The 72089-nt window shown below is 34.6% G+C and overlaps 1 protein-coding gene across 1 annotated transcript; it reads right to left on the bottom strand.

Annotated features, from left to right (window-relative positions):
• Window positions 1-48087: 48087 nt before the first annotated feature.
• LOC149155700 (xyloglucan endotransglucosylase protein 7-like) lies at window positions 48088-49491 on the bottom strand. Its single transcript, XM_089445121.1, has 4 exons — window positions 49305-49491; window positions 49084-49184; window positions 48576-48769; window positions 48088-48493 (listed from the first exon to the last, which is right to left on the bottom strand). Exons 1-4 carry the CDS (start codon window positions 49489-49491, stop codon window positions 48088-48090), a joined length of 888 nt encoding a protein of 295 aa, XP_089301247.1.
• Window positions 49492-72089: the final 22598 nt, after the last annotated feature.

The following is a 72089-nucleotide window of genomic DNA, read 5'->3' as shown; positions in this document are numbered from 1 at the left end:
TGTACCAATCGCATTAGATTTGAAATAAATTCAAATAAATTCGAAGCATACCTCATTATTGGCCTGTTAACATAGATCACATGTAACCATCATGAGATAGAATCATAAATCACATGTAATCATCACAAACTAGATTCATAGATCACATGCATAATTAAAACTAAAATAAAATATTGATACTTATCCTTTAATTGATCCTTAGTTTCTACTTTTATCCTTTGTTCTTTTCTTCATACACATCGGATTATTTGGCACAACTAAAAAACTCCTAGTGCCTTCTCTTCATCCACGCACACATACACATAGTATACATCACAACACATCTTTTTACACCCATTGTACAACACGAAACAATACCTACGCGTATGTCTGATGTACAACAAAACACAATACATACATAGAGTACAACACAACATGTACGACATGAACACAATTCCACATGTACAATAGTACCACCTGTACATAACACCACCTCAACAATGTGTACACGACACCAGATGTACAAAGTACCACTTGCACAATGTGTACACAACACCACCTGCACACAGCACCACATGTACATCATGTACAACACCACATGCACACAACACCACATGTACATAACACCATATGTACAATATGCACACCATGCCATATGTACACACCACTATGAAACATGCACAAAGCACCTTATGTACACAACATCACATATACAACATGGGAACAACACCATTTATATGCAGTACTGCATAGACAACATGTACATAACACTATCTATACATAGCATTCCATAAACAACATGTACACAAAAGCATCTGCACATAAAACTACATAAAAAACATGTACACAACAACATATATAAACAACACCACATGCATAGAACATCAAAGGTACAAAATGTACAACATGTACAACATATATACAAAAATAGTACCACACAACCAGAGACCATATTATCTCTACCAGGCAACCTTTTCTCCAATGTCTTTCCACCATCCATGCTTGTCCCATCATCTCACGGATCATATTTCTTTCATTCCTCTGATGTATCCCTCAGCATAGCATGTCCATAACATAAACATAAACATAGTACAAGCATATAATATCAATTCATATTCACATGATACTAACCTTGTGATCTGTCAGGGGTACTCTTCCCAATTGATTCCTCATGGACTAAGAACCTCTTCATGCCACTCACTTGCATAATAAATCATTCCTCCACAAGAATGATTCTTGATGACCCTGTCAGACAATGACATACATACATACAAATATACGTATAAACATCAACATAAAACAATCATGATCCCTAACAATCCTGTCAGACAAAAACATACATGCATACATATATACATATATAAACAACATCATAATCATAATCACAACATAATAACCAAATATCATAAGGTCTAGGTTAACATAACTCCCTTTATTCATGCACAACATTGAGAACAAGAATTCCCAACAAGGCATCTGATACGTTATATCTATTTACTTTATCTTTTCTATTACCTTTCTCATGTATGTTCAACCACTATCCTTTTATCCTAATGCACCGAACTAGTCCAACTGCTTATCATAATATTGCCTTCAACTTCCCTTACTTATACACTAAGCTTCATCTGGATCTTACATTACCTATTGGATTTCGTGAAGTTCTCCTTGAGATCCACTAACTTTCCTCTTTTCCCAACCAAATACTAATACCCTCAAAACATAAAAGGAAATACCAATAAGCCAACAAGAGAAAACCAATAGCAATACGAAACCACAAAAAAAGTGGTATGACCATACACTAGAGATAAACAAAACCACAATCAAGTGCAACAAATCACAAAAGATCAAAAGCACAAGATTATCAACAAACACCATGACTCAATCCCCATGGTTCCCAAGAAAAGCTCAACTTGAGCCTTCTTCAATATTTCATGGAAGTCGCTTTTGACATACAATCCCATACATTATACTCTCATAAACAGATAACTTCCAGTGCATAAATAAAAATAACAATGTACAAATACCTTGCCTTGATGTGCCAAGCATGTTTCCTTGTAACTGAATGTGTACATATATCATCTCTCAAGGGATTCCAATTCCTTGAAAAAGTCAACCAAAATTAAAAACTAATTGTTATAGCTATAAACTACATGTTCCTGAATATAGCCTATATCCACATAGTGTCAAAGGAATTCAAGGTTAATAAGGCTTTCAGTATTCACTTAAAGAACTCATTTATTCAGAACTCCAGTTTCCAAACATAGTAAAAGGAATTATCACCCAATTCATTTCTTTTAACTTTTACCTTGCTGCAATTGAGTCTTATTATCTACTATCACATCACCTAACTTTTAGTTATATAAACATATCAACTATTACCTTGACATGCTAACACTAAGCATGTTTCCATGCAACTATTCACACATGTAACTAACATGTTCTAAAGATCAATAAATTATGTCAATTAATTTGAAATCAACCTTTACCAAGACTAACATCCATGTTCTAATAAACTAACAGTCATAAGACATAATTCTACATCTATCACCTACATACACTCAAGTACATATCAGTTGTCTCAACGCATATTATGTTAGCAAGATCATCTTAACAAGATCATTTATTCATGAAATCTCATAGAGAAATACTCATATCATGTAATTAATAAAACATTCAAACAATCCATAAACATACCATATTAGATAAACCAAGTAGACAAAAAAATCAAACTCATACCTCAATGTATCTCTATGGAGGCTATCACATCTTCACAAGTTAGTCCAGATTAGTATGACACAATATCATAATTATATAGAGTCATAACTAAATACCATAACCTTAACCATTTCTACAGGCTAATCCAAATTAGTGTGGTACCTATAAAATCAAGACCTTAGCTGTAGTGATCGTAATCATCATGCATATAACCATAATGCACATAATAAGTCACTATCATTCATGACTATTTCGTGCATGTACATATGACCACACTAATCAACTAGCATATATCATGCATGTAACCACAACAACAATATAATGATAAGAATACACATGACCATAATGCATATAACAACCATTAACCAACATACCTACATGCCCAACATATAAACCTGTATAAAAATCTGCTCTTACCCTAAGGTCGAGTGTCACAACCTCGCTCTCAAAATTTTCTTCTCGTTCACTATCTCAGCCAACACATTAGGATACCAATGACACAAAATACATAATGACCACCATGATGCATTCCTAACCTACCATGCATGCATAACCATAACGATGAAAATACATGCATAACAACACATAGACATTGACATGCATAAAAAAAGAATATACAACCAACATGCATTCATGACAAACACTTCCCAAAAAAAACAGCACCAACTCCTACATGAAAAAACAACTATAACAATGACCACCTCCATGCATACGTAGAAACCTCATATACAGCCTACTTGCATGTAAGACAAACACAATCCACCCATTGAGTCCAAATGTTGAACCATGTTCTCATACAACTTTCTAACACCCTCCTCCCACACTTACCCAAGGTAACAGATACATTAGGGTGAATATGTGATCAAAAGTTACTATGATATGATTCAAATCCATAAGTTTAGTTAAGGAAGTGGAATTGATGAAAACAATACCAAACTAACCTTCCTCAAGAACTATAGGACCCAAGGGCTAACCAACCACTCAAGGTGCCATATCCTTGAGATAACCTTTTTTTTCACTAAAAAGACTCCCGGTTGAAAGGAAGAGACTACATCCACGTGAATGTACTCCTCCATTCACACCCATAAGAATGAAAGGATGATATTGTAGTCTTTTTCATCCAATTTTGTGCCTGCTACTGCGATATTTGAGCCACTTTTCTGGGCTAGTCTCCAAAACATTACCCAAAACTTGATGAGACTTTCCATGACAAAAAATGACATGAAGAAAAATTCTCTAACACAAAATTTGATCAATGAATTGACCTAACCAAGACTAACCATGAAAAACATTCCTTCAAACACATGATGAACATGAAATCTACAGGTCATAAATACACATCTCAACATAGGGGTCTCATACTTATCTAAGAATCGTCAAGAAGATTTTCTTCCCTCTCATGATAGACTAGTTATCATCTATTAGGTCACACATTCATTATTCATTCATGTACTAATCAAAACATGATGAGATCTATGACTAAGATCTATCATAAAATCATCTTTATAATTGGCATATAAGTAACAAAATAACAATGATATAACAACCATTAAAGCTACATAATAACAAGTACATTTAAACATAAAACATAAGAGGAAAATTGATCTTATTAACATATGAAAAATGGAATGAAGTGAGGGACTTCCACGTACCACCTGACCATAGATTGGGCTGAAGAAAATATTTCTTTCAACCAATCACCCCCGTGCTATATTCCAATCGTCAATGTAGGACTTGCAGCAAAACAACCAAGGATTCCTAAAGCTTTACCACAATCCACCAAAGGATTCTTAGGCACAAGCCCTCATCTATAGAAGTATGATTTATCGTAATCCTTCTAAGGGATTCCTATGCCCAAACAAGAAACATACACTACTAAGCTTTAGCAGAATCTTGCCATATATCATCCATTGCTAACTATGCCTATACAAGCATGGATGCCTCTATATCTCTCCACCTAAATGATGAAGAATTTGTGTCTTCACCTCTAGGCTTTACTGTATATCCCTTCATTCACTAGTTAAGGATTCCTAGGACCAATGAGGCTCCACCCTCTCAGCTTTACCATATATCCCACCATTCACTAGTCAAGGATTCCTAGGCCTTGTGTTTCTCCCTAAGACCACCCTACTCAATTTCAAAACCATCTGACAATCTAAGACAAGAAAATAAGAGAACCTGCATCACACCATGTCTATCTAGAAATCGAAAGGCAAGGCTAAACACCACTGAACACCTGGAAAAACCCATGCCAATGACAACAAGAGAACCAAACACACACATGCATGTACCATTCATGCCAAAACTAGCATGAAAAGCATACAAGAAACTCGATACCTACAAGTAATCATGCTATAGCTATTTTATCTCCCTCTTCCTTGTTTGATCTTTGCTTCCCTTTCCTTTCTTGTCCTTCCTTTTACTTTCTTCCTCCAACGCTATAGTGCTCCAAGGATTCTCTAAGTGTGTGAGAGAGAGAATGGAGAAAGAGATCCACCCAAAAATTGTCCAAAGTCCATGAACGGATCCTCATAAGCCTTTTTATCACTGATGCCTCTATTTTATTCATTTTCATTCATTTTACCTTCAATTTCTTTCTCATGCAAATTTGAGACCTTTTTACTCTTCCTTTCCTCCTATTTTCTATTATTTTCATAAATAAAATCCCAATTAATGTCTCTTTTATTCTTCAAATCCTTTGTCATTTCCTTTCTCAATTTCCTTATCCATAAAGAACCAAATGAATGCCTACTAGGATGGGTTACCCAACATTCAACTTGGATTACACGTCCCATGGCCATGGTCTTCTTTTTCCTTTATTAACTTTATTACATGGATTTTTAACCTGGGGTTATTACAATTGAGATGGATATAAAAGCTCTGTAACTAAGGTCTAGTTTCCATTCCTAAAATGAACTAAGAAAAGTAAAATAGATGAAAAGTGAAACAATTTAAACATTAGGGAAAATGTGTGACATATCTTAATATTTACAATTATCTACAAAAATATAAACAAATTGATGCTTGGATGAAGCCAATTTGAGCAACAATTAGGATGACGACTAGGGGATTCATTCAATCGTAATAAATCACATGAAATATCATGTGTGCTTGAATTGGAATGAAATTTTGGTCTAGCTTGCCACAAAGATTGATTTTGGGAGAGTTTTTATACAAAAAAAACTCAAGAAAGAAATTTATAATCATGTTTTCTTTTTTCCAAAATAGTTTTTATTTATTTTTATGAAATTAATATGCATGAGTTAACAATAAATAATATGAAACAACACTTTATCATAAACAACAGAAAATTTTATTTTACCTTTTCAATATCATATTTCAACCATCAAACAAGAATATATAAAAATGTTAACAATTCATAAAGTTATGTTGATAATAGATATAGGCTGCAACATATCCTAAGAAATGTTTAAACAGAATAATCAAATATTCATTCAAAAATAAATATGCAAAAGTTAAAGAAAAATACTAGATGCATCCATTAAATAATTAAAAATATGACCAAACATTATTCACATAGCTCAAATGTACATTTGATTCTGAAATTGGTCTTCACAATTTCTAGATCTTTACTCCAATGTAAGAGACCGTATAAATAATTGAAAAATAATATAAGTATGTTTGAAAAATCACAACTAGAAATTCATAAAGATCTTCTCCGATAAAGAAATACTTCTAAAAATAAAAATAAAAGTTTCATCCGATTAATTGATTTTTCTTGAAAAGTTTTCAAGTTGTTTATCTTTCTTCCTTATCCTTAAAATCTTTATCCTCCATATTGAGTAGTAGATTTCGTGCATGGATTTGGATGTGATTCACCGATTCTGAATATAAATGGAAAAATATGAGAAATTAATCAAATGAAATTGATTTGTGGTGACCTCGCAATGTAAAATTAAAATTTGGATTGTTTTCTTCTTTTTGTCATACTTGTTACCAAACTTAGAAATGATTTTGATTTCTTCAAAAGGGAACTTTAAAAACCTCTGAAAAGTTTGTAGCATCGAGACTTTGATCTCTTTTATTTACCATTGGTCCTTGATGATAATGTATTCTGATAGTTTCTTCAGCTCTCGTGGAAGAACTTTTAATGATTTAAAACATAGAAGATCAAATTCCTTAATAAAATTACTCCTTTTCCCATTTCTTGACTTCCTTGGCTTCTATCTCCCTACGACTTAAGGATGCATGCATTAGTCTTCTATCATTCTTAGAAACTTTTGCAATTACTTCTCACTATACTTCCTTCTACCATTCAAGGATGGAAAAAAGTCTAACCTTGACGTATTTATCTTCTTCTACTAAGGAATCAATATTCTTATTAATATTTGAAATTTAATCCCTTAAAATTAGGAAGATTTGTAATGTATGTTCTCTAAAAATTTCTAACCTTTGTATTTCTGCATCATTTTGATTGAGCTAAGATTGAGTAGAACTGACCTACTATTTCAGTGCTGTAGTCATGATTTCAATGTTATTTTCAGAGTCCTCTTTCAATATTCGAGTTTGATTTTCATGAGATTCTTTCAACTCTTGAATATGTTGGGCATGTTTCGATTTTAAACCATTAAGTTGCATTTGGAATATTTTCTCTTTCTATTGCAAAACCTTGGACAAGAGTTGCAGAATATCTTTTCCAGTTGTCTTCATTAAATACTTTTTCCTTCTCTAACTATTTTTCCACTCCTTTAATTCTTTATAAAATGATACCATAAGAAGTTGCTAGCACATTAAGATGATATTTAGTAAAATTTACAAATATAGCTAAGGTTTGTGAAGATTCCATTTCTTTCTCCTTTACATCACATGAAGCTTTCCAACTATATTTATAAATAATGTCTAGAGAATCAAACTTTCTTTTCTTATCTTTTCTAACCAGAGACAGTCTAGGAATCAAAGTAATAATCTGTTAAATAAGGAACAATATCACAAATTATTTCGATTTTAGAAACATGTTTAAATAGAAAATGATCCCAAGGAATATTAGTTGAAATAGGTGTCATTTAAGTATTAGGAGATGTTTGAAGGAATCAAGATTTATTAATCTTTGGATGCTTTTTTAATGTCCTATCTTTTTCAGAAAAAATAGCGTCATTTATTTTCTTATCCTTTTCTACATAAACCTCCATTTCTTGACATGTTAGGTTTTCTAAGTGACTCTACTTTGTTCCTTCAAGAGAATTGATAACAATTGTCTCGTTATCATGCATTGTTTTCTTTTCTATTGACTTTACTATTTTTGTTTTTTCTTTCTTTTTCTCAGTAACTTATGTAGTTGTAGCATATTTTGACATGTTGATATTCTTTTATAATTATTTATTTCCTTCTAAATACTTCTTCACCTATAACAAAAATACATGCTAGTTTTTCAATTTGACTTCCTTCCTCTTCATGAGATATATGGGGAGGATCTGAAGTAATTTGTTTGAAATCAAATTGAAAGAACTCAAAAATTTTAAGTTCTTTTACCGATATATTGACATGGATGCTTTTTATCCTTTAAGAACCCTTCAAAATCATTTTCGCTTCTTTCTTGTAATTTGTCCCTTCTATCAACATACAACAACTTTCCTCTCTCAAAAGCCTATTGGAAATCATCAATAGCTATGAAAACCTCATCGAAAGGAGGATCATGATGTGTAAATGTTTTAACATAGCTTACAGTTTTATAATGATTACCAATAATTCCATGGAGGTCATATTCATAACGAGGTAAAGAATAAAGGCAAACATATTGGAGATTATCTACTTCCTTGAACACATGTGCCTGGTCTATGATATTTATTTCTCCAAATTTAGTTGGAAACACTTGCGAAATTTTATTTTACAACTCTATAATTTTTCGAGCTTGACAGTACAAAACAACATCATTTTCTACTTCCCTTAAAGCAAGTCTTACAGAAATGTATCTGGGTAAAACGTGAGGACCAACATCACTACCATAGACTATTATGTAAGAAATAGCTATTCTACAAACTAGTGGCTTATTGATTCTATGCCTTCTTTGAGACTTTCATTGACCCTAGGAGAGGCTCTACCAAAAATAATTTCATGAAGAGGGATTGTAACGTAATGAAAGATATCATAAATATGGAAATTGAAATTACTTTCCCAAAGGATTGAGTCATAGTTGTAAATGGGGAGTTGTTGATTAGCCGGATAATTCCATTTGATTAGGGGAAATTGGACTAAAGAAATAATGATATCCATTAGGAAAGAATACATAGAAAAAATATGTTTGTAGTTAGGAGGAGATAATAGTGATAATTTCAAACTATCTGTGATGTTTTGTAAGAAAATTTCAGCCCAATTAAGATGATTTGAAACATGAAAGATACTATGGATTATGGGAATCCATTTAATTTTACAATGTTCTCGATCCTTTTCTCCATACTTTCATGCTATCAATTTGATAATAAATTTGACCTGTTTCTCAAAATTAAAAATGGGATATTCTTTGGAATATTTTATCTTAAAACCTTCTTCTTAATATTGCAACCATCCTTCAATCACTTTGCCAGCATTCTCCTCACAAGGTTTGAAAACAATATTTCAGAAATTGTTCAGGAATTCAATATCAAGAAGGATTTTAGGGGAACTAAGCTTCTAAATGGTAGACAAGAATTCTAGTTTCCAAGAGGCTATAAAATTCTTGCTATGGTCTAATACAACGCATGTTGGGATATCCACATGTACGAAAATCTTGGAAATCATATCACAATAAGGGAATATTTTAGCCCTACGAGCAATTTGATGCAATTTTATTTTCCTAATTCCCTCCAAAATATTATTTTTTGATTGAAAAGATCTTACAATTTTCAACCACTGTCTATTCTCAAAGAAATAAAAAATCTCCTCCCACTTTATTGTACCTGCTTTTTGAGTTTTGAAAGTGGAGTTGGCAATCAGGGATGGGTTGAGGTTATATTCTTCAAGTTCTGGATTGTATATTTCTTTCAAATTTCCTTTTATATGGTCCACTCCTTGTCTCGTTGCAGGTGGTTTTTCCTTCTTTTTCATTTTATGTTCTATGAAAAAAATAGAGAAAGTGAGTTATCTTTGGTAAAAATTTCTGAAATACGGATGAAGAATCCTTTAATAATAATTTTACCTAAACAAAATCATTGAAACTCAGCCTTTTCCTTCATATAATTCAAATTACTTTGAAACATGCCTAATAGATTCAAACAACATGCAAGCTAAAAATCAGTTGGGAAGCTAGGAATTTTTACTAAAAGGTGAATTAATTCATGAATTGATCATTAATTTTTGTTATGTAATCCAACTATTTTCTTCCACAAAATGAGACAAAGGAAGAGATTTTTAATGTTCGGATCAAATAAAATTTTCTTAAGCGTGAAAAAAGAGAAAAACCAAGTTTCAAATCAATTTATTTATAATCAAGAAAATACAAAAATTAATGCAAATCAAGAAAAATAATATTTTATTAGAAGGTCATATTGTCATGTGGTCAGGTAGTCATATGCTTTTTTATTTGACTAATGAGTTTTACTTAGCTCCTACGCCAACTACAAAGGTGTCAGGTGATACTGAAAGGTCAGAGGGTGATTGATAGTTAGGAGGTTGCATAGTCGGGTGGTTGGGTGATCTAGATTCTGATATGATTGGAAGAGATGAGAAGTTGGCCTGACTTTTCTATTGGGAGGTTAGGTTAGGATTGTGCATTTTAATTATTCATGTAAAATAATAATCCAACCTCCAAATTATTAAGTTAATTTTTTTTCTTATTTTTTTCATGTTTTTTTTATTATATATTTTTAGGGAAAACAAGAAAAAAGTATATAGGGACTTTGTTTTTATTATTTTACAAAAAAAATCGTTATTGTAATCCTAACAACATGTCCCCAAGCTCTTTCATAGTGTTAGTATTTCGTCTACTTTAGAGAAAAAGTTTGCAATGATTTCATCATCATGAATTCTAATAGACTGATGTTGGATTCTATATGATTGAAGTTTGACACTTTTTACCTTAGTGTCACCCTCATAGCTTTGGATAAGATTATCCCATATTTCTTTTGCGGTATTCAAACGAATGACTTTCATGAATTCATATTCTACTAATAATCCCAAGATATTATTTATTTCCTTTGCATTGTTCTTATAATACTTCTTTTCTTCATCATCTATGGGAATGGAGATTGGATATTGATATCCACATTCAACAATTTCCCAAACATCAATTCCTAGTGACTGCAAATACGATCTCATTTTAACCTTCCAAAACACAAAGCTAGTTCCATTACACAATTGTGGCTTGGAAAAGAAACTTCCATCCTCACTGCTCAGCATGTTATATATCCCTTCAAGTGATCAAGCTTCTTGTGAGGGACCTGTCCTCATACGAATTGATATAAAAAAAATGGGGGGTGAATCAATGTTTTATACCAAATTTAACCTTTAACTATTTATGCCTTATATTTGTAGAAGTTACCTTGAACTATTAGAATCATTTAGCAAACATGAACAATTCGTAAGAGTAGAACAACCAAGTAAGCCATAAAGATACAACACACCATCATCACACAGAGACATAATATGTTTTAGTTAGAAACCCAATGTGGGATAAAATCATTGTTGTTGTTGTTTTCTTTTTATTCTTATTATTATTGAAGAAATTCATTACATTTTGCATTGGTGTAGGATTTTTCTAGTGCGTATGGTCCCACCTGCTGAAGGCTCTAACATTCACTAATTTTTCCATCTACTATTAGAAGGAAGCCACCACTCCCTCTAACTCCTAGTGATCAACTTTTTAAAAATTTCAAATCCAAACCACATGCAAGTAAGATTGAACTTATAGTCCTCCTTTTGGACCCACAAAAAACCAAAACTTTTTTCGCCCAAAATCTTGATCAAAACATATAGAAATTATCTAGAATCTTCCACCACGTACCAGATGTTGATGGATGAAAAACAATTACTAAACTTCCACTTCAATGATGCATTGTTATGCTACCTGGGGCATGTTTTTGTTTCTTCAAGTGAGAATTCCAAGTTGATTTTGGAGGTGAATTACAATCGGGTCACACGACACTTTGGTTTGGAGAAAACTGTGGTAGTATTATAGAAGTATTTCTATTGGCGAAAACTTTAAGGGGATGTTAGAAAATATATCAAATCCCGCACTTCTTGTGCCATCGCCAAGCCAGCCATTAAGAGGTAGGTATGTACACTCCTCCTCCAAATCCTAGCTACTCTTGGGAATACATCTCAATGGATTATATGTCTGGCCTTCCTTTTACCAAGCATGGTAACAACTATGTATTTGTGGTTCTTAATATATTTCTAAGACGGCTATATTAACTTCTTGTAATAAGAGTATCATAGCAAAAGACACTCCCAAAATATTCTTTGAATGAGTGTGGGTAGATTTTTAGGATTCTATAGACCATTATATCATATCGAGGAACAAGTTGCTAAACATATTCTAGTTAAGCCTTTGGTTGCTTTTGGACGCTAAATCACCAACTTTCCTTTGTTCCATCCTTAGATTGATTAAACAAAGGTGTTCAATAGGATGATAACGCACATACTTTGCATGTAAAATTCTAAGCATCCACGAATATGGGATGAGAGTCTTCCATATGTGCAACATAGCTATAACAAAAATCTCCATTGGTCAACTAGGCACAACCCCTTTCAAGTTGGTCTTGGATTTCAACCATTGTCTCCCATTTATTTTGAAATTCCTCTTGCAACTACATAGGTAGAATATTCACATGTTCAGTCTAACACTGATAAAGGAATTAGTTTTAATGAACACATCCAAAACTTCTGCAAGTATGCATGATATCCTAGATAAAGCTAATGCCAGGTACAAAAAACATCATGATTAGCATTTAGTGCCACATAATTTTCAAGTGGGTGAAAAAGTTTGGTTGCAGTCGAAGAGGCAACGCCTTATGAGAGCCCATGAGAAGCTTCGACCACTTCAATATGCTTTCAGGCTAAGTATTCCCCCACATTAGAGAAAATTTGTAGACTAAAATGGGCTTTCTAAGGAATATTATAAAATAATAGTAGAAATAATAAAATAATATAAGATTACTTCATTCATATTCAGAGGAGAAAAATAAAAAAACTACTTTATAAAATTTTATTTCCAACTTATCTCCATACAAGCATGAGCACTTGTTGGATTCAAAATTTGATTTTGCAATCACATTTGTTTTTACATAATTCACATTTTTCATGTAGTAGGTTCCATCAAAAGTATGCAACATGGGTACCCCTTGGATGAAAAACTAAATTTCGCATCCAACGAGGGATCCTCCTCAAAATTGGAGTAAAATTATAGCGAGATAAGTTGAAAATACTAGTTTAAAAGGTAGTTTTTTATTTTTTATTTTTTAGTTTTTTTATCTTTTTACCTTTTTACTCTAAAAATGGTGAATCATCCCCCATGGTTGATATTATCATATTGAATCTAGTTTTTTCTTATAAAGTTTATTTTTGTTGTACATTTTTGTTTTGAGGCTCATTTTTTACCTCTAAGTTTCTCTAATGTTCCTTGGATTGCACCCAATATTCAATGTGGACCACCGTCAACTATAGTTTCCACCATTGTTGAATTCATCAGACATTGTTGAGCAGCTAACACCAACAAATCTCAACCCATATTGCATTGAATAGGCCACGACTCATCAAATCATGGACACACAAATTAAAAAAAATCAACAATATAGGATCCAATTGTATCAGGTTGTCAAATCCGACCAGCTCCTGCACCAAGTCATGTGGATCCCCAAAGATCAAGTTTAGTAGAAGTTTCCACATCTCACGGAGGTACTCAAAGCAAAGGATATCATTGCTTTCTAAGGTGGGAGGTCTGATCCAAGAGGATATTGGTGGCCACCCACCTATTACACTTGGACCCCCAACATTATTTCCTTTTTGTTTCCTATTTTCTAGCATACTTGAATCTAGTTTTAGCAGTTTTTCTGCTCCTAAACATTCAAATCCATTTTGAGGCCTTAAATCACGATATTTTGGGAAATAGAAAAACATCGACCAATATCCTAGCATTTGTGGTTATTTTTTTTTTCAAATATATATTTCTAATGAGGTATCGTGCATGTCAAATGGAGATCGTATGTCGAACTTACAACCCCGCGAAGTTGACATTTCAATTAACCCAATTAGGGCCTACAAAATTTTGGTGGTTTCTCTACTGGGGTTAGGTTTTAGGATATTTAGGGTTTCTCATTATTTATTCATGATAAAAATTTCTTATAGCTTAATTCCAACTCAGTTCACAAGGCATGTATCCATCACATCTCTTCTTTGGGATAAGGTACCATTGCCCGAGCTTCTTTGTTTCTTTTTTGCATGCAAATAATTTTCAACAGTTTATATTTATTAATTGATGATATGTTTCACTGTATCTCTATTTTTTTGTTTTAATTTGTATTTCATTATGTTCCTTCATAAATTTGGATCAATTATTTCATTACCATTAGTTTTTGTTTCAAATTCTTCACTTTCCTTAACAAAATCAACTCATATTCCTTAGGTAGGAACTTACGCTTTAACGTGGCCACCATCTTAATCCTCACTTTATTCTTATGCATCCTTTCCTCCTGCACATCGTCAATCCATAGGGTTGCATGGCCTCTCAACCTTATAACAACCAATTTTACTTGCTCTTCCTCACTCACCTCTTCATAGTCAAATATTTGTCCAAGGCATTTCTCCAATCTATTAGCGCCTCTAGCTCTAAACTTACACTATATATTTGAAACTCAACTTTTTTCCTCAAACTAAAACTTAAAATATATGTCACAAGGTTCGTCGAGGTTCGAATTTTGGTGAACCTTGAAAAAAAATGAGGTTCAGCAAACCTCATTGGACTTCATAGCCATTGACCAAGTCCATAGATCAAAACTCATAACTTCATGTCACAACACAAGCTTGCATTTTTTCCCTTGTAGTTTCCATGTCTGTGATAACATATTTTTATTTTCACTCATGTTGATTTCTTACTATTTTATCTTATAATTCATTTTTAATTTATATAGATATATATATATATATATATACAAACCTAATGGCTAACCTCATCCAAACCTCATAAAAAAAATTTGAACTCAAACCAAAGCTAATCATTGTAGAACACTAACTCAAACCCAAACCATGTGACATTGATTAAAATGGATCATAATAATCTCATCTCTGTAGTTTCCTCTATTTCTCCCTCTCCTTCTTCAATAGATTCCTCTTTCTATTCGCTAGTATCTCAAAATTCAGCGTCGTGATGTCTGGTTACTTCATAGCTTCCATCCTTTCCCATAGAATTTTCACCTCTTCCAACAGTTTTGTTTTACCAACAGGTCGATGGCCTCTTCCTTGTCCACCTTGCCCTCTTCCACTCCTAAGTTCCACCTTTGGGCACAACAATCACTTGTAGGGATAAACTTACTATCACTAAAATCCACTCTCGTACTACAACTGGTGCAGGGCAAAATAAATCTCTAACTTCATTCAAGAAAAGAAAAAGACAAAAAACCTTTTGTTTCAAGCTCGAAAACCAACCAGATTCTCTAGAAACAATATCAATGTGTAAGTTAAGCATCTAAAAATTTTGTGCATACACAGGTTGGGCCTTTCAATAACCCCATTTCCAAATTTAAATTCTATTCCAATTGCTTTAATCGGTGATCAGATGTAACTAGCATTGCAATCTACGTTTCGAGACATTAAATTTAATTACAAATAATTAGAAAACAGAAAAACCAAATTTAATTATTCAAAAGGCTTACTGAACAAAAATGCGTGCTATAGGAAATCATTTGTGTGGTTTCCAGAACTGCAAGGTTATCAGGGCTTCCCTGAGATATGGTTTTTGATTATTTTCCTTTTCCACTCGATGGATGATGGAAGAATCAAACACAATCCACCTCTCTCCACTGTCTAAAATGATCACTTCACGTATGGGTAATTCAACTGGTTTTAATTCATTTACAGAAAATGAAAAAAACGTATGATCTTGGTCAAGCAGGCTAGGTGCAACAGATTTCATCCATTCAGAAATGACACAATTCCATAACTCGTGCAAACGAACAACAAAGGTTATTTTATCAAAAATATTATTAAATTTTCTTTGAACATTCACGCCCTCTCCTATCTTGAGTTTGGATTCATTTTTGACCAAAAATTCCGAAAATATTTATTTGGAGTAACCAACTAACTAAACACGACTCTGTTTTCTTTGAGATTAACTAAAAATGGCTCTAACTACCCCTTAATGAGGAGATTCAACCCCTTCATTTTATTTTCCCTAATTTATTACAATATTATTCAAATATGGCTTAAAAGCATAAATTTTGGTCTTATCAAATTTGAGTGCCAGATTCAATGCCCCTGCATCATTTACCAAATATTTAATGTACATTAATATACAAGTTAATTAAAATCATTATAACTTTATCAAGAATGTGAGATAAAAATATTTTATACTCACTTTCAGCCATAAATAAAATATCTTAACATAATTGTATACCAAATTGAAAAATAGATAATGTAATTAAAAATATATATATATTATACTTTTACTTTTAAATATAAAAAATATAAATAACTCTTATGCATGGTATACGTCAAGTCTCTATATAAAAATAACAGTTATAAAAATCACTACTAAATAGTTTTAAGAAGAATCAAAATCTTCGTAGTCTTGACCAGAACAAATCTTCTGATATATAAACATATTTTAAAAAGTAAATCATGAAAAAATAAATTACTGAACAAATTTACAACTAATAAACCTTGAGAGAATCATATCTTCTAATATGCAAACATGTTTTGATTTACAACTATTAACCCTCGAAAGAATCACACCTTCTAATATGCAAACACATTTCGAAGTGTAACTCATGAAACAAATCATCTCAACAAGTTTGAAGTTAAATTAAATTTATAACGAAATGTCAATCGTTTATTAAATTATGGTAAACCAATTATTATATGAAGTAGGTTAAATAACCTCAAATTTACAGCTAATAAGCCTTAAGAGAATTATATCTTCTAATATGCAAAAGTTTTGCAGTGTGACTCATGAAACAAATCATCTCAACAAATTTGAAGTTAAAATAAATTTATAACGAAATTTCAATTGTTTATTAAATTATGGTGAACCAATTATTATATGAAGTAGGTTAAATCACCTTATAACTAAGTGTCAATTGATTATTAAATTATGATCAACCAGTTATTATATAAAGTAGGTTTTGTCCAGCAATAGTATAATTGTTGCAATGATACACTAGTTGTAATGTAAAAGTACCTAACAGCACATTGTAATTCAAATTTATGGTTATGATACTTGCACTCTAATGAAATCTATAATTAAAAAAAAATAAATTAGGAGATCAATGGGAATTCATTTCCCATTCTCAACCATAATATATCCAATCTTATAATAAACAATTATATATTCAATCTTATATCAAAGCTTAGAAAAAAAGGATATCAACGCTACGTTATAAAGCATAACTTTGAAGAAAAGTATATCAACGCTACGTTATAAAGCATAACTTTGAAGAAAAGTATAATTACCATCCATTTATAAGATTGTGTTTCACACCACATGATCTATTATGTTATCATGGAAATATGTTTACGAAGAAGGAAACAATCTTATCTAATTTGTAGGAAATAATTGAGATCCGCCTCGCTAATTTGTAAAAGATTAATGAGAAAACATTTACAAAAGTAAGTTGGATTATATTTACTAACAAAAAGTTTGGTCGGCTAGAACATACGAATATAAAACTAAAACTTAAAAGGTTTATAATTATCCCAAGAAAAAATAAAAATTAATATATTTACAAGATAATTATGATATTTTTGCTTTAAGTATAGAATATATTATAAGATAATTATAAATCTATAACTATCCTATGTATTAATGGAGTTGTGCTAATTTATTCCTTAATAAAAAATACTTATAAAGTAAATATTTATTATCACTAACCTATTATTACGAAAATCATATTTTAATATTATACAAAGGTTTTAAACATCAACCACGAGGAAATAATATATCTATGACAAAGAATAATATATAAATAGATAGATATCTAATAAAATAATCAGTACATAAAAAAATCAACACTTTGAAAATTTTGTGAAAGAAACTTATTTCTTTGATTCAGAGGTGGGTAATCAACATTTCAAATGGATTCCTGACGCTAAGAAATTTCCACAAAGAAGATTGCATTTCTTACACTTGTCACGGGTCATCAGCAACTGGACAGCTTATTTCACTTTGTGCTTCGTGACAAACACGTGGACTATTATAAACCTTTTGCAGGTCACGAAGAAATCTAATTATGCCTAAGAGTGTTCATTACTATTTGGATGACATATTCATCGGTTGGAGGGGGTGGAAAAGCACGTAACGTCTGATTCAGATTCTGATGACTTTGCCGATACTCCCATAGTAATCAATGTTTATCTTGTCCAATATTGATCCACCAGCTAATGGGGCTCCCCTTTCTCTGATGGTCATTTCACATTAAAGATATCGTTGTTTCTAGTGGCTCCAATGGTTAACATGAAATCACCCCGGTCGCTGATGTACGACCTTCATTTGAGCTTTTGTGTAGTGGATGACATCCCCTTTTTAGTCTTTTGAATTTTGTAATCAAACACTTGCCATTTCTGGGTTTGGGAACATATCTATTACTACTTGGGTAATGTTTTTTAAACAAGGATGATGATCTAGTTTATTCTTCTTTGGTTTTTGGCAGCTTAGATGTTATCTTGCGGTATCCAGTTAGAGTTTTTCACTACAATATTTTTAATAAGCATGTTTTCAATGTCAAACATTTTTTTTATTGAGAAAAAGTTTTCTATCTGATTTAAAAAAATCTCATTCCCTAAATTCACTCAAAACAAATCTCCCCGTATCAATTTAACTAGCACAACCATATTTACCAATGTGGTTGATATACGACAATAGCCATATTTAACTAGCACAACCACATTTATCAATGTGGTTGATATATGACGATAGCCATATTTGAGACACATCTACAACAAAATTTACCAATATGGTTGATATACGCCAATAGGTATATATCCACCACCCACCGCATTAATAACTATTAGGTGTATTTTTATTAAAGGCTAACTATTTCTCATTATTAATAACTATATAAATAATGATAGCCATACTATTTTTTGTTTATATAATTATATTTAATATATTACCATTATTTTGTATATTAATATAATATTAGTTATTACATAAAATATTTCTAATATATTTCTAATTATATTATAATTCACATTATTATTACTATCCAATTTTAAGGTCATGACCAAGCGAGACACCAAATTTGTGTATGAGACCCCGTTGTTTATAGGACAAGGAACCCACATCCACACAGTGATTTGAATGCATAGTCTACAAAGGCATACATTCTCTACCTGCTCTAGTTTTGAGTCTATGACCTCTTGGGAGGAAACACATTCTCTTAATCATTAGGCTCACTCAAGCTATACAGGGGAACACATATAACATAATAATAAAATTTTGTTTTTATTAATAATTTGTATTTATCTCTCACCATTATGTTATTGTGAATAATTATTATATATTTATTAATATATAAGTCAATATTTTTTATATTTTTAGTTGAAGTATATTAATAATATTACCTCTATAACAAACTAAAATATATTATAATATTACTAGAAAATCATATATATATATATATATATATATATATATATATATATATATATATATATATAAAATAGTAGCATAGTAATATATAATAATACTTTATATAATATATTATTTAATAATATAATATGTAGTAATTATATATTATAAAATTTAAACTCTAGTGTTTATTATTATAAACCTTAGGGATTAAATCCTCATTTACTAAATTTTAGGGGTTTAATAATCCCTCGTGTTAATAAATATTGACTCTATGATATTAATAATAAATTAAAGAGATTAAATTATAAACCTAAAGAATTATTAATATTATAAATGAGAGTGACTATTAAACCCACGGGTTTAATATTATAAACCCAATGAATTAATAAACCCAATGGATAAATATTATAAATGAACAGGATCAACAAACCCAAGTCATTAATAAAACCATGGGATTGTTAATACTATAAACCCAACGAATTAGGAAACCCAAAGAATAAATATTATAAACCTAAGGGATTAACAAACTCATGGGATAAATATTAAAAGCTCAAGGAATTAATAAACCCTAGGAATTAATATTTTAAACTGAAAGCCCAGGGATTAAATTATAAATCCGAGGAATTATTAATCTTATAAACTCAAGACACTCATAAAACCAAGAGATTAATATTATAAACCCATGGAATCAGTAAACGAAAGGGATAAATATTATAAACCTAATGATCAACAAACCCAAGTGACCAATATTAAAACACAAGGGATTTATAAACCCATGAATTAATATTTTAAACCCAAGGGATTGATATTTTAAACCCAAGGGATTAATAAAACCACATGATTATTAATATTATTAAACTAAGGGATTAATAAATAATAGGGAATGTTCATATTATAAATCCATCCACATTATAAAACAAGTAGTCTTTAAATGTGATTTTTTTGAAAGTTTTCCAATGTAATTTCCAATATGATTTGTTTAGAATCTGACAGGGATTCATTGAAATCACAAGTTTGATATGTGAAATCTTCACAATCGAAGTGCCCTAGGGGTATTTGAGGTTGTTGAATCCATATATGCAATCAATAAACCAACTTAAACAACACAAATCGAAATTTCGCTACAAATGTTTTCACTAGATTCTAGGGGGGACTTGGGGCAGTCAAGATATTCTCTGATAAACTATGTTCAACAAAACTGAGGCCTGAGCCTCATTGTACATTTTTTGTTACATATTAATATATTAACTTAACTTAGAAAAAAAAATAGTTAATTATAATGTTAATAAACTATTATTATAATCATATTAAAATAAGTATGGTTATTACTAATTACTTATTATGATTACTATTAGCATTATTTATTATTATTATTATTAATTATTATTATTATTATCATCATTATTATATTATTATGATTATTATTAGTTAATATTATTATTTTATTGTTAATGAAATTGATGATGATGATGATGATGATGATGATGATGATGATGAAAACGATGACGATGACGACGACGACGATGGTGGTGGTGGTTAACATCCATTGAGACCAAACTTTGGTTTATTGGACCTAAAGAAACAAATTATTTAGTTTGATTTAAGATTTTATTCCTATGCTCAAAAATCTTGGAGAGAAGACTCCCAAGCTCACTGTAATTTCGACAACATAAAAGGCTAGGAAGGTCAGTATTGCAACAAAGTTTTTGAAACTGAGATCTAATGTGCTTGTATGCAGGGCACTCTAAGAGGAAGTGATTTTCATTCTCGATGTTTGTATTCTCACAGAGATGGTAGAACCTTTCCATCCATGGTGTTTTAGGATCTGCCCAATGACCCGTTTCACTATGGAGCTCATGAGAGTTCATTCTAATATTGGCTATATTAATTTTCTTCTTTGAGCTAGATAAAACAAAGAGATACTTTTAATCTTCTTGGGTGAGGTTGATGACCTCCTTATAATATCTTAATTTTCTTTTAGCTGCTAAATCTTTCTCACACCAAATTTTTTCTTTGAACTTATAAGTAACAATATTTTTAATGGTATTTATGTTTTGCAATGTGACATTCTCATTGATCTCCCAATGGTTTAACCAAGCCTTGGTGTCTTTATACCAACCTCATTTGAGCCTTAGGTGGCTTTGGCTAGAATTTAAAGCTAGCTTAGGAAGTCCATGGTCTCCTATGTTATTGAGTTTGTGCTTCTACAATAGAAGCCTAGTCATAGCTATGCTCTCGATAGGGGAAAGACCCACTGCTATAAGCAGAATAGGATAGGGTGTGTTGCTTTTAATTTTGATATTATACATTATAAAATGCTTCTGGATTTGCTCAATCTCTCCAGGATTCTATAGAGATACTACAACCCCAAACCTCAGATCCATATAAGATAATTGGAGTGACTAAATTTTCAAAGAGGAAATTATTTCTATCTCACATTACAAGGTTTTCCATTTTATAATTATTTTCAAGACCAAAATAATCTTTCCATCCCCCATTAATCCTTTTCTCAATGTTATAGTTCCAGTTGAGCTTGTGATGAATATCAATTCCTAGGTACTTATAGGAAGACACTTCCTCCAAGTTACTATTGTCATACATAAAATTAGTGTAAGTGTCCTTCTTCGATTTGATAATCATAACTTTTTTCTTGTTAGTGTTAACAACCATACACATGGTAGAGCAGAAATCCTTAAGAAGTATAAGTTTCTTATCAAGATTAGATGGACACCTTGCAAGAAGAACAATATCATCAGCGTAGAGAGGAAGGAAGATGACTATCCTAGCTAAGATCATGCTAGCACATCATGCTTCCTCTAAACAACCTTCTAGCTTGTCAATGTAAATGCAAAATAGGGTAGGGGAGAGGGGGAAACCTTGTTTAACTCTGATATTACACTTAATATCTTCCGACCACCCCTCATTGCTCTTTAACTTGGCAATTACATTCTTGTATGACCTTATAGCGGCAACTCTCAACTCAAAAGGAACCTTTAGCTCTTCTAATCTGTTCCAAAGGTTGTTTCTAGGAACTGTATTGAAATCCTTTCTAAATTCCACAAAGTAACAAAAAAGATTGGATTTATCATTGTATAATTCCTCCACAATGATCCTAAGGGTAACGATGTGGTCTATTGTTGAGTGCTTATATCTAAAACTTACTTGGCCTTTAACCTGGTTACCTTCACTTTCAAGCCATATGCTCAACTTCCTTTCCAAAATAATACCATATAACTTGGCTAGGGGAGGCCTAATCATAATTGTCTGATAATTAGAGGGGTTATTTGTATCCCCACTTTTAAAAATAGGGATAATGAGGCTTTGAGTCCATGGTTTATGGAACCTTGCTTGACCACTTCATTGAAAAGCTTGTGAATGTGGGGGATGAGGACAAGACCTCCAATTTTTAACTTTTCCGCCTGGTAACCATCAATGTCCTTAGATTTCCCATTAGCCAAGTGATTAACCCCAAAATCAGTGTCTTCTAATGAGAATTTTTTTTTTGTTGTTAGCAAGGTCTCAAAGTTATCCATGACATTTGGAGATTCAAAAAGCTTTTTAATATAGGAATTCCAGTCGTGTAAAGAAATTTTATTATTATCTTTAATTTTCCTAGTTAGAATCTGCCTCCATAATTTCTTAGGAGCTACCTTAGAGAGGTGTAAGAGATTCTCTTGTATTTTATGAATATATTGCCTTTTTCCCTTTTAGTTAGGGCTTTGTATATTTTTATCTTTCCAATTTTAAGAGATTTGTGAACGGCTTCCTTAATTGCTCTCCTCGCACTTTTACAATCTTGTTCATACCATGGATTGGTTTTGCTATTTATTTTATTACTTGAAACTTTAATTGAGAAATTTTTAATAGAATATGAGAGGATTGTAGTAAAATTTTGATACAGATCTTCTATGTTGTCTATACTAGATAAATGAAGCAAATTAGTTTGCAACTCCTTTAGAAAGAGATCTTTCTTATTTCTATTAAAGATTAGCTTTTGTTGGCTATAAGGATTATCTTCTATGGGATCTCTATGCATGAGAAGATTGAGAGTTATAAGTAGAGGCCTATGATCAGAGTTATGCTCATGGTTGTTTAAGATGTCAAAATTTGTTATTTCGTTGTATAGAGGGAGATCGGAGATAACATAGTGTACCATGCTGCTACCAAGCCCATGGATTTAGGTCATATGGCTAGAATTGGGCCACTTCTTTAGACAATTGCAAATTTTGAGATCCTGAGCACTACAGAGCTTGACTAACCCTGACCCAAACAAATTCTCCCTGAGGTCTTCAGAGCTCCTTTTGTACCGGCTAGCCAAAGGAAGGTCTTCATCTAACAAAAGAGGATTAGGGTTGGAATGATTGCTTAGAATAATAGCTCGGTTGCTTGAATTTCAAGCAATAAAGTCACCCATTAAAAGGATAGTGCCTTCATTCTTTAGGCTAGAAATATTATTCTCTAAAACATTGTAAGGACTATTTGTATCTAGATTATTTTTCTTATAGAATTTAGAATTGATGGGGGGGAAATAAAAGATTTCTAAGTAGGTGTTTTTATCATAAATGTCAGTAATTTCTATCCAACTATATTGGTTGTAAGGGTCTTTTTTATAAATCCTAGCATGGGGAGAGATGTTCTTCTTAATGTAACAAGCTATACCCCCAATGGCTCTACGTCAGGATCACTTATTCTAGGTAGACCACAATGTAAAGCCATATATGTTAGGTACCTTACATTCTTCGTGCTCCCAAGTTTCAATCTAAATATTAACAAAGTAATTAGATAATGGCTGACTAAATTTCTTATATTATTTCTTTCATAACCTATATATATATATATATATATATATATATATATATATATATATATATATATATATATATATATACTCTGAAATACAACTCATGGTTACATCATTAATATCTTCAGAATATCTACTGACACATCCCCTAATGATGGACTTACTTGGTAGTCCGAAATTTTGGGTTCATAAAACTATATAATAGGTCATTCCTCCTCTATCTAAAGCAAAATAATGTCAACCTCATTTGAGATCCAACATAGCTTGGGGCCTTTGTTCCCTGGAAAGCCCCGACAATTCCAAGAAAGAATCTCGAGCATGTTGAATTCCTATTTACTATTATCTTTTTGTTTTCTATCTCAAATAACGGCTTTTCTATTTCTGATTATTGCCCATTTTCCTTCCTTGCTAGCTTCCTTTACATTTTGAACCTCCTTTCTCAATTCTACTTGATCTTTTGGAAAGCGATCTTCATTTATAAATATTACAGTTCCTTTTAGACTTGAGGTTTTACTAAATGTGTCGTTCTTATGGTTAGTAGAGCTCACCTTTATTCAGATCAACCTTCCTTTATTCTAAGTTAGTTTCCCCAACTGTGTTGCTTCTGTGAGACACGTTGTTTCAATTTTTAATCTATTATGTAATTCTATCTGTGCTATGGCTAAAGTATCCTCGTCTACCTCCTCTTTCAAACTGAAGATTATAAGGTTCAAGGCCCTTTTGTTACACTCAAGGTGTAATTCTATCAGTTTTGTCATTTGATCTTTAATTGGTTTGATATCTAATTTACCTGCCACACTATTTAAGGTGAGGTGGCTATTAAATTTTTCTTCTAGCTCTTTAATCATGACCTTCATTTGAAGACTCTCTAAAGTATCAACATCTACTTGCTGGGATATTTGGTTCATATCTTGGTTTTGTTTTTCTATAATGTGCAACCTGGTCTCCATTTCCTCCATCTTATTCTCCAATAGTTATATTTTATTGTCTATTTCTTTTTGGATCTTGTCTTCAAGAGACGTGAATTTACTTTCCAGCATGGCTACTAACTCTATTTGTATCTTGACATCTCTTCCTTCTCTACATTTCTCTAAACACTCTATATACTCATAGAGGCTCTGTAGAGTAACTGTGCTAGGTCTATAATTGGTAATATTTGGTAATTGTGGTGAATTATTCATACTTAAAAATATATGAGTAGATATGTATCAGAAAAATATAAGGAATGTGTCCACTTGATATCAACAAGTAGGACCGCAAATGCACGTGCCCCAAATTATTTTTCTAATACCACAGAAAGACTGTGATTTATTACCATAGAGAGATCGTAAATTATGACCATAGATATCGTAAATTATTACCGCAGAGAGATGGTAAATACATCACCCTAATTTTTTTTCTATGTAAAGGCTAAATCTATTAATAAAGAGAAGATATTTATAGAGAGGTTAAGACCTCAGAGGAGGCTGAAGCCATCCAAAAACCCCGACCAAGAGACCATAAGACCAGATAACTTGATGACCAGATAACCGTGTGACCCAGTTCCGGGATTGAGACGACCCAATACATAATTCCAAGAGTCCATATATACAAAAAAATGCTGACCAAAGTGGTAAACAACATTACAGAGAAGATGAGAACTATGGCCATGATAATATATGTGCTGCCCTGATAACCATATGCAAAACTTAACAAAAACAAGGGCTTGATAGACTTGTCGAGCCAACACCTGATACAGAGCATAAGACCATAATAACTGATAACTATACCTAGCCAAGATCTGATACAAAACATGTTTGACAAAATCCACAGTAGCATAACGTATAGGATAAAGAAACCAGAAGGGGAGCTGCAATTAGTAGGCGCGATACCAGAGGTATCATGCATTTTGCAGAGGGTCCCGAGCATCCTTCTCCACCCGGCAAGGAGAGCCCATCCACATGTCGTCGACATTGTCCCCAACACCCGTGTCGCAGCCACCTGGAGGAGCTACCAAATTCAGATTTCCATCAGATGGCTGTGTCGGATCGACCGCGGTCAAATTGTTATGAGCATTATCTTCTGGAGGCTTAGGGACCTCAGGAACGTTCCCCGAAACCTGAAAATCATCATAATTAAACACAATTCCTACCACATCTCCCTGGGCCTGTCTTCTTCCTCAACTAAAATGACTGTAATGCTAGCTGAGAGAATTGGTTTGTTGAGCCGACTGTGAAAGTTAAAATGGGTGGTTTGGAATGAATTATGTGGGAAGGGCTTTCCATGATCAGAGGACAGGGAAGCCGAAGCCAGAGGAATGATATTCTGGGGAGCAGGCTGAGAGCGACCATGATTACCACTAGTGCCTCCACAGAGAGAACAACCACGACGGCGCACCATCTTCAGGAAAACAGAGAGACCTAAGCAAAGAAATGAACAGGACCAGACAGAATAGGGACAAGGGTGGGCAAGCGAGGTAAGGAACATACACCGGAGAAGCCACCAAGCTAGCAGAGCAACACAGGGATGCAGGAATAAAGACAAGCAGATGAAGAGAGACCTGATGAGAATGACAACCAAAACAAGAGACGAAGCCATGAATATAAAAGCCTGCGGCAAGTCTCGAACAGGGAGCGCATTCAATGCTAAATGCTTGACAAGCTGAGGGTACCAAAAGAAATTCATATCAAACGTGGGAGGGTAATGAATGCCGTGCCAGATCGCCAGGTGCATATCCAGCTGCCGGCGTAACATGAGCCTGCATTGAATGAGCCTCGGGAGCACCCGCATCCGGGTGTGTATCTGCTTCCTGGTTCATGTCATTCTTCACTATGGTGTGGTAATTTGAAAGTTGGTCCTCTGAGGCAATACTGGAGATCGATCCTACAAGAAGTTCCAACCCACATTCCACTCCTATATTAGCAAGAAAGTCTGCCAGTTTGTTTCCTTCTCGACGAGTGTGCTTGAATGAAATAGCCCTGTGTTGAGAAAGCCATTTGTCAATGAGCTCAAGCCTTTGAGCCATTCTCCAGCTGTTGCTGACCTTGTGTGAGGGAGTGCCTTGCATGATTTTTGTAACCATATTTATAATAATCTGCGAATCCCCTTCTATGATGAGTGGGAAAAATCCTCTGTCATGTGCTAAGGTGAGACCTTGCCATAAGCCTTCCAGTTCCACTGAGTTGTTGGTATCCCAGCCTTTTGAGCCAAGAAAAAGCAGTAAAGGAGTTCCTTGATGATCTCTAAAGACTCCTCCGAATCCTGATTTTCCTGGATTGCCTTTTGAGGCTCCATCGAAGTTGAGCTGGATCATATTGTTGGGCGGTGGGATCCATTTTGTCGGCATTCGATCACGCAGAGATGGATTTCCTTTGGAGGTAGGCTCTTGATTCAAATGTATATTCCAGTTAGCCCAAATGGATTTTTCTTGCGGCAGCGATGGAAAGTCTTCCTGGGACCAAGACTTGATGGAGAGGGATTCTTTAATATTTTGGCATAGCATAGTCCAGAGCTTCTCTGTAGACATGGATTGGTCCTTGAATACCCTGCGATTCCTTTCCTTCCAGATGTTCCACATCAGGAGACCAGGAATGAGCTTCCAAAGAGTATTTAGGAGTTTTCTTTGATATGGCGCTTGAATCCAATTGTGAACAGTAGCTTTGATGTCCCCATGAATTCTGCCTTCTTTTTGGCAACGAAAGCTAACTTTTTCCCACAGCTTTCGCCCAATTTGACAAGTCTGCATAAGATGTAAGGCTGATTCCTCTGCTTGCTTGCAGTTGAGGCATATGGAAGGGCCATAAAAATTCCTTTTCCTGAGGTTATCCCAAGTGAGTATTTTATTTTGACATAGGAGCCAAAGAAAGGTGGATACCTTCGGCCAATTGGAGGGATCCCAGATTTTACTCCATAGAACATCTTTGATTATGTGTTCCTTGATGATTATATTGTATGCTTCCTTTGTGGTAAAAGTGCCCTTTTCTTCATATCCCCACCTTAGAATGTCCATTCCTCCTGAAGAGAGTATTTTCCTTTTTTGTAATTCTGAGGAGAGAGAGGTCTGAGCCTGTTCAGTACTATGCCTAAGAATCTGATTCGCCTCAATCCAACGTCTGTAACCCTGTGTGGAAGAAGGATTCCAGAATTGACTGACCTTGTCTAGCTCGTGCAATCCTGCTCTGGTAAGTGAAGGTGAGAGAGGATGTCCTTGATCTTCGGGAGCTGCTGCCAGGAGTCCTCCCAGAACCTAGCTGTGTTGCCATTCTTGATTTCCCAGAAGCTATGTTGTTGTATTAGGTTCCTGTGTTGCTTGGCTGAATTCCATATCACTGAGCCCATACCTACTTCTGACATTCGAATTCGTTCTTCGATTGGGCTGTTGCTTGCATATTTGGCTGTCCATAATGAAGCCCAGGGAGTGTTGGGGTTTGAGAGCCATCTCCACCAAATTTTGGCTCCCATGACCTCATTGTTGTGCAACGGATCCCTTAGGCCAATGCCTCCAGCCTTCTTCGGAAGACAGACTTTATCCCATTTAACAAGAGCCCATTTACGGTTGGGACCAGAGTTGCCCCATAAGAAGTTGTGTTGGAGCTTCTTTATTTCCTTGAGCACCCATTTGGGAGCAGCTAAGATTGAAAAAAGATAGAGAGGCATGGAGTGAAGAACAACTTTAATAAGAACTAGTCTGCTGGCCATGTTAAGAGCCCTGTGAGTCCAAAGGAAAAGACGAGCCTCTAGCTTTTCTAAAAGGATTTTCCAGGAGGAATGCTTAAGAGCCGAGGCAGTTAGGGGCGCTCCCAGATATTTGGAAGGAAGAGAGGCAATGGTGAATCCAAGAATATGAGCTATGGCATTTTGGGTGATTACAGGAGTGTTGAAGAAAAAAATTTGAGACTTGATTTTATTAACATTGGCTCCAGAGGCTTCGGAGAAGTCCGACAGGAGAGCTTTGAGTTGGTGAGCTTCCTGAACAGAAGGATGGCCAAAGAGCATGTTATCGTCTACAAATTGCTGATGAGAGTACGTGGGGGAGTTGAGAAAGGATAAACCTTTGAGCAGCTGAGAATGCAGGGCTGATTTGATGCTCCGTCCCAACCCCTCTGCCATAATGACAAAAAGGAAGGGAGAGAGGGGATCTCCCTGCCTGATACCCCTGGAGGGACGAAAAGTGGGTGATGGTATGCCATTAATGAGCACCGAAAAGAAAGAAGAGGATAACAAACTCATAACCCACCTGACCCAAGGAGGAGCAAAGCCAAAAGCATTTAAAATTTTCTGAATGTAAACCCAACTTAAGCTATCAAAAGCCTTGGATAAATCAATTTTGAGCAGCATACCTGGTTTCTTGGATTGCTTCAGAGAATGGATTATTTCATGAGTTAAAATAATACCATCCGTAATCTGTCGGCCTTCTACATAGCCAGATTGCTCTGGCGATATGATGAGAGGAAGAAATAATTTCAATCTGGAGGCTATAATTTTTGAGACAATTTTATAGATAATATTGCATAGAGCAATGGGTCTATACTTATCCGGTGTACTGGACTCCTCTTCCTTGGGAATCAAAGCAATGAAGGTAGCATTCAGCCCTGGGTACATCCATCTTAAAGTACGCGATTCCTCCACTACTTGCCAAACCTCCAGTTTGATCAGGTCCCAAAAGTTATGAAAAAAGTTGGAGGTGAATCCATCCGGACCTGACGCTTTACCCACTTTCAATTGTTGCACAACATTCTCAACTTCCTGAAGGTCTGTGGGCCGGAGAAGGAGTTGATTATGCTCCTCTATGATTAGTTTGGGAATGTTCCTAAGGACTCTGTCAATAGCAGGCATTCTATCTATATTAGGCTCTTGGTGAGCTTGTTTGAAATATCTAAGAAATTCACTTTCAATACCTTCGTGAGTCTCAATCCTTGCTCCCTGCTCATTTTTAATGTGGGATATGTTGTTGTTCATTCTGCGCTACACGGTGGTTCTGTGAAAGAACTTTGTATTTTTTCCCCGTCCTTCAACCACTTTACTCTTGATTTCTGTCGCCACAAAGTTTCCTCCTGTTTTGCTCTTGCTAAGATTTGTGCTTCAAGCGTTTGTTCTTGTTTTGTCAGGTCCTCAAATCGTCCTTCGATTATGATCTTCTGCTGCAAATTCTTCATTTCTTGATTAAGGGCATTCTGAGCTTGAAAAATGTTACCAAAAGAGGTATGATTCCAGTGTTTGATTTCGCCTTTGAGATGCTTGAGCTTCTGCTGGAACTGAGACATCTTGGAGCCATTAGAGGGAGTAAAGTTGCTCCATGTTGAACTGACTAATTTGTTGAAGTCTGGATGAGACATCCAGAAGGCTTCAAAACGAAACGGACGCCGAATGTTGTGACCGGGGCGGTTCCACTACAAGTCTATTGGCCAGTGATCTGAACCCGATATCGGCAGTATAAAAGCTAAAATTCTCCACCCAAGTGAATTGCGTTATCTGATAATAGGAATCTGTCAAGGCGCGAAGCTATCTGTTGTGATCCTTCTCTTTTGTTATTCCATGTAAACAAGCCATTGTTTGAGGGAATATCTATCAGCCAATTATTCTGTATGAAGTCTTTTAGAATGTTCCCATCTCTGTTACCTTTGTTTCTTCCTCCCTTTTTTTCTTCCAGTCTTGCAATCATGTTGAAGTCGCCTCCAGAAATCCATAGGGGGTGCAGCCTATTTGAGTTGAGCTCCGATAGGGTGTCCAGGATTTCAACTTTGTGCATAGTTTCCTGAGGGAAATACACATTAGTCATATGACCATGGATGTTAGTGCCATTTATGTGAAATATTGCTTGGATGAAGTTCTTGTTTGCATGTATATTGTTAAGCTGGATAACTCGCGCATCCCAAAGAATTGCAAGGCCGCCCAACGCCCCTTGAGCATCTACAGCTGTTACCATCCCACCTGGCCAAGCTTTCGCTGCCATTTTTTCCAGTACAATCGAGTTGCATTTTGTTTCTTGCAAGAAAAGGATATGAGGTTTTTCCTGCATGAGCATATTTTTTAGAAGTCTGCCTTTCCTTGGGCTATTGAGCCCTCTAATGTTCCATGAGATCAGCTTCATTGAGAAGAGTTGGGGTTGATGTTGAAGTACTTAGTCAGCTTAGCATATCTGCCTGACTCTACTAACACTTCTCCTATTCTGATAGTTCTTTGGAGAGTAGTTTTCCTCCCTCGCTTTTTGTTGTCTTTGGTAATAAACTTTCCATCCCACGAACTACCAGGTTGTCTACTTGCCGATCTGGGATCTTATCAAAAAATTTTGTTTTGCAGGCCTGCTCTAGTCCTAAGATATCCAGTTCACCAATGTCGATATTCTCAGGATCTTCCTCCATGAATTGGGATTCTTGGAAGTCTTCAGTTGTTTCATCCACTGTCTTTGAGCTGGGTGCTGGATTATCAACTTCCATTCCTTGAAAATTCCAGGCTGGGATTTTGATTTGGGTATGAGGGATCGATTTGCTAATCTGGCTCTCCTCTGGTAGCGGTAAGGCCTCTTTTTGTTTTTCTTTAGTGATTTCCTTCTCATTCGGAGGTGGGTTTTCGAGCTCATGATCATCATTACTTGCCAGAGCAGCAAAGCTATTGCTAGTTGAAGGTTTTGAAGAACTAGCTGGAAGGGTCCTGGTATTGGCTGCCGATTTCTTATGGTTTCTTCTGCGATTAACCACTTTAGTAAACCCATCAGGAGCAGGTTTGTCTGAGTCCATTTGGGATGGGGGTTTTCTGTTTAGAGGACAGTCCCTGAAGAGATGGCCCAGATCATGACATTTCCTACATCTAAACGGTACATGCTCATAATCTATCAGCTGAACCCATTCAATATCATCATGGAATAGACTTACCGCATCTGGTAGGGCTTGCTTGAGGTTCATGTAGACACAGATTCGGGCATATGATGTGTATCTGCACAGTTTTGTTTCCTCTGCAACTTTGATGAATTCGCCCAGGGCATTTCCGATTTCTTGCAAGGAGTCTTCCTCCCAATATTCCCATGGAAGCGAGTAAAGCCTTATCCAAACAGGAGCCCAACTGAGATCTTCCTTGTCAGGATTGAAACGTTCAACCCACCCTCTGAGATACAGGCCCGCGGCGTTGAAGAAGTATGGACCTCCGTCCAGAACCCTATTACGATCCTCCAAGCAGTTAAATATGGCCGTGAAGAAACCTTTTGGCCCTAGTTGCAGAGTAATGTGACCCTTTGGATTCCATTTGGAGTTTATCCAGCCTCTCAGTGCTTTCTCAGTCGGCCAAAGTCCAATGAACTTGCCTATTAACGCATGATCCCTCATGAACTGTATTCTGGCATTGATTCGATGGCTTGGAAATTCCACTTTTGGCCTTTGAGTGGCAACTGGCTTGCATGTGGATGAGCTCACTTTGGGCTGATCCTTCTGAGCTTGATCTTTGTCCTGATGCCCATTATTGTCCGTATTGTCCTCATTCTGCCTCTCTTCATTGTCGTTAGCTTCAACTAGTTGCTTTTTGCCGTCGTCCTTTGGGGGAGGCACATCACCCTCCCCCTGAGGGGGATTCATTATTCCTATGATCGCTTGCAGGAAATGTGAGGCCACAGATCGACCCGAGTCTGTCAAGGCTGACCTCTGTCAGGAGGAGACTGCCGTAGCAGGGTTTACAGAAACCCTAGACAGAGTGAAGCCGTGCTCTCATCAAAACCTCTCAAGAGTTTCATCTCCCCTAATAATATAATAATACATCACCCTAAATTAATATATATTAAAAATATTATTAATAATAATAATTAATTATTATTAATTGATTAATTAATTAACAATAATTAATTAGTTATTATTAATTATTGTTAATAAATGTTTTATTGTTTTGTGGAGATTGAAAAAAGTTTTAATATTTCTCTGGACTAAGATATTCAAAATGTGGTCAATAGTGCCATAAATATAAATGAAGAAAAACATATTTTAGATAATCAACAATAATTATATAAACAAGTGTAATTAATATAATTATTGCTAATTATATTAATAATAATTAATAATAATTATTGGATCATATTGGTGTTTATGGATCAAATATTATATATATATATATAGATATATATATATATATATATATATAGATATATATATATATATATATATATATATATATATATATTATTTTCTATAATATATATACACAATAATATATATTATTGTGTATACATTAACTACTATACATATATACTAAAAATACGTCATTTTTATTAGTTGGGTGGAGGCATATATTTAATATATATGTATAATAATTAACATATATTAATAATAATTAATTAACGATAATTAATTAAGTATTGGGGGTTTTCGCAGTGCACTATTATATATCATTTTTTGGGATTCAACTATGTTAAGTAAGTCATTCATCTATGACCATGTCCATGAGAGGTAGTGATAACTAATTAAGTTCTCGTGATTTTTGAATAGTCTACTTAGCACGCATTGCATCAGTTGATGCTCACACGGGTGAAGAAGTGGGATTGAAACTAGTGAAATAAATCACATAGCGTCAATCATCACTTCCGAGGCTTGCGCCCGATAACCAGGACTTCCCGGGACATCACCCATCCTAGATCGCCTCTAGCTCAAGCACGTGCTTAACTGTGGAGTTTTCCCCACAATCAAGCCCACTTAGCTTGCTACCCCATTAGCAAAACCTTAGCAGGTATTGTGCCTCATTAACCATTCAAGTAGAGTTCCCTTCACTCTTTTGAATTAAGTATTGGGGGTTTTCACAATGCATTAATTAATTAGTTATTATTATTATTTATTAAAAAATATAAATATTATTTTTTAATAATTTATATTATTTCTTGTTAAGCAAAGAACAATAAAAATTTTAATTTAACAATGACTAATTGATTAATATTACATAATAATCCTTATTAATGAAATTCATTTTTAATTAATTAATTATTATTACGATTTATTAAAAAATATAAGATATAGTTTTTTCAATTTATATTAATTATTGTTAATTAATTAAATCAAATGGGTTTATATTAAAACCAAGGATTAATATTATAAACCCTATAAATAATATTACACCCTAAGAATATGAACCCTTAGATTAATAAATCCAAGAGATTGATATTACAAACCCATGAGAACAATAAATCCAATGGTAATATCAATACTAAAAACCCAAGGGATTATAAGCCCAACATAATAATATTACACCCAAAGGTTTAAAATTATAGACCGAAGGTATATAAACCATAAGATAAATATTGTAAACCCTATAATTATCATTGTTGACCATGGTTGATTTTCATATTGAGACAATCTTTGTCATAATGTGACATTCCACCCTCATTGACCATGGTTAACCAATATTTATTTTCATATGCATACAATCTTTGTCACAATGCAACATTGGACCATGGTTTATTTTCATATTAATAAAATCTTTGCCACAATGTGACGTTGGACCATGGTAGATCATGATTATAAACCAATGGGATTTACATTAGAGCCAAGGATAAATATTATAAACCCTATGAATAATATTAAACCCAAGGAATAAGAAGGTGGGATTGATATTATAAACAAAAGGTAATAATAAACGAAAGAGATTAATACTAAAAACCGAAGGGATTATAAAACCAATGGAAGAATATTAAACCCAAGGGATAAATATTATAAACCCTAAAATAAACATGGTTGACCATGGTTTACCATGCTTGATTTTCATATTGAGACAATCTTTGTCACATTGCGACGTTGGACCACAGTTGACCATGGTATACCATGGTTGATTTTCATATTGAGACAATCTTTGTCACAATGTGACATTGGACCATGGTTGACCATCGTTAACCATGATTATAAGTCCAAGGGATTTATATTAAACAATAGGATTAATATTAGAAACCCTATGAATAATATTATACCCTAGGAATACAAACCCTTAAATTAATAAACTCAAGGGATAGATGTTATAAACCAAAGGGAATAACATACCAGAGAGATGAATTCTAAAACCCCATAATTTTATAAACCCAAGGGATTAATATTATAAATCTAAGGTATATAAACCCTTAAATAAATATTATAAACCCTAAAATAAAAATGGTTGACTATAAAGTCCCTTGAGGTTTGAAACCCTAAGGGACTATGAACCCAAGGAAATAATATTAAACCCGAGAGATTAATATTATAAACCTAAGGTATATAAACCCTCAAATAAATATTTTAAACATTAAATTGAACATGGATTAGACCCAAGTATGAATATTACAAACCTTATGAATAACATTAAACCCTAAGAATAAGAACCCTTATACAAGTAAACCCAAGGGATTGATATTATAAATCAAAGGGAATAATAAACGAAAAGGATTAATAATAAGAACCCAAGGGATTATAAACCCAAGGAATAATATTAAACCCAATGGATAAATTTTATAAACCCAAGTTATATAAACTCTAAGATAAATATTATAAACCCTAAAATAAACATGGTTGACCATGGTTGACCATGCTTGATTTTCATATTCGGACAATCTTTGTCACAATGCGACGTTGGACCGCGGTTGACCATGGTCGATTTTCATATTGAGACAATCTTTGCGACAATGTGACATTGGACCATGGTTGACCATCATTGACCATTATTATAAATTCAAGAGATTTATATTAAACCCTAGGATTAATATTATAATCCCTATGAATAATATTATACCTTAAGAATAGGAACCCTTAGATTAATAAACCTAAGTGATTGATAATATAAGCCCAAGGGAATAATATTAAACCCAATGGATTAATATTATAAACCTAAGTTATATAAACCCTTAAATAAATATTATAAACCCTAAAATAAATATGGTTGACTAAAATAAACATGTTTGACTATGGTTGACTATAAAGTCTCTTGGGGTTTAAAACCCTAAGGGACTATAAACCCAAGGCAATAATATCAAACCCAAGGGATGAGTATTCTAAACCCAATTTATAAATCCCAAGCAATAAATTTTATAAACCATAAAATAAACATGGTTGACAATGGTTTCCTATGATTGATTTTCATATTGAGACAACCCTTGTCACATTGTGATGTAGGACGATGTCAGACCATGTTTGGCCATTATTAATTGCCTTATTGACAAAATATTTGGCATAATGTGAATTCCAACTGTGGTTGAAAAAGGTTTATTTTCATATTGACAGAATATTTATTACCATGCGACGTTGAACCATGGTTGACCATGATTGATGCCACACAACACAGATAGCCGTGGTTGACCATGGTTGGCCAAAATTGACCATGGCTGATGAATATTGACCTTTGCTAACCATTGTTGACCATGATTGATATTTTAAAGCAAATAGAATAATAAACACAAGGAAATAGTATTAAAAACACAATTAATTATATAATCTAGGGAATAGAATTCAATCAAAGGCAACAATATAAACCCAAGGCGTATAGAATCTAAGATAAATATTATAAACCACTAAATAAAAATGCTTGGTCATGCTTTACCATGGTCGATTCTCATATTGAGATAATCTTTCTTACAATGCGATGTTGGACCATGCTTGACCATGGTTCAACCCTTAAATAAATAAACCATAAGATTGATTTTATAAACCAAAGGAAACAATAAACCCATGGGATAAAATACTAAAACCCAAAACGATTATGAATCTTGCGCAATATCATTGAACCCAAGGCATTAATATTATAAACCCAAGGTATATAAACCCTTATGTAATATAGATATAATTAATGTAATAGTAAAAGATTGTAATATTTATGTTATAATTAATTTAATATTGTTAATATAATAAAATATTGATGCAACATTGTTATAGTTACTAATAATATTATTATTACTCTTTTAATATTAATATTAGTATTGTCGATATATCTCTAAGAAAAATACTAGTAATAATTAACATTAGTCTTATACAATCATTATATTATTAATATCATATAAATGTTAATATTGATATCATTGTGATGATGATGATGATGCTTAATGTCCACTGAGACCAAACTTTGGGATATCAGACCTCAAGAAATGAATTATTTAGTTTGATTTAGGATTTTATTCCTATGCTCAAAAAGCTTGGAGAGAAACCTCCCGAGCTCACTATAATTTTGACATCGTAAATGGCTAGGAAGGTCTGTATTGCAACAAATTTTATGAAACTGAGATCTAATGTGGTTGTACGTGGGGCACTCTAAGAGGAAGTGATTTTCATGCTCAATGTTCATATTCTTGCAGATATGGCATATCCTTTCCATCCATGGTCTTTTAGGAACTGCCCAATGACCCGTTTCACTATGGAGCTCATGAGAGTTCGTTCTAATCTTGGCTATATTAATTTTCTTCTTTGAGCTAGTTAAAACATAGAGATACTTTTGATCTTCTAGGGTGGGGTTGATGACCTCCTTATAATATCTTAATTTTTTTTTAGCTGCTAAATCTTTCTCACAACACATTTTTTCTTTGAACTTAGAAGTAATAATATTTTTTATGTTATTAATGTTTTGCAATGCAAGATTCTCATCAATCTCCCAATGGTTTAACCAGGCCTTGGTGTCTTTATACCAACCTTGTTTAAGCCTTAGGTGGTTTTGGATTTAATTTAAAGCTAGCTTAGGATGTCTATGGTCTCCTATGTTATTGAGTTTGTGCTTCTACAACAGAAGCCTAATCATAGCTTGGCTCTCGATAGGGGAAAGAGCCACTTCTATAAGGTCTAATGATAGGGTGTATTACTTTTAATTTTTAGGTTACACGTTAAAAATGTTTCTGGATTTGCTCAATCTTTCTCCAGAATTCTCTCGAGATGCTGCAACACTAAACCTCACATCCATATAAGATAACTTGAGTGAATAAAGTTTCAAAGAGGAACTTCTTTCTATCCCACATTATGATGTTTGCCATTCTACAATTATTTTCAAAACTAAAATAAGCTTTCGAGCCCCCATTGATCCTTTTCTCAATGCTATAGTTCCAGTTGAGCTTGTGATGAATATCAATTCCTAGGTACCTATAAGAAGACACTTCCTCCAAGTTACTATTGTCATACATTAAAATAACGTACGTATCCTTCTTGGATTTGATAATCATAACTTTTGTTTTTTCAGTGTCAACAGTCATACACATGTAGAGTAGAAATCCTAAAGAATTCTAAGTTTCTTATCAAGATCAGATGGGAACCTTCGAGAAGAACAATATCATTAGCATAAGGAAGAGGAATGATGACTATCCAAGCTAAGATCTTATTTATAAACTTGATAATGTTGATATTATTTATTTTATTATAAATATTATTAAATGTTGATAATATTAATATTATTGTAAAAACTAATAAAACTTAAAAATTTTATTAATAAAATTTAATATTATTACTAAAATAATATTAGTATAAACCTAAAATCTACCATTATTATTAACCTAAAATAATAAAACATATAATCTTAAGTAAGAAACCTATAACTTAAAATAATACTACCTCCCTCAAACTTAAAAGCTAAAACAAAAGCAAATTCAACCTAAATTCATTCATATTTAACCATACTTTATTGTTTATTCAACCTACCATAAGTGTATTCAATTGATAAAATATTGTTAAACATTTGACAAATAATCACATTTTTATAACTTTCGTCATAATAGACATTTGTGTATCATTCCGACGTTGGATCATGCTTGACAATTGTTAAACCCTTATATTAATAAATCGACAAAGTTGATTTTATAAATTCAAAAAAACAATAAACCCATAGGATACGTACTAAAACCCCAAGGGATTATAAACCTTAGGCAAGAACATTGAACCCAAAATATTAATATTATAAACCCAACATCTATAAAACTTTACGTAATATTATGATAATTAATGTAATATTATTAATATAATCAAATAATTAATAAATACAACATTATTATAATTACCAATAACAATATTATTCCTCTTTTTAATATTAATACAAATATTGTCAATATATCTTTATACAAAATATCAATAATAATTAATATTAGTATTATACAAGTCAATATTACTTTTATTATAAATTTAATAAAATTAATATAACTTATATTATTATTAATTTTATTATAAATTTAATAATATTAATATTACTTATATTATTATAAACCTATTAATATGAATATTAATAAAATGCTGATAATATTAATGTTATTGTAAACCTAATAAAATTTATTAATAAAATATAATATTATTATTAAAATAATATCATTATAAATATAGAAAATTTATAATTTTAAATAATTAAATAATAGTGTCCATGGGGCTTTGGATTGATGGTGAATGATTACATTGTTAAACACTCATTGTCTTAAGTCACCGGTTCAAATCCCCATTAAGTATTTAAATTAAATAATAAACCTATAACTGAAAATAATACTCTTTACTGGAAACCTAAACCTAACCTCATTCATATCCAACCCTACTTTACTGTTTATTAAGCCTACCATAACCGCATTCAACCGATAAATTATTGTTTAAAACTCGGCCAATGATCTCATTTTTCAAACGTTCATCATAATAGACATTTTTGTATCATTCGGACGTGGCATGTAACATGTAAGTTTATTAGATTTATGCAACATCTATAAAGTTCATCACATTTTTGCAACGTTCATCATTTGTGCAATAATTATATAGTTCATCATAATTTCAAGCCACAAATATATTATGACAAGTCAATAATTGTCATAATTTAAAGTTAGATATGGATGTTAGTTTAAACAAAAACATACAATATTTAATATTCAGCGATACCGAGATTTTTTTATACATAATAATTTTATTAAAATATTGAAAAACATAATTTTTTATAACTTACTTAGTATTAAATAAAAAAAATATAAAAAAAAATTCACAAATTGACATAACATAAAGTAATTATATCAAATAATTATTCAAAATAACAATATTGTTTAAAATAGTAAATAATAATATGAAAATTATTTCATTTAAAAATACAATAAAATTATATAACTATCCTTCTTATTATATATCTACAACGTATCATTGCAAGCAAATTCCTCATCCGATGGTTTGAAACATGGACTGTCAGTCCATATCAGGGCTGAAATTAACACATTGATCAATCGATATTTGAGCAATATTAAGTATTTTAATATCGAAAACACAAAAGAGTTTGGAAAAGTAGTTATAGTTAGGGTAAAATATTTTTTAATAACTTTAAAAGACTTAAGTAATAGAAGAGCGAACAGCAACTCGTTTATCCTCTCGATATATGAGCAATATTAAGTATTTCAATATCGAAAACTCAAAAGAGTTTGGAAAAGTATTTATGGTTAGGGTATAATATTTTTTAATAACTTGAAAAATACTAAAGTAATAGAAAAGCGGAACAGCAACTCGTTTAAGCTCTCGAAACTAACATCTACATAGAAATTTTTACTTTTACAATGAAAGTCTTTACAATAAATTTTCAGCATCACTTAGATCTCTTCAAATCTTTTCAATGAATTTTCAATATCACTTAGATCTCTTCAAATATTATTCACTACTATTTATTTTTTGCTGCCTATGTAGGTTCATGCCCTACTTTAGTAATGCCAATGTTTACAGGTAATTTTGTTTTGAATATGTAATTTCTTCAAATACCATTCACTACTATTTATTTTTGTGGTTTGATTTCTAGTTCTGGATCATAAAATATGCAGGCTATTCTCTACGTGAACACATTTATTAGTTGTCTCTCCAAACTTAATTTACATCATTCCTTCGTCAATATGAAACATTTACAAGAATTTAACAACAATCCTACGTTATATCCAATGAAATTTTATCATCCCATAATTTCATAATATTTCTCAAAATATTTTATGCATGTAACTTTGACATGCCATGCAAAAGTAACGGTGGAATGGGAAGGCCTTATTCTGTATCTATCGCAAACAAAAAATTATACAAAAAATTGGAAGGGCTCAGTTGAGATTGCATTTCCTCGGCGTTAGACCAAACAAAAGATGCGTCATTCCACATGACGTTTCCTGCTGATCTCTATTTCCACTACATCCATTAGTGTACCACTACATCTAGCTTTTTCGTTACCTGCAATTCATTCATCGTTTCAATCGCAGTTTGTACATTTAAAAAGAAATATTAAAATGGAAATCACTGATCAGGAATGTAATGGAGAGAGAATAGGGTTCTACACAACCTTGGTATTGTCCTCATCGGACACTATGAATTCGTTTCTAGCAAGGTCACTCAACCATTGTTTTGGCTACCGGAAAATGATCTATATTCAATTTTACTAAATTTTAAAGAGTAATAATTAAAGTTTTATTTTTTAAGTGGACTTTTTTTGTGTTTTTGGCTGTGAATTTGATTGAAAATGGAGACAACAGTTATAGATATGGAGAAGTTGAGCGGGGCTAATTTTTCCCTATAGAAATCACAGATGGAGGATATATTGATTTTAAATGATGAGTGTTTGTCTATTGAGGGCACAACAAAAAAAACCCTCATCGATGACAGATTAAGAGTGGAATAAGCTAGATAGGAAGGCCATTGCAACAATTTGCCAATATTTAGCAAAGAATGTTTATTTCAATGTGTGGAGAAAAGACGGCTCAAGGATTATGGAAGAACCTCCATGATGTATATGCGAATAACACATCATCAAAAAAAGTGTTATTGATGGAGAAGCTTTATAATCTCAAAATGAAGGAGGGTGCTTTAGTTTATGAGCACTTGAATGCATCTAATATTATTACTAATCAACTTGCCTTTGTTAAAATCATTTTAGATGATGAAATTAGAGCTATTTTGCTAATGTGTTCTATGTTAGAACCCTTGGAAAATTTAATTGTAGCTATGACCACTTCAACAACCAGTTTGATGATGTGAGCAGCAGAGCTGCGACGCAAGTCAATTGCAGAAAACCAGGGAGGAGAGGCTCTAGCTCTACCTGATCATGGTAGGAGAATGGATGAGGCTGGCAAGGGTGATCAAGATTGAGAGGCAGATCAAAATCAAGGAGAAAAAGGATCATCTGCTTTCATTGTGGCAAACCTAGGCACATGAAGAAAGAATGTTGATTCTAGAAGAAAGGGCAAAAAGATCAAAGAGAGTCTAGTACAAATCACAAGTCATCGAGCACAAATGAAGGTGAGACCACTGTTGTAGCCACACATGGTGATGTGTGTTTATGTTTCAGTAGAGGATGCATGTGTATATACATCTAGCAGTAGCTTTGATTGGATCCTTGACTCTGGAGCATCTCACCATGTAACCCCATGCAAAGATAGTTTTGTTTCATATAATCCTGGTGATTATGGTAGAGTGCATTTGGAGAATAATCATTTTTGCAGCATTGTTGGACTGGGAGATGTCTAGATCAAGATGAAAGATGGACAAGATATATTGTTGAAACAGGTTAGGCATCTACCAGAAACGCGCATGAGTTTAATCTCTATGGGATGACTGAATGATGAAGGCTATTCGAAAAGCTTTGGAAAAAGAGGTTGGAAAATTAGCAAAGGTGCATTGGTCGTTGGCCAAAGGACCCAAGACAGGAACATTATACACATTAAAGATACTGATAGGAAAATCAGATTTGGCTATTGTCACAAAAAAAAGAAATTCAGCAGATCTGTAGCATAAGCATTTGGGTCACATGAGTGAGAAGGGCTTAAAAATCCTTGTTGATAAAAATTTACTGCGAGGTTTGAAATCCTACAATATTGATCTTTGTGAGCATTATATATATGGTAGACAAAGAAGGGTTTATTCCTTAGAGGTGGCCATGAGGGAAAGAAAAATGTGTGAGAATTGGTACACTCAGATGTGTTTGGGCATGTTAACATCAAATCATTAGGAGCAGCATCATATTTTGTAACATTTATAGATGACGCATCCATCAAAGTTTTGGCATATCCTATGAAAAATAAAATTGAAGTGTTTGGAATATTTCAAATATTCTATATTGTTGTTGAAAGAGAGACTAACAAATTGTTGAAGTGTTTAAAAACAGATAATGGTGGAGAATATTGCTCAAATGCATTTAAGGAATATTGTAACAAGTTTGGCATAAAGAATGAGAAGACTGTGCCTAGCACTCCTCAACAAAATGGTGTCGCAGAAAGGATGAATCACACCATTATGGAAAAGGTGCGAAGTATGTTGTCCAATTTCGGTTTGGAGAAGAATTTTTGGGCTGAAGCAGTCGGGATCAGTTGCTACCTCATAAATAGATCTCCAACTACAGCCTTGGATTGCGGTATCCCTGAAGAAGTTAAGACTGGTAAGAATTTGAATTATTCTCACTTGAAAATCTTTGAATGTGAAGCATTCATACATATTCCCAAAGAAAATAGAACTGAGATAAATGATAAATCTATGAAATGCATTTTTTTGGGATATGCGGATGAAGATCTTGGTTATCGTCTAATGGATCTAGTCAAACATAAAATTATTAGAAGCAGGGATGTCATATTTAATGAGCTAGAAATGTTCAAGAGGACTCTAGGTGAGTTGGAGGTCAAGAAGGTTATTGATAGGTTTGAAGACCAGCAGGAAAACATACCACCAATACAAGAAAATGAATAGAAAATTTAGGAGCATGAAGAACAACAAGTGGAAAATAAATGACAAGAAGAAGGAATCTTGTAGGAACCTTTACAGGAGATTCAACCTGATAATGCACCATCACAGTTGGCTCGCAGATCTTCTAGGCCTCATAAGCATTCACAAAGGTATCCTCCTTCAAACTATATTTTGTTGACTGATGAAAGTGAACCTAATTGTTTTCAAGAAGCTTGTAAAGTTGAGCACAGTAAACAATGGAAGAAAGCAATGGAAGAAGAAATGAACTCTTTGCAGGGAAATAAAACTTGGGAGTTGCCAAACCTCCCAAAAGGTAGAAAGGCTCTACAAAACAAATGGGTGTACAGGATTAAGCACGAAAGTGATGAAAAGAAGGAGAAGTATAAAGCAAGACTGGTGGTGAAAGGTTTTGCCCAAAAAAAAGGTATTGACTTCATTGAAATTTTCTCACCTGTTGTTAAAATGTCATCCATTAGAGTCATTTTTGATCTAGTTGCTACTTTAGATCTAGAATGTGAATAGTTAGATGTAAAAGCTACATTTCTTCATGGTGAATTAGAGGAAGAAATTTATATGGAGCAGCCAGAAGACCTCATAGAAAAAGGCAAAGAAAGCCTTGTTTGTAGGTTGAAGAAGAGTCTCTATGGGTTGAAACAGGCACCTCGACAATGGTAAAAGAAATTCGATTCATTCATGTTGGAAGCTGACCATTGTGTATATATCAAGAGGTATGATCAAGAGCAGTATATTATATTATTGCTATATGTGGAGGACATGTTGATTGTTTGGCATGATAAGAATAAAATCAATAGGTAGAAGAAAGATTTGGGTAGCAAATTTGCAATAAAGGATTTGGGACCAACACCACAAATATTGGGCATGTAGATTATGCGTGAAGGGAGAAACAAAAGGTTGTGGATGTCACAAGAAAAATATATCAAGAAGGTGCTTGATAGGTTTAATATGAAGGATTCCAAGCGAGTTGGTACACCCCTTGCAGCCCACTTCAAGTTGAGTACTGAATTATGTCCTAGTAGTGACAAAGAGAAAGAAGAGATGAGTAGAATTCCTTATGCTTCAGCACTTGTGAGCTTAATATATGCCATGGTATGCACATGACCATACATTGCATATTCAATGGGAGTAGTGAGCACGTTCCTTACCAATCCAGGCAAACAACATTGGCAAGAAGTAAAATGGATTTTAAGGTATCTCAAGGGTACTAGTCCTTATTGTTTATGTTTTGGTCATGATGAGACTGTGATTGAAGGATTTATAGATGCAAATATGGTTGGAGATATGGATACCAAAAAGTCCACTACAGATTATTTGTTTACATTTGCAGGTGCAACAGTATCTTGGGTGTCAAAGCTACAAAGAATACTAGCCCTCTCTACAACAGAAGCAGAGTACATAGCTGCAACAAAAGCTTGTAAAGAGATGTTGTGGATGCAATGATTCCTAAGAGAGATAGGAGTAACACAGGACAAGTATGTGTTATATTGTGATAGTCAGAGTGCCATTCACTTGGCTAAAAGTCCAACATTTCATTCAAAAACCAAGCACATTGACTTAAGGTACCATTGGATCTGGCATGTGTTGGAGGAAGAACAATTATCCTTGGAAAAGATCCATACAGATAGGAACCCTACTGATATGCTCAGTAAGATTCTACCACAAAATAAACATGAGTTATGTAGAGGCATGGTACGACTCGGTGTGACTTGATGACTCTTATTTGGCTTCAAATGGGAGAATGTTAAGTGTGAAGCCAAATTCACGGAGGATTCTATGTTAGATCTTTCTACATCTCCAAGATTTTAGATCCTTTTACACCGCCATTAGTTTCTAGAATCACATGCAACATTCTAAATCTTCCTACACCGCGAGTGGTTTCTAGACCATTCGAGATCTCCATCTGAATGACACTTCTTCTGCCTCTATAAATTTGTAATTTCTTTGGCCAAGGAAAGCAAGCCAAGGCCCAAGCATGTTATGTAATGCAAAGAAATTTCTATTCTCCAGTGATTGTTTTATCTATTCCGCTGTTTCTAACTAAGTAATCTTCTTGTTTCTCTATTTGTTTGTCTCTGTGAATTATTCACTGCTATTGCCATCTAAGTCTCTTAGTATAAATCCGGTGTGCATTATGTATGCTCTCGTCTAACATCTATCACACACAAAAAACTATTCAATAAATTGGAAGGGCTCATTTGAGATTTCATTTCCTCGGCGTTAGACGAGACAAAAGATGCGTCATTCCACATGACGTTTCCTCCTGATCTTTAATTCCACTACATCCATTAGTGTACCACTACATCTAGCTTTTTTGTTACCTGCAATTCATTCATGGTTTCAATGGCAGTTTGAACATTTAAAAAGAAATATTAAAATGGAAATCACTGATCAGGAATGTAATGGAGAGGGAATAGGGTTCTACGCAACCTTGGTATTGTCCTCATCGGACACTATGAATTCGTTTCTAGGACTGTCACTGAACCATTGTTCTGGCTACGGGGAAAACAATCTATATTCAACTGTTTCGATTAAACCACGGAGCCATCGCTCTAAAACTATTAACCTCTACCACCAAGGCTAAAACTAATATTAATTTTTGAAAGGCTTCTTTCTGAGCTATGATTGATTACCATATTTAATATTTTAAATTTATCTGTTATTGTTAATGGTGTATATTGACTGCAACAATTAAATATGCTATTTTTAGCCACAAATATTTGAAAAATTTCAGCCATTTATCATTAATACTAAAATAAGTTTCACCGGGTTATCGCCTAATTCTAAATCTTGGTGACCTAAATGGATTTACATAAAATTTCTATTGTTTGTGTAAACCTTTTAATCCAAAATCTAATATAAAACATTTAATATTTGATTTAAAATACCTAGCAAGCAGTACTCGGATAAGCATTTGTTAGCCGAGATTAGTGTGTGGGCTATCTAGGTTGACCAAGAACATCGCTAAAATTCGAAGCATTAAGTTTCCTGCCGATCTCCAATCCCACTACATCGCTTGGTCAGCCCCTACATCTAGCCTTTTCGTTACATGCAATTCATTCATTGTCTCGATAGTGAATTATAGATTGAAAAAAAAAACATGAAACTAAAAATTACCGATCATGATGCAATTCATTCATTGTTTCAATACTGAATTGGCCCCTACATCTAGCCTTTTCGTTACCTGCAATTCATTCATTGTTTCAATAGTGAATTAAAGATTGGAATAAAAACATGAAACTAAAAATTACCGATCATGAATGTAATCAAAGTGAGCGTTCTCTAACAAATTCGAATAGCCTATGGTTTCGTTTCCAACAGTGATGTGTTTAAGAAGGTGAAGGGGCATAAGTTTCATCCTATTCAATGCATTTTTTATATGTTTTTTTTTCTTAAGTCATTTCTCCTTAATTATGATAAGTGCTTCTCACTAAATAGGTCCATTAAAGTAAATTAAATTTTTAAATATTTTTTTAAGAAGTTATTTTAAATATTTGATTTAGTGTGATTTAAATAGCTAAGGAAGTTAGTGTTGTCAATTCTATCTATTGATGTAGTGGCTATGACGATGAGAATATACTGACAATGTAATGTAATGGTCATTTTGAAAATATATTAACATCTCTACATTTAAATTATTTTATCAAATTTTTTAATTAATAAAATGATTAAAGTTCGTAATTCCAATAAAGAGCCCAACAAGATATTTATACATAAGCAAACTAACAACTTTAAGAAATTTCATTAACTAAAATAAACATGATACGTCTAAACCATTGACTCAACAAAAATATGGATAAGATGTGGCGTTTGAATAGTGCCCACATGTTCCATGAAAGGATTCAGATATCTCTTAAAAAACAGACTCAACGGCATCATTTATTACTTACGAACATGTATGACGTATCTTGACATACAATGAACATGTATGACGTTTGTTGACGTACAATGAATCCTGTGGGGTTCCAAAATGTTCACATTCTTAGATCAGGAACTCTAAGAGAATAATTTTCATTTAGCTTCTAGCGATAGCAAGTGAGAAAAAAACAAAAAAAAAAATTAGTCCCCCACATATAGGGGCTGCTTATTGGAATTAAAAGCGATGAACTAATAAAGAATCCAACAACAATCGTGTGGAGGCCATGGGAATTATTTTATGGTTGTGTGGAGCATTCAGGTGGAAGCTGATAATTGAATTTGGGGCTGCTTATTAGAATTAAAAGCGATGAACTAATAAAGAATCCAACAACAATCTTGTGGCGGCCATGGGAATTATTTTATGGTTGTCTAGAGCATTCAGGTGGAAGTTGATAATTGAATCTGGCCGGATCTTTGCAGTAATCGTAAACTACAAAATTATTGCGAACCCATTGTAATTGTCCTTGTTGGGCATACGTCAAGCTCTCATAGGCTGGCTGATTCCACCAGTTACTCGGAGTAGTAGCCCAACACTGGGAGGAATTGCCACTGCCTGTCCATTCGCATACGTCTGCTGTGAAATTTCTGTACGAAGCCACAAATGGTGCGTAAGACCAATCGATTTTCACCCGCCCGCCCTGAGTTGCCCAATTATCTCCGTCCCATATGCTGGAGTACACTCTCATCGCCTGCCAGTTAGCGTAAGGCACACCTATGTCTTCACTGTTCCCAAATACTCTCATAGGCAGCCCATCTACAAAAATCCTGAAACGAAGATACCAGGTGAGATGGACTCATCACAATAGAAAAACAGATTAAACCATGTTCAGAGAAGGAGGTAGCTTACACAATTTGCTGGGGGTTCCAGAGAATTGAGTAATTGTGGAAATCTGCTGTGGGATCGAACCATAAATAGAATTCTTGCTCCCTATTACCTGAACCCTTTGTATATATGTTTGTATGCAGAATGTATGGCTGACCAGAAACATTTCCTAGAAATTCAATATCAATTTCGTCGTGCCTGTCGCCTGTCGAAGATAACTGCAGCGTATTTCAATATTTTTGATTGGTTAGGAGACCATCTTTAATTTCAGCCTACCCTTTTATCGTTTTGCGGATTCTTGAAATGTTTTGGAATGTGATGTGAAGTGACTTTTATCGGATTTCAAAATATTTCACTACTTTCTATAATTATTCTCCATTATATTCCAAAATATTTCCAAAATAAATATTATTCTTGATCTCTCCATCATTTATCTCAATTAAATTCCAAATATTCTCAAAAATTGCAACAAATTAAATTCAACATAAATATTTGAATATTATTCACCATAAATTACACAAATTTATCTCACATAGAATGTTGTAACCGTTCCAGCAGAATTTCCGGGCACCAGCTTCATAAACATATCGACGCTTCCAAACAAAAATTGCGCTTTGGATTGAAAAGCCGAGCCTAATTAAACAATAACCAAAAAACATCTAATGTTATTATGTGCTTGATAGTATATTATCACAGAAACATTGAAAAGTAAAAAGGTAACGATACAGTTATATATCAATAGCATTAGAATACCAGAAGCATTATTGACAGACAGCTGCAATTGCTGGCCGTTGTCGAATATGTTGACATTGTTATAGCCCCATGTCACATCTATATCACTGTAAAAGTTTGCATGAACTGTGGGATATGTAACAGTACTGCATATTATAATAATAATAAAAATAAGATGGACATAACCTGATGGATTAAGAGCGTCCATAGATGATATATTATTTGATAGGTTTCGAGGATGCAACGGGTGCAGACAAGTCTAATTGACTGCCTACTTGATTTGGGTTTGGAAGAGAATGAATAGGGATTGAAGAAATTGTTTGCAGATTGATCATATGTGGACAATTATATAGGAAGCGTATAAGGGTAATTCTATGGCAGGGTCTTGAAATCATGAGCACATTGAAATATACATTGAAAATTATAATGCAGGCAGGGATGATGGGCTGTCACGCGGTTTAGTGACAGTGGTGGTGGCGCACGAACAGAACCCTCCACTTATATATGTATATAGATGAGAAAAGATTATATATATTTATATTGAGTGAGATAGCCGGTGAGCGCTCGTGTTTGACCACGTATAGATTTCGACATGGCCACCACTCCTTAATGTGCCGGCCAACGCTAGCACGTTGGGCACAAAGGAAGCTTGGGCAGAGCTTTCAAGAGAAAGTCGATATTTTTTTAATATTTACATAATTTCTTAATTATTTCCTTTTAATTAAATTTATAAATGTTTGGTTAGGCACTCTTGTATCTCAAATTTTAATTTTAATATTTTAAAAACGAATACGGAAATTTAGAATTTTCAAGTAAATTTATTCATTTTATTAAACAATCACTTTGATTAAACACTTTGACGGGAAATTGTTAAATTAAAATTTTACAAACTACGGAATATTCCGACATGGTTCAATCGAATTTATTAATGATATTATTATTTTCTATTACGGATAAAAAATCTAATATGGGTGAAATCGTTATATTTAGATTAGGTTATCAATCCGAAATAAATAAATTATACAGAAGTATATGCACTCTTTGGCCAATTTCTCGGTAATGTGTGCGGAATATTAATATTAATATTAATATTATATATATATATATATATATATATATATATATATATATTTATTTATTAGTAGTGTGAATATTAGTATTTTATTAGGAGGTTTATTCTAACGGAGACGTGTAATTTATAAGGGAAACGTGTAATTCTACCATGTAGATTTTGACAGTTAAGAATACGATGATATATGATGTTATGACGTTATTGACTTTTTGGACATTTTCTTTTTTCCAAAACGAAAAAGCTTCAACATATTATATGAGAAATACAAGAGTCCAAAAATATATGGATACATCCGATATTGTTCTAAAATAGTTCAATACGCTACATATTGCCTAATATGCTTCTATAATCAGTAAGGATGACAAAACAGATTATCTATGTAGCTAAATAACTATCTATGTTCTGTAAACAATACAGAAAAACATGATTTAAGTTGAAAAGCATCAGCTGATGAGACAAAAATATCAAATCTGAGAACTAAAAGTCCGGCAATGCAAAATCTTGGATCTGGAATGTAGTTCCCTCCGAAAATATCTCGAGAAACCAAAGTCCAGGAGTGGAGATGAGGCCCAATTTAGAAAGTGTATCAGCTGTAGAATTTTTGACCCTGCTGATGTGCTCAATAGTACTATCAACCATGCGGTCCCAGTAATAGTTGATCCTATCTCTCCAACCGGTCAGGTGCGGCGCCAAAATGTGATTTCTCCTATTTACCGAATCAACCAAAATTTTCGAATCTCCAAAGATAGCAACCTGTTGAATGTCAAGGAAGATACAAAATTTTAAAAGTCCAGTGAGTGCTATGGCTTCAGCCATATTATTGGAGCCATGACCGCCGTGCCAGAATGATGAAAAATGCGTAGAATCATTTATCTTGATGTAGAAACCACAACCACATTGACCCTTCTGTGCGGCCCCATCGAAGAAAGCAGACGGCTGAGAAGACTGTTCTGATGAAGGCTGAGTGGGAAATTTTATCTTATGCTTGATTATCTTCTGAGGTAGAGATTCTAAGTATACAGAGATCGAATCCATGGTTTGTGCATATGAAAATCTTGAGTTATTGAAAATGCAGTGGTTGCGCCATTTCCAAATAAACCACATGGAGAGAATGCAAATTCTACGCCATTGAATATTCTGCTCGCTGCACCTTAATATCCACTCATGGATCGAGTCCTGCACACCAAGTATAAAACCAAATACTCTTTCTAATTCCTGCCATATCTGATATGTCTTTTTACATTTTAGAAATATATGAAAATTTGAATCCTCGTCCGATCTGCATAAAGAACAGACATTAGGTCCATGCCATCCCCGTTTCATTAAATTCTCCCAGGTTAGGTTTCTGTTGTGAAATGCAAGCCAAGCGAATAGTATCATCTTCGATGGGCAACCATCCTTCCAGAAGATCTGAGGGAATATAGAGGAACCAAGGGATTGTTGCCCAATCAACTGATGATAAATCCCTTTAACTGATACATCATCCGCCTCATTCGGAACGTTCCAAGACAGGAAATCCGATTCCCTAGATCTGAAAATACCGCCATTCTGAAGCTTCGACTTGATGCTATTCCAAAGCTGCGCGATCACATGAGGCATATTCAAATCATCAGCGTCTTTCCACCGCGGGATGGGGCCTAGCCATTCAGCAATCAAACTATCCCAGTAAAAGAAACCTCTTCTGTGAAAATAAAAAAGTAAGGGATCAGGGATATCAACTTCTTCAGCTCCACATTTGAAGCGGTCTATGCCAATAAGGATTTTATTCCCCGATTGTAGATGCCAGATTAAATTCTTCAAGCAGTGTGATTCAATCCTCCGGAAACTAAGCCATATGGGGGATCCATATGATGCGCCGATAGAACCTTTCCGGTACCAGTAATGGAGGCTCTTCTTTCCTAAATACTTCGATCGAACCATGTGACTCCACGGCCCCTCACCCTGAATGGCTCTCCAAAAAGACTTGCACAGAAGAGCTCTTCCAAATATTCTCAAATTGGATAAACCCCAACCCCCCATATTCTTAGGAAGAGAAATACTAGAGAGCTTAATGAGATGAAATTTACTCCTATCAGCATGACCCACCCATATGAAATTAGCAGAAAGCCTATTCATGTTGTTAATGATACTCATTGGAAAGAGGTATAGGTGCACCCAGTAAACGGAGAGTTGATTCAAAACGGATTGTACTAATATAATTCTCCCTACCAAGGAAAGGCATCTAAACTCCCAAGCAGAGATTCTCCTGTAGAATCTGTCCACAATCCAGTTCCAATCGGATCTCGAGTAGCCATTTGCTTTTATCCGGAATCCCAGATACTTTATACCACTGCTGATATGTTGAGCTTTCATACCAAATAGCTCAGATAACCAAAGAACATCTTCCTGTTTTAGATCAGAATGGTATATTATAGATTTCTCCAGGTTAACTTGAAGACCCGTAGCCCTTTGAAAGTTTTCCATAATATTATAGAAACGCATCCAAGTGATCCTGCAAAACATGCCGAATAATATGATATCGTCAACAAAAAGATTATGAGTCAATGAAATGTTCCTGCATATTTTGAGAGGCTGCCATGCTTGTTCGATCACAGCCTTTTGGATATGTAAGCTGAGAGAATCCATCGCCAGTATAAATAATAGCGGGGAGAGAGAGCATCCTTGACGCAGACCCCTCTCCGCACTGAAAAAAGGGGTTGGAATGCTGTTTATGATAATTGCGTATTCCACAGGATCGACACATGCCATGATCCAGTTGATCATGTTGGACCTCAATCCAATTCTTGCTAGTAAACACCTGATGTATCCCCAATCTATACAGTCATACGCCTTCCTGAGGTCTACTTTGATTAAAACCGCCTCTCTTTTCTTTGAGTGGATGGAGAATAACGCCTCTTGTGTACCAGCGACAACATCATGGATGTATCTCCCTTTTAGAAATCCATACTGTTCTTTTGATAATGATTCAGATAAAACTCCTTTCAATCTCTCCGCAATGATCTTAGATACAATTTTGAAGGAAATATTACATAATGATATCGGCCGATAGTCCTGAAAAGTCTGTGCATCCCGCTTTTTGGGTATGAGAGCGATGTATGTGGAGCATAATTGTTTGCTGATATTCCCCTTTATCCTGATATCTTCCACCATCTTTAACAGATCATCCTTTATAAAATCATAGAAATGTATAAGAAATTCTATTGACCAGCCGTCTGGTCCAGGGCTTTTGTCCCAACTGAAAGATTTCATGGTAGCCATTAATTCCTCCTCTGTAACAGGCTGGTATATCTGATCGTTTTTATCATTATCAAACATCATTGGGTAAACTTCTATACCCCACAATATATCCTGAAAACTTCGATTTTCCATTCTTTGATATTGCTTTTTGAAATGTGCCACCGCTTCCTTTGATATATCTTGCTGAGAGTATAAATAGCCTCCATTACCGTCACTAATTTTCCATATTGAATTTTTGACCCTTCTAGCATTGGCGAATCTATGGAAAAACTTCGAGTTTCGATCGCCTTCTTTCATCCATATTGCCCTGCTTTTCAGGCGCCAGAAAATTTCTTCATTCTTCAGGATTTGCAATTTCTTTTTTTGGAGACTCTTGATGTGTTGTCTTTTTTCAAATGATAAAGAATCATAATCCGTAGAATCTGCAACATTATCAAGTTCCTTTTGGATTTCTCGAAGCTCTTTTTTATTAGATTGTCTTTTCTGAAACTGCCATTCTTTTACAATTCTCCTGATTTTGTTCATCTTGTTCATGAAGTTCATCTGTTGTGAAGCAGATCCGCTTGCTGCTAACTCCCTCCACGCTTTTACAATAGTGTCATTAAAATCAGGCTCCTCTAGACATTGTCTATTGAATTTAAAGGGGATTCCTTTCCTGATTCCCATAGATCTCCATCCAAGAACTATCAACCGATGGTCCGATATGAAGCAATTTTCAACAGTAGAAAATGGCATGCCGAGGACATCTATCAGGCTGGAATGTAATAGAAATCTATCGATTCTCTTAGCAATGAAAGCCTCTTCAATCCTTCCATTTTCCCAAGTGGGCAGAATTTTGGGCGGAAGTATGTCAATGAAATTTTTCATAAGAAATTCATTCCTAATCTTGGCAGCATTTGGATCCAGCTTCTTACTTTTGCCCCATATTTCATCCATGTTGAATGTAATATTAAGGTCACCTGCAATCAATAATGAATCAATATCAAAAACTTCCGATGCAAAGAGACCATCCCAAAATGCCGATCTGTTCCTGTAAGGAGCATATATGTTCAGAATGTTTATAGGACATATAAAACCTCTAATCTGAGCTGTAATTAGAATGCCAGCAATGCAACTGTATGCCTTTGCACATATCCATTGAGGGTCCCACAAAACCGCTAGACCACCAGATAAACCTACGGCATCAACAACAGAGATGTGCCATTGAGGAAGCATCTTCCTGAAGTAGGATACAGTGACAGATACAGTATGCATAGTTTCTTGGATCAAAATGATTTTAGGACTCTTAGACAAAAATAGGTTTTTTAAGGCCAAGAACTTCAGGTCTGCTCCCAGGCCTCTAATATTAACAGATAATATGAAATTCATTTGGAAGGTAGATCGGCCTTTCCAGCTCTAAGCAGCCTGTCAACAAAGATATCAGTAATGGGAATATCCACCAGCGATAGATTCCTAATACAACAATCAGATACAGCACCCCTCCCCCTGAAGTGCGTACTGTCGCTGTTGTTCTTCCTTCTCACAGTGATATTCCTAGCAGATGTAGGGCTGATCATAGGGGATTTAGGAGACTCAGGTTTATGGACAGTGAGAGGCAAAAGAGCAAGAGATTTCTTGGACAACAGGTAGTCTAAATCGCTACCAATAGAATTGATAGGCGATTGAATCGGGGAGTTAGCAGGAGTGGGAGATATCTAAGATTCAATACCATTATCCCCAGGAGCAGAAACTTTATCAAGGGGCGATAGAGGATTCCGATGGGGTCGATGATCCGATTCAATTGTAGGAAGAGGAATAGGTGGCAGATTCGGGACATTTTGATCCCCGAATGGTTCCTTCGGATGATTCGGTGGAAGGGGAATCTCAAACTCAGAGGCAGTTTCCAATTCTGGCATAGACGGAGATATCCGGAATAATGGATCAGGTTCAATCGACCGAGTGGGAGAAAGCTGATGATCAGCATTCAGAGCATCTGAACTTAGGGGTCGGGGAGAGAGATTAGGAGAAACAGATTTATCTGAATCCATAAATGGACCCTTTATGCTATGTGGAAATTCTGAAAACTTAGTGAGGCCATGATGCTTTCGACCATAAGATCGACGTCTCGGGCATTGCTTAATTAGGTGCCCCGTATGATGACACGCAGCGCACCTAAAAGGCACACCCCAGAAATCCAATCTCTGTCTGATGGACAATTATCTCCAGCTGATGTCGATATGCTCCGGAAACCCTCCCCTGTATGATCTATCAATCAAAATCCAAGCAATACGCTTGTCTTTCTCCCCCCGACACCAGGGGTCTACATAAACACATCTTCCAACTGCGTTACCAATCTCAGTTAATGTCTCAATCGACCAGAATTCCAGTGGCAGACCAGGTAGCTTCAACCAAATAAGATTATTTGAAGGAGTGTTTCTAAGGGGATTAAATCCCAGGTACCACCTGTGTAGTGAAAGAAAGCTACGGCCATACACCCATTGATGGTTTAGAATGGATTCCAAATCCCCTGCATTAAGAAAATGAAAACAAAACCATTCTTTCAGTAACTTAGCAATTATCGGGATATACCCAATGATGGGTTTCCACTGAACTTCAAGCCAGTCTCGCATCTGTTTGTCGTTCATCTCCGGGAAATGCCACCGGCCAATCAAGGCTTTATCATGGAGACTATCAATACGTTCAGTCAACTGAATACTGTCAATTCTAATAGCACCTGGAGGTTGAGAAGTTTTTGCTGGTTTATGACATTTGCGGGAGCGATCCCCAGAAGAAACTATGCCTTGATGATAATTATCCACCAATGAAGCAGGTGGAGGGTTCGAAGGATGTACCAGCATTTCATCCAAGGTGGAGGGCCACTCAGTAGACAATCTGGCTTTGTGATGGAGAGATTCTGCCTGTATGGCCGCGTGGACCATAGCCTCCGTGGCAGATGAATCAGATATAAATTCCATCATAAATAAAGATCAGAGACATGACCCCAAATAAACCAGAGAATGACTAAAGAAGGATCTGGACGTACACCGCTATCAGCTATGGAATGTGCTGGACAGAGCAAAGGACTGGAGAGAGATGGATCAATCTAAAAAATCTACAGATGGTACAATCATAGTACACCTCGGGATGAGCAGTGCACTATCTCGATGAGGAAAGTCATGTAAAAAAACAAGCCAGCCACCCATAAAATTAAATGTGAAAGATATCTTCAAGATTAAGATAGATTATGAAGAAAGATCTTCAAATCTATCGACGGCTTTTATGACCTAACCGCATTTATATCCGTCCTACAATGGCTTGATAGTAATTAAGGCAATCAATACTGCCAGTCACAAGGTGGTAAAATTTTAAAATCTTACCGAAAAAACAAAAAAAAATACCAGAGATCTGAAACCTGATACAAGTTGCAGATAAAAATGGCAAATTCCAGAGACAGATACCACTGGACATGTTAGACAATGGCCACAGATGAAAAAAACTCATGAGATTTCATCCTAGCATGAAAAACAGCAATAGATGCACATCTCACATACGCACCACCAAGGACCCAGTTTTCACCGAAAATCTGAACACGGTTTAGATATAAAACAATAGCTCTGGAAACTAAAAGATTTGACCCATGACCATAAAATAATGGCGTATTCATACATGAAATTACTCCATATACCACAAAATAATAAAATGCTACCCTCTATAATAGGAGTTGTTAAGATAACTATCAATATGGGAAGAAACATATAACTATGGAAGTCCCTGGAATTCAAATACCCAGATAACAATAATTCCCCATATCAGAAGCCCGAAAAATAGTATATAAATGCTGGGAGATTTCAGATAAACATACCTGGTAGTGCTGACAGGCCAAGATGGGGTGTCTTTAGATGATGAGAGAAGCCGGAAAATGTCCACCAACTGAAGGATTTGCGATATGCAGCAGTTGGGCTCGGCGGAGAGAAATTGTTTGGTTAGGATCTACTGTCGGATGGTAGAAAATAGCAAAACTGAAGCTAATATATGGTCATGGGACGTCACAGGAGGATGATATATGGAGTGAAAAGTAGAATAACAGTTGAGACAGAAGCAAAGTATATGGAAAATAGCTGCATGCAGGATGTAATGTGAGATCACCAGGTGTCAATATGCATGTAAATGTCAAACGCACCTACGAGTGGTCGTTCTTACCACTTATCGCTCCTCGGATAGGATGAAAATTGCGGATTGGAAGGAAACATCAGAAACACCCCATTCAGTCGTCGAGCACCAGCCAGAGCATTGTTCTCCATTATCAATTCAGAGCAAATGCCTTTGCTCTTATCATTCAGATGAATTCTGGTTCACTCCACCTACTTTTTGGACATTTTCATAGTTTACTCATCTTCGAGTACTAGGCACTGAAAGCTAAAATGATGAATCAATCAGTGTTGGATCAAGTATAAATGGAGAAAAGAAATGAGAAAATGAATATGTCCGATTAATGAGATAAAATAAACGGTGAATGTTAATGAATTATTTTTTATTAATGATTATTAAGTTAAGAAACGATTGAGAGAATAATTTGAATAAATCAAATTAAAATAAAAAATTGATAAATCAAAATTAGTAATAGTAAATATGGTTAGTATTAATGTAGAATTAACCTATTAGATTATTAAAATAATGTTAAAAGATAGCTAAAGTATTATTGATTTTTTTTGTTATTAATAAAAGTAAATATGGATAAGAATAGAATTAAGATTAGAATTAAATATTTCTATTAAATTAAATTAGTATAAAATTAAAATAGTAGATCATAGAACTAGCACAATCACATTTATTAATGTGGTTGATATACACGGATAGCCTTATATTTACCACATTAATAATTATTTGGTGGATAATGTAAAAGTGTCTATTAAAAACTAAATATTTGTAATTGTTAATAATAATAATAATAATAATAATATACATTTCAATGTGACAGCCAAGCCAGACACCAAACTGGCATATGAGACCCCCTTGTTTGTGGGACAAGGGACCCACCTCCGCGCAACGATTTGATTGCTAAGTCTACAAAGGCATACATACTCTACCCCCCTCTCGTTTTGTACTTGTGACCTCTTAGGAAGGAACACATGTTGGAAATAATACTGAGAGGGGGGCTGAATCAGTGTTATCAAGTCAAATATTCTCTTTTTCAAATCCAGATAATATACACTACTTCAGTTAATTAAACCCTCGTATATACGAAACTATGTAGAAGGAAACCCGAGTATACAATGCAAACTTATAATTTACTTTATCTTTCAGATGTTGATTGTTAATTTGTGTATCAGAATTAAATAACCAGTAACCAAAAACAGTAAAACAGAGCAGAAGACAATCGCACACAAGAACACAAGATATAAGGTGGAAACCAAATGTGGGTGAAAACCACCTGCTGCAATTCGTCTCTATCTTCTTTTAATTAGAAACATCTTTTTACAATGTACTGGTGCAGTCCTTTACCAGTTCGCAGGCTACAACCTGCAGAGAGCTACAACCCTCTCTCGTTCTCCATCTTCTCCTCGAAGGGAGCTGCAACCCCCTTAGCTTTTGCACTAGCTAAGATACTAGTATGTAGGTGCTGGCCTACAGAAGGCTACAACCTTCTCTTTCTTCCAAGGACCACGTTTCATAAATTTTCAGACTGGATCCATGAACATCAATCAAGAATTTATGCTTCAATCAATCACCTTTTCACCAATCAAAACTGAATAAAAAATAAACACTTCTTTGACAGATGTACCAAAAACATAGTAACTGTAACCATACACTAATTCTGAACGCAGAACACTGTAGAAATAAACAGAAGCACCTAGAATATAAATCAAGAGATGTACGCTACTTCACTGTTCAGAAACCGGCGTGTATACGCTTCTGTGTCAAACCAACCTGCGTATATGCTTCTTTTTCTCACCAAAAAAGCATGTATACGCGCCTTTGCTTCACTGAACCTGCATACAGATCTATAAAGAATAATTCACTCTTCCAAATATTCAGACAGTAATTAACCCATATTTATAGATCAAACTTTTGACGAGATACCATGGTCCAAAACCATAGGTTCAAATACCAAGGACTAATTACCACGGACCAAAAGTAAATTCTCCAACATATACGTGCTTTTACTTGCGTGAAAGTGCATGTATACGCATAACTGCCTTTGTAACGTATAACTCGCGTGTATACGTGATTTCGTCTAGGTGGACCTGCATATATGTCTTTTTCTTCATTATGAGAGCCTATACTAAAATCCTGTCACCAAAGAGAGTTGCCATCAAGGACAACACCTGTGCCATAGCTCCAATCCTGTGCCATAATGCCAACAATCTCCCCCTTTGGACTTGATGGCAACCCCAAGGTCCTCAAAGTCATTCTCCCCCTTTGTCATCAAGGGCAAAGGGTTGTGCTCCCCCTGAGTACATGCTGAAATTTCTACCCTGTTGTGTTGACCATGCTCCCCCTGACTGTAGGCAAGATCTGCAAAAAGATGTTCTTCAAGAAGAACCATGACTTATACATCATAAAAGACCTTCCTATCACCAAAAGACTCAATACATACATCCATCACCCAACCAAGTGGGGATCATCCACCCAACCAAGTGGGGATACATCAGAGATTTACATATGACATCCAAGTACATTAGATCTTGATCCCAAGCATAGTGGGGAAACCAAAATATGCCGTTACATGACCTTGACACCTTAAAAAAGATACATGACATAGAGACGAAATAACTAGAGCAAGACTTATCAAAGTCACCAATAACTGATATAAGCAACATTTGTCAATCACCATTCAGATCATCAACCAAGATTTCCTTCTGGTCTCCCTCTGCCTTTGTTCCACCTGAAACCAACAATAGCTGTGAACTAGAACCAAAAGCTTCTAAGATAATGCCAACAATGCATTATTAGAATATTATCTGCTCCCCCTAAACCTGTGTCAGATGGTCTCTGCCAGATCCATGTCAGAATATCTTCAACCAGAGCCTGTCCCTACTGATATCCATCAAACCTCCATATACGCGACTGTCTCTTCACAAACTGGTGTATGTACGCGGATCCTCATCTGACAACTCGCGTACACCCATTTTTCTCTGAAACAGACAAGATTTAACAGCAAGATGATGCATCAACTACTGCCAGCTTCTATCTGAGGTATTCAAAATTTTCCCTGGGCAGTGGTTTAGTGAGAATATCAGCAACTTGTTCCTTAGAAGGAACATACTCCAATTTGACCTTTTTTTCCAACACTTTTTCCCGGAGAAAGTGATACTTGATCGGTATGTGCTTGGTCTTTGAATGCATGACTAGGTTCTTTGAAATGCTGATTGCACTTGTATTATCACATAAGATGGAGATAGGTGGTGTACAAGTGATTTGAAAATCCTGCAAGGTCTGCATCATCCAGAGGAGTTGAGTGGAGCAAGATGTAGCAGCCACATATTCTGCTTCAGCTATAGATAAAGCAATCAAACTCTGTTTCTTGTTGAACCAAGATACTAATCTGGAACCTATAAAGAATGCACCACCACTTGTGCTCTTCCTGTCATCCACACTTCCGACCCAATCTGCAGCTGTATAAGCATGAAGAGTGAGATCTGTATCTCTAGGATACCATAAGCCATAGTTTTGACTTCCCTAAAGATACTTGAAAATTCTCTTCACTACCTAAAGATGGGTTTCCTTAGGATTTGCCTGAAATATTCCAACTATTCTTACTACATGCATGATGTCTGGTCGGGTACCTGTCAAATAAAGTAGACTTCCAATCATGGATCTATAGGTTGGTTGATGCACTGCTGCTGATTCATCATTTGTACTAAGGCTGCATCCTATAACCATAGGGGTATATACTGGTTTTGAATCTTCCGTGCCATCTTCAAATTTTTCTTGAGGTACTTGGTTTGAGACAAAATGATACCGCCTTCATTTTGTTGGATTTGTAGACAAAGAAAATATTTTAGCTCTCCAAGTAATGACATTTCAAATTCTTTCTGCATCACCAAGGCAAAGTCTTGACACATAGTTTCTTCTTTGCTGCCAAAGATAATATCATCTACATACACAACAAGTATTAGCAATTTGTCATTTTCAATTTTTATATAAAGATTGCTATCTGCTAATCCCTTTGAAAAGCCTTGTTGATGAAGATATTTGTCCAAACGATAGTACCAAGCCCTTGGAGCCTGTTTAAGACCATAAAGAGCCTTTTTTAGTCTGCATACAAGATTTGGATCATTCCTAAGAATGAAACCATCTGGTTTCTCAATGTACACCTGTTCTTCTAAGTCTCCATTCAGAAAGGCTGATTTCACGTCCATTTGAAATACTTTGAACTTTTGAAAGCTTGAGAGAGCAAGAAACATTCAGATGGCCTTAAGTCTAGCAATGGGAGCAAAAGTTTCTTCAAAGTCTATTCCTTCTTGTTGAGCATACCCTTTACAAACAAGTCTGGCCTTGTTTCTAATCACTTCCCCATTTTCATTCATTTTGTTTTTAAAGATCCATTTTGTCCCTATGACATTCTTATCTTTTGGTCTAGGAACCAGCTCCCAAGTGTTATTCGTTTCGATCTGCTCAAGTTCTTCATCCATTGACTTGACCCAGCATTCATCTTTGCATGCCTCTTTTACATTTTGTGGTTCAGTGGAGGAGAAAAATGCCAAATAGCTTGAGGCTTCTGCAATTGCTCTTCTTGTTTGTATACCTGCCTTTTTCTGCCCCAAAATTTGAGATTCTGGATGATTCTTCTGAACGTACGTGGATGGAGTCTTCTCTTCTATCCTTATCTGTTCCTCTGGTGCCTCTTGAGGTTCTTCTTTATCATCAGTCTGATTTGAAGGATGGTCTTCATCCTCTTCAATATTTTCATAGTTTACTTGCCTAGGAATGTTTCCTTCTTCATCAACCACAACATCAACGATGTCAACTATTCTTCCAAGTCTTTTGTTGTAACACTTATATGCTTTGCTGTGAGGAGAATAACCAAGGAGAATGCCTTCATCTGCTCTATGTTCAAACTTGCCAAGATGTTCATCATTATTCTTAATATAGCATTTGCTTCCAAAGATTTTGAAATGTTTTACCAAAGGAGTCTCACCATACCAGAACTCATGAGGAGTTTGAGTGCTGTTTACCTGGACATTTGTTTTGTTGAGAATAACAACCGCAGCAAATGTAGCTTCACCCCAAAAGGTTGCGGGAGTTCCAAACTCATCAAGCATAGCACGAGCCATTTGTTGAACCGTTCTATTCATCCTTTCCACTACTCCATTTTGCTAAGGAGTCCTAGCTGTAGAGAATTACCTTCTTATTCCATGTTCTTCACAAAAATAAAAAAATTCATTTGAGGCAAACTCCCTACCTCTATGAGACCTGAGGCACTTAATTTTGTGATCTGATTCGTTTTCAACCAAGGCTTTGAAAGATTTGAATTTTTCGAAGGCTTCGTCTTTGTGCTTCATAAGTCCTATCCAAACCATCCCGGAGAAGTCATCAATGAATAATATAAAGTATTCTTCTCCCCGAGGTGACCTTTTCCTAGATGGACCACATACATCTATATGGAATAGTTCAAGAGGCCTGCTAGCTGATCCTTCCTTCTCAAGGAAGTTAGTTTTGGTTTGCTTACCAAACTGACATGATTTGCATATTGAATTGTCTGGAATTCTGATGTCTGGAAGACCACGAACTGCCTGGTATTTGCATGCTTTCCTTATCTGTGAAAAGCTTAGATGCCCCAACCTCCGATGCCATAACCAGTGTTCATCATTCTTGCTCAAATAGCATTGTTGTTGTCCTTCTTCAAATATGTATATCTTATTTGGAGTTCTTATGCCTTTGATCACTGTTTCTCCTGTATCAAGATCACGAACACTACATCCGTTTGATCGAAATATTACCTCAGTTCCTTGATCGCACATCTGACTGACACTCAGTAGATTATGCTTCAAGCCATCAACATACAAAACATTTCCAGCCTTGACTTTTTCTTTCAACTAAACAGTGCCTTTTCCTTTTATGACTGCAGGGGTATCATTTCCAAAAGAAACTTTCTTTCCTTTTTCTAAAGCACTATATGATTGAAGTTTTTCTTTATCACATGTCACATGCTTCGAACATCCACAATCGATGTACCATTGATTTTCCTGTCCTTCTGCATATAAAGCTATCCCACATCTTTCTGGTTGTGGTTCCTTCATTTTCCATGTTCTGGCATTTGAGGTTTGTTCCTTCTGAGTTGTCTTCCGAAACCTGCTCCTGCATTCAGAATTTTCATGACCGAAGTTATTACAGATAGAACATTCAATTTCACTTTCAACGGCGGAAAAGTTGTTATAGGTCCTTTTCGTGATTCCAGTCATACTTCTTTGTTTTTGAGCTTCTCTAGTCATGATTGTCTTATAGGCAACACATTGAGCTGCTTTGTGACCAAAGTTATGGCAAGAGAAACATTGGCCATTGAAGAAACTCATGCGATTATCAAATCTATCAACCAACTGATTATAGTTTCTACTGACATCCATTCTTGAGGCAAATTGGGAAGATTTTACCTGTGGCTAGTTGTGGCTTCTATTTGTCCTTAAGGTAGATTGCCCCTGATTTTCTTGATAGTCTTTGTTCATTCTTGAGGTATACTGTCCCTGATTTACCTGATGAGTTCTATTAGGCCTTTGCTCGCTCCTCCTTGCTACATCAAGATAACTTTTGGAGGTGGATGCTTGAGATGCTTCTCCATTATATCCCAGACCTGTCTTGATTAGTGGAGAATGCTGCACATTGATAATCTCATCCAGAGTTTCAAATCCTTTAACAAATCTAAGATTAAGAACTTTTGTTTTCTCAATCTCTTTTCTAAGACCAACAATTCCACATTCCAATTTTTCATGATGTTTTTCCCTTTCAGCCAGTTGACATTGTAGAGAATCAATAATCACCTTTTTCTCTTCTAAATTTTTTTTGAGATTAGAGATCTCTTCATAAAGACCTTCTTCATCTATAGCATCCACGTAATCATCATCTTCAAAAGCCACTAAAAGTTTATAATTATTACCTCGTTCATCTTCGTCACTATTTGAAAGTCCATCACTATCTTCATGAGTGTAATAGCCTTTCTTATTTGGATTCTGTTTCTTGTTACATCTAACAGGTTCCTTCCCCTTGTCAATATTATCCTTATGAGGACATTTGGCAGCATAGTGACCAACTCTTCCAAAAGCAAAGCATTTGAAAAGTAACTTACCTCGGAATCGTCCAACACCCCGTTGAAGGTTTTTGACAAAATTTGATTCTTCTTCTTCTTCTGACACGTGTCGTGACTCATAGTAATCTCCTTTTCCTGAAGCCTTGAAGGCAGCTTCTCTCCTGTCTGATGGTCCTCCTTTCCTCATTTCATAAGCAGTTAGAATTCCGCGCAGCTGTGACATGGTAAGGTTTCGTAGATTCTCTTTTTCTTCTATTGCAAAAACTTTAGATTCAAACCTAGGGGACAAAGATCTCAGAACCTTTTCAACCACAATAGCCTCTTTTATTTCTTCACCCAAATTTTTCATACAATTAACAATATCATCTACACGAAGGAAATAGTTAGCCACACTTTCATCGTTGTGCATTCTGAGATTTTCATACTGAATTCTGAGGGTTTGAAGTTTTGCTCGTTTTACCTGATCATCTCCTTCATAGCTCAGAACAATCTTGTCCCATATTTCTTTTGTTGATTTATACTACATAACCTTCACCAATTCTGATTAAGATAGACATCCTAATAGAGTATTGACAGCCTTTACATTTGTTTCATATTTCTTCTTCTCAGCCGGATCTGTAAGAGTTGCTAATGGAAAAATGTACCCTGTATCTATGATATCCCAAACTTCTGTACCCAGAGATTGAAGATAGGCAGTAACTCTTACCTTCAAATATACGAAGTTTGTCTCATCAAAAATTGGTGGCCTGATAGATATTTCTCTCTCGTAGTTGCTCATGATGATGGATCTTCCTTCAAGCGATCAATCTTCTTCAGAAGAACCTACACTGATTCCAATTGTTGGAAATAATACTGAGAGGGGGGCTGAATCAGTATTATCAAGTCAAATATTCCCTTTTTCAAATCCAGATAATATACGCTACTTCAGTTAATTAAACCCGCGTATATATGCAACTATGTAGAAGGAAACCCGTGTATACAATGCAAACTTATAATTTACTTTATCTTTCAAATGTTGATTGTTAATCTGTGTATCAGAATTAAATAACCAGTAACCAAAAATAGTAAAACAGAGCAGAAGACAATCACACACAAGAACACAAGATATAAGGTGGAAACCCAATGTGGGTGAAAACCACCTGTTGCAATTCGTCTATATCTTCTTCTAATTAGAAACATATTTTTACAACGTACTGGTGCAGTCCTTTACCAGTACGCAGGCTGCAACCTGCAGAGAGCTACAACCCTCTCTCGTTCTCCAGCTTCTTCTAGAAGGGAGCTACAACCCCCTTAGCTTTTTCACTAGCCAAGATACTAGTACGTAGGTGCTGGCCTACAGAAGGCTACAACCTTCTCTTTCTTCCAGGGACCACGTTCCATAAATTTTCAGACTGGATCCATGAACATCAATCAAGAATTTATGCTTCAATCAATCACCTTTTTACCAATCAAAACTGAATAAAAAATAAACATTTCTCTGACAGCTGTACCCAGAACACAGTAACTGTAACATTACACTAATTCTGAACCCAGAACACTGTAGCAATAAACAGAAGCAGCTAGAATATAAATCAAGAGATGTACACTACTTAACTGTTCAGAAACTTGCGTGTACACGCTTCTGTGTCAAAGCCAACCTGCGTATACGCTTCTTTTTCTAACCAAAACAATGTGTATATGCGCCTTCGCTTCACTGAACCTGCGTATAGATCTATAAAGGATAATTCACTCTTTCAAATACTCAGATAGTAATTAACCCAGATTTATAGATCAAACCTGCGCCACATATAGCAGATCAAAATCATACAAAGATACTATCATTCGAGCCTTAAGATTATGAGCCATCAATGGAACTTATCCTTATTTGTCCGCTAAGGTTCCTCCTTCATTTAGATCCAGATGTGCACCATAGCCCCAATCACCAATATTTCAGATCTAGCACTTATTAGATATTGAATTAATTCAGATGATCCTTTGCCAAATGATCTCCTTCCTCTTTTATAGTCTTAGGCCTTTCACAATACCACGGTTCAAAACCATAATAAACAATACCAAGGGCCCAATACTTGGGATCAACACTTCTGATGAGATACCATGGTCCAAAACCATAGGTTCAAATATCAAGGACTAATTACCATAGACCAAAAGTAAATTCTCTAACATATACACGCTTTTACTTGTGTGAAAGTGCATGTATACGCATACGCGCCTTTGTAATGTATAACCCGTGTGTATATGCGACTTCGTCTAGGTGGACCTGCGTATACGTCTTTTTCTTCATTCCGAGAGCCTGTACTGAGATCCTGTCACTAAAGAGAGTTGCCATCGGGGACAAAACCTGTGCCATAGCTCCAATCTTGTGCCATAATGCCAACAACACATGCTCTTAACCATTAGGCCCACTCAAACTGTTAATAATGATATAAAGAATAATATGGTTATTATATTAATATTATACTATATATTAATATAATGATACGTTTTCATATAATAGTATATTAATAGTTATATTACAAACTACAACATAATTAACACCATCCTAGATCAAATCTCTCGAGGTGCAAACCTATTTTTTGAGTGCAAAACTTGAGGAAAGGTTTTCACCTCAAGAGATTTGATTGCTCTCGGTGCTTGATAGATCTGGTGTTAAGATGGATCTAGGCTCGTTTCTTTCATGTGAATTTGATCAACATCTAATTATTTTTATCATTGTAAATATGCTAAATATGTCTAAGATTAATTTGGTCAATTTAATTTAAAATTTTCTTAGTTACCTTAGTTTTTTGAGATGAGAGAGACTCTTAGTAACTTGAATGATGAAAAATGATGAAATACAAATTTTGAGTGCAAAGTGTCAATGTAACAATTTTCATATATAGAAAATGTGAATACTAAGAATTTAGTCAATTACAAACAATCTTCATTGCAATCAATCTGAAAGTATTTTCTTCTAGTGTTCCTATTGTCACACCTATTAGTTTTTCGATTTTCTATGAAAAGAGTAGTTGGAATCATAGACCATTCAAATATTTAACTCAAGCTACTGTAGTAAACAACATACCTTGTCTTTGTTTCTCTCCAATATTAATAGTAGTTTTCTTGAAATTCAATCATTGTGACTTACAGAGTGTTAAACCCCAAATAATTTTCAATGGTAGTTATTTTCTATTACCGTGTTTAAATGCAAAGTAATTAACAATGTTGAATGATGGAAAATGGGAATAATAAGAATGTACCCAATTATAAATAGTTTATAGTTTCAAGAAGCAAACATTTGGGGTAAACAAACATTTTATTTAGGATGAGAATAGGATGAAAATTCAAGTATTGTATTTATGGTTGAATATTTTTTATGTGCTTACACTGAGAGAGAGTGTGTATGTTTTGGGGGTGAGAAGGAGAGACAAGGGGAGATAGAGATATAGATGGGGGGGAGGGGGCAGAGAGGGAGGAAGAGACAGGAAAAGACATGGAGGGAGAAAGAGATGTAGATATGGAGAGAAATGTTAGAGAGAGAGAGAAGGGGAAGAGAGAGGGTGAGGGGAAAGGGAGGGAGGGAGAGAGATAGAATGATAGATAGATATGGAGAGTGAGTGTGTAGGTTTAAGGTCTGAGATAGAGAGATAAAAAAGGAGATACAATGGGATATAGAGATATAGATGGAGGAGCTAGGGATGTGCTTACAATGAAATCAATGCACACTATTAATCTAATTACTTTGAAATTAATGTACATCACACATCTTGTTTCATCAAATCAGAAATCAAAATCTACACCAAAATCAATGCATCTATTGCAAGGTATTAAATATGATTAGAAATCGACATCTAAACTGAAATCAATGCATCTAGTGAAAGGGATCAGATAGGATTAGAAATCAATATCTACACTAAAACCAATGCACCCTGTCCAAGCAATAAAATAGGAGTAGAAATCAACATCGACACTGAAATCAATGCATATAGTGTAAGGTATTATATAGAATTATAAATAAACATCTAAACTGAAATCAATGCATACAGTGCATGTGATCAAATAGGATTAGAAATCAACAACCACATTGAAAATCTTAAATACTCATGACTTTCTAGATCTAACTTCTATGTATGTATTTTCCTCTATGAGACTCTTTTCCCCCTCCACCTTCCATTATGTGTCTACCTCCCTCCCCCTCTCCTTCTGTCTCTTCCCCTCCCTCTCACCCATCTCATTCTATTTGCCTCTCCCTAACTTTGTCTATCTTTCTCTTCTTTCCTCTCTCCAACTGCTATATATGTTTATACCTCCCTCCATATCTCCTTATTTTTATCTCTATCTCAACCACCTAAACATGTGTCATGCTCTTTCTCTCTCTCCCCATATCTATATGTCCCTCTTCCTTTCCCTCTATATCACTTCTCTCTCTCTCCCCCCCGCCATTGACTCTCCATCTCTCGCTTGTCACTCCCTCTCCACCTTTCTCTCTCTATGTCTTTCTTTCCCTTCTGACTCTATCTCTCTCTCCTCTCTCTTTTTCCTTCCTCTCTCTCCCCTTCTCTCTAAACTTCCTCCGTCTCTCCACCCATCATACACAAACTCTCTCTACACCCTCCAACTCTATCACTATCTCCCTCCCTCTCTCCTTCTCTCTCTCCTCCTCTCTCCCCCCTCCATATCTATGTAGTCATGTCTCTCTCTTCCCCTTCTTTCCCTATCTTTATCCTCTCCTTCTCTCTCTTCCCTCATCTCCTCTCTCTCTCATTCCATATTCATCTAAGCCTTGTCACTCCCTATCCTTCCCCCTCCAAATCCATCCCTCTGCCTCCCTCCCTCCCCCTCCTCTCTATCTTCCTTTCTCTCTCTCAATATCTCTCTTTCTTAAATATGATCCTATTGTATTGTATTTAAGAGATTATCTAAATCAATAAAAAACATAATTGGTTGTAAAATATTAAACCTCTATTTTGGATCAATCATGTTAAAGAAAATACAATAATACAATAATTAAATTAATCACACACTATCTTTCCTCTATCATTCTTAATCACTTTTCTTTTTTATCACTTGGTTAAGATGCATCTATCCTAGTTCTTTATAATATTATTTATATTATATAAATTTCACATATGTATATATTAAAGTATTCTCTTTTTTTAATTTATTAAAACCTCCATTTAATCTCTATGAAAATATTGCTAGTAGTCGTGAGGATGGAGGGCTTAGATATACCTCAAGAGTAATTATAATCTCTTCGCTCTTAGTTTTAATTAAAAAATGTTATAAAATTAAATTAAATTAAAATAATTTTATTTTGAAATAAGTTATTGATTTTAGTTAATACTATCCATGGTAAATATTCATGATTAAAAAACTTTTATATAATATAATAAACTCTTTATGAAATATACTAACTCTTAAATCTATTTTCAACCGCTTAAATTAATGTAGTTGGAGTTTATAGATTTTTCGCTCTTAAATTATTTTCATTAATGGGCTGGAATAATTTATAATTTGTTCACTTCTAACAAAAGAAAACTAAAGAAAGCACAGAAAACTACGATGTTTAAATAATATTTATAATTGCATAAGTGGCATAGTAAAAAGTAAATAATTTTAAAATTAAATAGAAATCACTCAACTGCAACGAAATATAAATTTACGATTATTATTATTACAGAATTTACAACCTAAGTAAATAATTTTAATATTAAACATAAATCACACAAAAGAAAACCTGAACTCACACAATAGAAAACCTGAACGCAATGAAATGTAAATTTATGTGATTATTATTATTACCTCATTATTATTAACGTTACATATAACTTCAGCATATACAATATATATTAGTTGACACATATATAGTAACGTTACACATATCTTTAGCATATACAATATAAGTTAGCCCACACACACACACAAGCACACACACACACACACACATATATATTAATATTTTTGTTTTAATGTAAGGTTATGTTACATGACAACATCTCCCCAATATACTGGGTTGCAGAGCACCTCTTGGCACAATAATATTCTAAACCAATGGATTAATAAACCCAAGGAATTTGTATTATAAACCCAATTTATTATAAGCCGAAGAGATTTAAATTAGAGCCTAGATTACTATTATAGACATTGTGAATAATATTATAAGCTATTAATTTAAACCCATGTGAATAATATTAAACACAAGGAATTAATATTATAAACTAAAGATATATTGTAACATCTCCCATTTTCAAGAACTTGAATTGTTATGTAATAACTGCAAAAACATATGCTAGTAGGTGATAACCATGTTTATGTGAATGTTTATATTTTATTAATAAAGATTATTAATGTTGTGATCTTGAGTTTTGGAAAATTCATGGACTGACCCAGAAAGGAGGATGAAAAAGAGGATGAAACTTTCCATCTGAGAGGGATGAGATTCACCATGATTTTTTTTTCCTAAAGAGAAATATATATAGAAATATATATTTGTGTTAATCCAGTGGGAGATAAATACTGGTAATAAAAGCACTACAAGTGGAAAAGCAGGCTTTTAGCTTTAAGGAAAAACATGGAAAAAGCCTAGGTTAAGGGGAAATAGAATCCCTGAAGGCAACACGCTGCCTAAGAGAAATCTATGAACAGGATAATGATAAATATGCATTATCAAGGTAGAGTAGTGGTTATTCATGTGACGGCAGGTTGATAGCTTGGGGGGAATCATATGATTCATGGTTGGGAGGTTCGGTGCAAACAACCATAGATTTTCCGAGTTCAAGATTTTTGGTCAGAAAATCGTTACTGTGTTTGAAGGAATTAGATTAGATGAATGTTATATTACATGGGTTGGAAGTTATGGTTGGCTTGTTTTTTTTTTTCACTTGTGTCATTTCTTGTATGTACAGAGTCTGGTGACTAATTATAATAGTGAAAAAGTTCACAATCCATCATATTCTATAGGTATTGGCATGCTCGTAGTTATATGAATGAATGTACTTATTAAATTAAAGTAGGTTAAGGATTGTTTATTGATTGTGAACGATTCTAGTTATGAGCTATAGAATTGGATTTTAATTAATAATTTCATGCATGATGCTAGTTGCTTACTTTTTTTGGTAGACTACATTTGTCAAATGCATAGTTGTATATAGATCAATAATTGATGCATGTTGATGAATAGATAGTTATGGAGGTACATTAATTAATATTTAATGCATGATGTGAATACCTAGTCTGTGGTGTCATAAGTTTGCATGATGTGTTATATGCAATGCATATTACATTTGATTGAATTTCA

This window comes from Pinus tabuliformis, chromosome 9 (assembly GCF_031772625.1).
Source record: "Pinus tabuliformis cultivar Carrire ecotype Pingquan chromosome 9, CPIR1, whole genome shotgun sequence".
In the NCBI taxonomy this organism is placed as follows: domain Eukaryota; kingdom Viridiplantae; phylum Streptophyta; class Pinopsida; order Pinales; family Pinaceae; genus Pinus; species Pinus tabuliformis.
This window is presented reverse-complemented; position numbering and strand designations above follow the sequence as displayed.

Excerpts from the sequence above, each read along its gene's own strand:
- LOC149155700 (XM_089445121.1), bottom strand. The coding sequence starts at position 49,491 with ATGGACGCTCTTAATCCATCAGGTTATGTCCATCTTATTTTTATTATT. Across the intron at positions 48,770-49,083 it reads GAACGGTTACAACATTCTAT|TTATCTTCGACAGGCGACAG; the intron begins GTGAGATAAATT and ends AATACGCTGCAG. Across the intron at positions 48,494-48,575 it reads TGGAACCCCCAGCAAATTGT|GATTTTTGTAGATGGGCTGC; the intron begins GTAAGCTACCTC and ends TCTTCGTTTCAG.